At 39.7% G+C, this 72,089-nt stretch overlaps 1 protein-coding gene across 1 annotated transcript; it reads left to right on the top strand.

Annotated features, from left to right (window-relative positions):
- Positions 1-21,181: 21,181 nt before the first annotated feature.
- LOC147425089 (uncharacterized) lies at positions 21,182-25,846 on the top strand. The gene is made up of 3 exons (XM_086500189.1): positions 21,182-22,244; positions 22,347-22,751; positions 24,928-25,846. Exons 1-3 carry the CDS (start codon positions 21,387-21,389, stop codon positions 25,006-25,008), a joined length of 1,344 nt encoding a protein of 447 aa, XP_086356315.1. The 5' UTR covers positions 21,182-21,386; the 3' UTR covers positions 25,009-25,846.
- The last annotated feature ends 46,243 nt before the right edge of the window (positions 25,847-72,089 follow it).

The following is a 72,089-nucleotide window of genomic DNA, read 5'->3' as shown; positions in this document are numbered from 1 at the left end:
GGACATAAGACCCTCGTTGAGAGATAGGTGTTTCGGTTGGACGGTCCCACATCCTCGTCACTACTCATAATGAGGATAAAAATCTTATAACCTGGACAACAAATTTAATATTCTATTGGCATTCTTCGTCTTATCTCTTCTCTCTCTCTCTCTCTCTCTCTCTCTCTCTCTCTCTCTCTCTCTCTCTCTCTCTCTCTCTCTCTACCTCACATTCTCTAGTCATGTCCAATCCCCGCACACCTCGGTCTAGAGGTGCACGGAGATCAGAACCACCGGGTTATAATCTCGTCTTTATTGGTCAATACCTATATTTGTGGGTACAAGAAATCTACAGACCCACGTCTACATGATACTGCATGTAGTGGACAAAACCCCTTTGCCTCTTCTCTAGCTGTAGCACTTCACAGCATCTTAACATCTTTTCACAGTAGATCTTTTCACTGTTCGTCTAACTCTAAACCCTAAACCGTAAGTAATTCTTGCGTGGACTCGATCTAACGTAAATAAGCGTAAATCTAAATAAACGTAAATCTAACTAAAAATAAACCTAAATCTAATTTAACGTAAGTCTACATCTAACCTAATCTTTAACGTCTTTTGGGATAGTTTCCTACGACGTTAAAACTCTCTTCTTCTTGTGTGTGTGTGTGTGGGTAAACCTAAATAAACCTAAGTCTAATCTAATATAACATAAATCTAAATCTAACGTAAATTATGTTATATTAAAAACAAAGAACTAAACTAACAGGGATTATAAGAACCTTCAAACTGATTTAACACATAATTTTTCACATAACTCGGCAAGAGTTGGCATTCTCATCACTAAAGATGTGAGAGTTAACTTCCGGCGGTGACGCTGCCTCATCTCCATCCACATCTGACGACAGCAATTGGCCCTTTAGACCGTTCTTGCTCTTGTTACTAACTTTGAAGTTGCTGTTGAATGACTAGAGGTTGTCTAGATGGTCATTGTGTCGGGGATGTAGTGACTCTTGCCACCCTGAAGATCCACCTTCTTCCCTATCTTCTGAAGACATTTCACCAGTACTTTTGGATCGACGGAGCCCACCATGAGTGAAGGCAGCAATACCCTATATTCCATTGAGGGCTTTCTTCACCCGCTTCATGCAGGCATCGCAGTCTATGGAGACCTAAATCTAATCTAATATAACGTAAATCTAAATCTAGCATAAATAAACGTAAATCTAATTTAAAATAAACCTAAATCTAATCTAATTTAACTTAAATAAACCTAAATCTAATTTAACGTAAGTCTACATCTAACCTAATCTTTAACGTCTTTTAGGATAGTTTCCTACGATGTTATAACTCTCTTCTTCTTGTGTGTGTGCGGGTGTGTGGATGTGTGTGCCAATAAAAAGAGATAAATGGTATAACCTTTCTATCACCCATGCCAAGTATGATAGATTGGTTATGCCATTTCCCTCTTGAATAATAGGTCTTGAGTTCAACTCCTCGTCGGCTAGATCTTTAGGTCTTTTAATTTTAATTAGTTTCCTACGACGTTAAATTAGTTTCTCTCTCTTTCTCTCTCAATGTGTGTGCGTTTTTTTGGATCGTATGCATGTTTTCTCTCTCTTTTCCTCTCTCAATGTGTGCGTTTTTTGTTTATGCATGTTCTCTCTCTCTTTTCCTCTCTCAATGCGTGCGTTTTTTGTTTATGCATGCTCTCTCTCTCTTTTCCTCTCTCAATGTGTGTGTGCATTCTTTGTTTATGTATGTGTGTGTGCGTTTTTGTTTATGTTTGTACTCTCTCTCTCTCTCTCTCTCTCTCTCTCTCTCTCTCTCTCTCTCTCAAAAACACTATGTGTGTGTGTATGTGTGTGTGCGAGAGAGAGAGAGAGGGAGAGAGAAAGAGGGGAAGGGAACATGAGAGTGAGGAGAGGGAAGGAGCATACCTGGCTCTCCTTCCTCTCCTCGTGTGTGTGTGTGTTTGTGTGTGTGTGTGTGTGGAGAAGAAAGAGAGAGAGAGAGAGAGAGAGAGAGAGAGAGAGAGAGAGAGAGAGGGAGAGCGTTACCTGCTCCTTGCTTGAGGGCGCCGAAAAACTTAGATCTGAGATCTAAGTTTTTGGGCGCGCTCTGTTATTTTTTTAGCCCAGTCGGCGTCGCTATGAGCGTCGCAAATTTCTTTGGAAATTTGCGACGCTCATAGCGACGCCGGGATTTTTTTTTTGGAGCGTCGCTTTGTGAGCGTCGCTAATATGAATAGCCTCTTGTAGTGCCATGAATAGAGATCCCCCATTAAGTAAACTGACCTTCCTTCAAACACCTTTGTAAATTCATCCAATGTAGGTCCTGTACCCACATTCCTTATGGTAACCTTGTTTACACGTTTCATATCTTGTATGAACCGCAAATATCCATTCTTCTTAGGCATAATGAACCACATGTTCGAGTATGGCACACAAGAAGGCCCCAAGATACCCATGCTAATCTTTTCATTGAGTAGTTCTATTAACTTGGGCAAACGTGCTTTCGAAACTGAAATTGGGTGTAGATTCCAAGGTACATGAGGGATATTGAAGATCACCATAGGTGCAACAACATTAGGATCAACACACCCTATCTCATGTGGCTGGAAAGTAAAAGCATTACCATGTCTTGAAAGCATTTCTTTAAAACTCTTCTTCTCTTCTTTTGTTAAAAACTCCTCACAGCCAACTTGTATATCTTTCAGGGATTCCATTGTGAACTTGTGTCCAGTTCTTTTTAAATCCCTGAGACTTGACTGCAAAGAAGCTTTCTCTAGTTTTATTCCTGCAATCTGATGGTAAAGGTAAGGCCAATGGTCTCACTTTCTTTGCCACCATTTTGTACTTGGTCTCCACATGCACTTATTGTCCTTCATTAGCATTGAAACCTTTCTGATCTTCAAAAGCCTCAATCACATCATACATTTCCATAGAGCATACTTCCACAACATGGGTTCCATCTTGCATACTAGAGTCCATTATAGCCTCAAGCTCAAGCATAGTATCTACATGAGAAACTTGTTCAGAGAAACCTGAAATGCATTCACTATCCTCTATGAAACCATTTTCTTTCATGTATTCATGTACACTATATACTTATTGTCATGCACTTCTTTCGTATCCTCAAGCTTCATAAAACATAGTGACCCATGCTCTGTTAATCCCTGAAAACCTATAGAAAAATCTTCTTCTCGCTTTGGTTCATGCGAATATCTTTTTCTTCTTGTACCATTGAAATCCCGCTTTACAATGGTACATAGACAAAACCCCTTGTCTCTCTGTACTCTTTGAACTCTCTGTTCGCTTTTGGTAGAGGATACTCACAAAGACTATTGCGGTTCCTCTCGTGATTCACACACACAATCAAAAATTGCACAGCTCGCTTTCCATCTCTGCTCTTTACCCTAGCATAAGCAGAACCATCATCCAAGACCTTTGTTTCCATGCAAACGGCTGTGATGTATGATTGTCCAAGGATAAGAGGATAGGTAGACATCTCCTGCACAAAAAAGTTTTGCTCATCCTTCACATTACCAATCGTCACTTTCACATTTGGACAAGCCCCATACAGCTCTCTTGATGAGTTATTTGCAGCTCTAATCATCCACCCATGGTCTGTGTCTATCGGCCACTTACCCTTCATGTAATGACTCTTGGACATAAGATTGATCTCAGAGCCATGATCTATCAATGCAACATATGGCTCCTCAAGATCACCCACCTTGGCTAAAGTTTCCATTTTAGCTCTTTCCCAGTGAATTTTGGAGTAGTGGCTTTTATAGGAGGCTTCATCATCATCATCATCTGCGAATCTAGCATGTGCATCTCTTCGAGAAGACTGGTAGCATCCTACCACATTGTCATTGCAATCACTCTCTTGGACATGTATTCCATGTGCCTTAAGTGACTCCCCTTCACCTTCAGACTGTGGAGGAATAGAGTCAGTGGGAGTTTGCCTCTTTCTTTTTATGATATCTATAATTTCTTCATGAAACTCGCATTTAGCAATGCCAAGAACCTCACCTAAGGTAAAATCAACTTTGCTATTCAAAATACCTGCTTTAAGTTTGTGGCAACTTCAATGTTAGATTGTAGTTTGTATGTAGGGACTTTTGCTTTAGCTTTTCCTTGCTCTTTCTTCTTCCCTGTAGATGCCTCCTCCATAGTAATCTCAGGAGGAGGAGGCACATGTGGTAGAGCCTCATCAGGACATCCAGGATCCTTTCTTCCTCCGGCTCTTGTACCCCTCTTTTGGAAGTAGAAGGACTTGCATCTCCATTCTCACGTCTACGCTTCTCTTCAACAATTGCTTCGTTGTTATAGCATTTTGCAAGATAGGCATGCACTGATAAAGAGTCTACAGGGTCATCCCAACCTGTTGTATGGCGTATGCAATCACCAGCTTCATGTAATACCTGTTTAGTTACCTTCCCTTTTTTGGCTGAGGCTACTACATATGGCCACAAGCTATCAACCTCCTCAAAAGCATCTGGAGTAGACTTTAACGCTTTCTTTGGAATGAGATCTATCTTTGCCCCATAGGTAGCAACCTCCACTGCAAAAATAGCATGACTGGTCGCCATATCCTGCACTAACTTTCACATACCTCCTTTTCCAAAGTTAGTTCCTAATGGCATACTTGTCTCCCGCAGATGGATCTTGCCATCCTTAAAAAACACAAGATCTCTTTTTAAGGCATCACTGAAGCTATTCTAATCCCTTCTGCCATGGCCTGTGCCATCACACCATATGCATCTGTGCCCAAATCCTTCTTTGCTTTGGGATTTTTGTCCTGCAGGTTGTCCTTTCTCTTCAAGCCTTGTTAGCTTTAACTTCATTTCTTGCACGCCCTTAACAAGCTCATCAAGCATTGAATTATCACCTTTTCGACTCACAACATTAGGCTTTGGTGGAATCTCTGACGTGCTAGGAGGAGAGGTAGTGCCATTCACCACCATCTTGTCCCTACAACGTTGACTCTTAGCAAGCAATGAGACTGCGTCCTCGACCTCTTTCCACTCAGCCTTTAGACCTTGTTTTGTATTCTTGTCTTCAAGGAGTAGCTCTAAATTTTCTTGAAGCTCACAACCTGTAGCTTGAACGAACAATTCGGTCTTTTCACTATCCAAAGTAGCCCGCTCTGCTCCTAACAATTGAGCATAGCGCCTCAAAATATCTCAAGAGTTTGGTGATGGAAAGTCCTTATTTTGGCTTTGCAACCCATTCCAAGAAGGTCCTTTTTCTAACCCTTCAGAGTCCTCCATGAAGTATTCCTCCTTTAGGGCTAATTTGAATTGCTCCCAACCTTCTCCATGCTCCTCCCTGATTCCCCTTACATTGTCTCTAATCTCGAGGACCACAACAAGCTCAAAACTACAAATCATGTCCACCTCTGGAACCCGTTGTAGATCCATCTCCTTTACATAACCACGAAGAAACTTTGTGACATATTTCCCTTCAAATTGGTCCATTTTGTTCACAGTAGCTTGAAGGGCTTTGGTTGCTGACACCTCCCTTCTTTCTGCAACCTGTTGTTGTTGCATAAACATGACAAATTCTTGAAAAATTTGCATTGTGCCTTGATCAAAACGCATGCAATTAAACCTTTCAAAACAAGTTTTTGAACCCCCACCTGAGCTACTTCGCGTCGGGTTCACCAAAAATGTCAGAATGTGTGCGGTCTAGCTGGGAAGGTGCAAAACCTCTGGTTGTGAGAGTTCGTGATGGGAGTCACAAACACTTTGTGAAAAGAATTTGTGGAGAATCACCAACCGTCTTTCTAAGGGTTACTAAAAATCTAAGAGCATTCGTGACAACAAAGTCACAAATCCTCTTTCCTATCGTGCTCGGAAATTGTTTGTTTTTGTAGTCGAGATTATGATGAGAGGATCACCAAATCACATTCAATTTCACTTAAAAAGATCATCTAAAAACAATAAAGTTTCAGCCATGAAACCTCAATGCTCATACAAGCACAAATCTTAATCAAAACCCAAACCTCTTTCATGGTATCATGTAGCCTCGCCCCCAATTACATAGTCGTAACTTCAAACAGTTGAAAGGAATACTCGAGCTTCCACCTTCTTGGAGACCATTTTCTGATTTTGCACAGATTTAAGAGCTTCTATATTGAATCCCATGCACCATTTTGATAAGGGGAAACCCTAATTCACTCTCTCACATGCTCAGATACAAGATTGCGAAGAGGTGGGGCTACAACACACAGATTGGGCAACCATGGAAGCTATTGCACAGTAGAGCAAAATTGCTGGTTTTTTCCTGTAAAAAGCAGCCCTCTCTCTCTTATCCATGGAAGTATGAGTTGTTGGGTCAATTTTTGGCCATTTTGCCAGTTTGGATCAAAACTAGGTAATTTTCAGGTCATTTTTGACGCAAAAATGCCATTTTTGATGCAAAAAATCCCAAACGGAGTCAAAAAAATCCCTAAATTTGTGGGATCACTTGCATACGCATAAAAAACATAGATAAGCATCATTTTTCATCAATATACCATTTTGGGTCACTTTCCATGCAACTCTGCAACGACACCTGTTAGCTGCTATTTTTGGCAGTTTTTGCCCGCATCACTCTTTATAGGCGAGATGAGTGTGCCACCATGAAACACTTAATGGACTATATACATTTTCAAACCAAATTAAGCATCTTACCAAGTGGAAAATCACGCAAATGCGCCACATCGAGGGCCACGACTCCCCGGATAGGTATGTACATGATAGCGATCGCAATAGACGCTTCAACATATATCACAATATGTACATGATTTCTTTTATTTGCATACATCGAGACATTTCAAGAGTGAGGCAAAAGTTTTTATTTCATACTATGTACGTGCCACGGCATGACACCGCGGATCATCCAGAGATGGATAGGTAGGCTAAACATGTTAATCATGTGCTAGAGGATATGCTAAGAGTGTACTTTAGCAAGAAGAAATCAGAGTGGGAAGATTATCTCCCTATTTTGGAGTTAGCTTATGATAGTGCAAAGCATGTTACAACTGGGTTTAGTCCCTTCATGCTTATGTAAGGTTTTCAACCTAGATCACCAGTTACGATGGGGTTGACTATTGAACATAGTCCCTTCATGCTTATGTAAGGTTTTCAACCTAGATCACTAGTTACTATGGGGTTGACTATTGAACAAATTCATTAAGTCAAGGACTTTATCCAAGACCATATAATGATATGCTGATAATTGCTCTTCAAAATTTTTTGACAAGCACATGGTAGATACAAGAAGTATGCTGATGAGAAACGTCAGCAAGTCACTTTCACAAAAGTGATCCACAACATTCAAAAAGTCAAAAAACTCGTAGGCTACACCGAAGTTATCTCCTAGATATTGTGTCCCATTCAAAATACTTGAGCAAGTTGGCGATATGGCCTACAAACTTTCTTTATTTGTGCACTCTCGCATTCATCTAGTTTTTCATATGAGTCATTTATGTAAATGCTTACATAGGGATGAAAATGTAATTGATCATCAAGTTTTGGTTGATTGCATCGCATATCCAACCCAGTTGCATGAACCCGTGTGCATTCTAGACTATCATGATTTTCATACTCATCATCATGTGCATTGCCAAGGCCAACTTGAAGAAGGTGCCACTTGGGAGAACATTAGGGTCCCACTTTTGTTTTCGAGGACAAAAACACTTTTCCAAGGGGGGAGTAATGTGAGGCCAATGACTAAGTGGAAAAACGGCATGGGGGCTATCCTATATGAAGGGGGCAAGATGTCAGGGTTTCCACTTCCCTTGACCTCTCATTGTCAATGAAAAATCATTGAAAATTTGGTTCATGTGATAAAAAACAATAGGTTTAAGTATGTTGTGAAGAACAAAAGTGCGGTTAAGGATGATGAGAGCTACTTGCTTAGTTTAGAGGGTCTTCTTGCAAGGTCAAAAGTAAGCTTGTTTGGTAAATCTATTCATCGTTCAAATGATATCATGATGTGCCTAAGTAAGCAGAAAGCTAGTGATAAATTCCATAGAAATACTTTGTCATTGAGAATATTCAAGGATAGGAAAAGGCATAAAGCATTCATCTACTCCATCACCATCTTTATGATTACATTTATGAGAGCTTCGTTATTGTATCTCCTCAAGTTATTTTTGAAGGAGAAATGCCACTTGTGGTTGTCTCACTAAAATCCTTTCTGTGTCTTTGATGTCAGCCCCCTTGGCTTTAGACTGAGTGGATGCCACCCCTCTAAGCTTTGTGTGGTGCAAAAATGGTGGCTAGAATTGGTTTGTGTTCAACGCTGTTGTGGAGGCAATGTTATCGATGGAGGGGTGGATTGTTGGTGAGAGCAGTGGTCTACCTTGTGGCATCCTTGGATAGATTTTCTTCGAAGATTTGAGGGTATTTGGCTCACCCAAAAAGCCTATTTTTGAGGTACTTTTCTCTTGGTTTATTATGTGGAGTTTAAGAATTGGGCATATGTTGGTTGGCAAAGCTTTGTTGACATTTTGGGGTTGTTTCTCTTCTTTTGGCTTCTTTTGGATCTGCTCTATTTATTGTTTTACTTGGGGCTTGGGACTTGCTGGTGGCAGTGGTGGGTCCATGGTGGCAACTTCAGGGTGGAGAATGTAAGTGATAGGGATCAGGGCCCCACCGTTCATATAGCAGTATTGTTGTTTAGGTTGATCTTGGTATTTTGCAGTGATGAGTTTGTTAGGAAATAAGACGTAGCTAAATAGATAATTGAGTAGATTAATTAATGGAGAGAGACAGATTTATATACACGAGATTATAGAGTAGAGAGAGAGAGAGAGAGAGTACACACGATATACGTGGTTCACCCAATGTGGGCTACGTCCACGGGAAAGCAGCCACTCAATGGCTTTAGTACTTCAAAACAAGAAGTACTTTACAAAGGGATTATACCCTTAATGGAGCTCCCGCCTTGCTTCACTCTCACCACCTCACACTCACCTTGTTGCATCAACTTCACACTATGAAATGTGTGTAGAAATGGCCTCCTTTTATAGGCCAAAAGGGCTGCCCTCTCTTATGAGAGACAGCCATGTGTAGCCGCCCTTGTGCGAATAAGTCCAAATCGGACCCTCCAATCCGCCCATGTGTGGCCGCCCTTGAGAAGACAAGTCCGCTTTTGAATTTGGCCACCAGCCACCGGCCACCGGCCATTGACTTCTGACCACCGGCCATTGACTTCCGACCACCGGCCATTGGCCATTGACTACCGGCCAACTGACCGGTTGTTTTTTGACCACTTTCCGGCCGCCGTCCGGCCATAATATTCCGGCGAAAAAGAATATTTCGGCAAAAAAGAATATTCCGACCTTTAAAGTTGCCCCTGATTCTTGTCCGTGAAAATTTTGGTTTCCGATGAGTGATTTTCCTTCACGCACGATGGCTTCTCCTCATAATGGGGGCCTTACAAATGTGCGCTTTTACCACAGAAAATTACAAGGGTAAATCAGGCTCCATACTTAACAATCTCCCACTTGGAGACTAATCTCCAAACCAAACCTGTGACTGCTTTCCATTCTGGCTTCTTATCCTTGAATGTCGATTGAAGATGAGCAAAAGCTCAACTTCTCCTTGTTGACCACCTTTGTAAACATGTCTGCAGGATTTTCACTTGTATGCACCTTTCCTAGATTTAGTTGTCCCTCTTCCAAAAGAGTGCGTATGAAGTAATATCTCACCTCAATGTGCTTTTTCCTTGAATGAAAGGCTGAGTTCTTCGCAAGATGGATAGCGCTTTGGCTATCACTGTACAAGACACAATTGTCTTGTTTGAATCCAAGCTCTTCTAAGAATCTGTGAAGCCACATAATTTCTTTGCTTGCCTCCGTCATTACTGCATACTCTGCTTCCGTGGTAGAAAGTGAAACCACTTTCTGCAGCTTTGAAGCCCATCTTACTGCTGTGCCTCCAACCGTGAACACATAGCCAGTAGTGCTCCTTCGAGTATCTTTGTCACCTGCCATATCTGCATCAGCATACCCTTCTAGAAAAATATCAGTTCCTCCAAAATACAAAGCATTTGTTGTTGTCCCTTTTAGATACCTAAGTATCCACTTCACAGCTTGCCAATGCTCTTTACCTGGGTTGTCCATGAACCTACTCACAACTCCCACTGCATGTGCAATGTCTGGCCTTGTCCAGACCATAGCATACATTAAAGAACCTACCGCTGCAGCATATGGAACTTTAGACATATAGGCTATCTCCTCTTGTGTCTTTGGACACATATCCTTCGTTAGTTTAAATGACCAGCCAAAGGTGTAGAAACTAGTTTTGCATTTTGCATTGCAAACCTTTCTAGTACCTTCTTGATGTAATCTTCTTGATGTAATCTTCTTGAGATAGCTTTATTGTCTTCTTCGTCCTGTCCCTTGATATTTTCATACTGAGTATCCTCTTTGCGGCACCTAAATCTTTCATTGAAAAAGATTTGGACAGCTCCTCTTTTAGGTCTTTGATGTCCTGCATGTTAGCACTTGCAATCAACATGTCATCAACATACAACATTAGGATGATGAATTTTCCATCTCCCAAATTCTCCGTGTAGACGTAGTGATCCGAGTTGCATCTTGTGAATCCATGATCCAACATCCATCGATCAAACTTCAAGTACCATTGTCTTGATGCTTGCTTTAAACCATACAAGCTCTTCTTTAATCTGCAAACCATTTTCTCCTTACCTTTTACTTCATACCCCTTTGGTTGAAGCATGTAGATTTCCTCCTCTAAGTCACCGTGAGGGAATGCCGTATTTACATCCATTTGCTCGAGATTTAGATCATGAGCAGCCACAAGGCTTAAGACAAGCCTAATTGAGTTCATTTTTATAACAAGAGAAAATATTTCATTGAAGTCAATACCTTTCTTTTGAGAAAAACCTTTTACCACAAGCCTAGACTTGTACCTTTTCTTCCCACCTTCTTCTTCCTTTAGCTTGTACACCCATTTGTTTTGAAGTGCCCGCTTACCTTTAGGCAACTCAACCAACTCCCATGTCTGGTTGCGATGTAGTGAGTCCATCTCCACTTGCATGCTCTTCGTCCATTCTTCTTTGGATTCATGTTGCATAGTTTCTTCATATGATTCCTGCTCTCCAGAATCTGAGATCAAGAGATGGTTGAAGGAAGGAACAAACCTTTCTGGAGGTCTACTTGCTCTTTTAGATCTTCGGGGAATAGGTTGAGGCTCCTCATTTGGATGACGTTGTTGCACATTATCACCGTTTGCAGTCCTTGAGTCTTCACCGTCCTCAAGCTCCATGTACTCATCACCTGTTTCTTTTGTTTGTTTTCTTTCCAAGTAATCTTTGTACATATTTTGTTCGTTAAAAATTACATCCCTACTCCTTAAGATTTTACCATCTTCAGGATTCCATAGGCGATACCCAAAGTCTCCTTCTCCATAGCCAATGAAGAAACACTTTTTGGACTTTGCATCTAACTTTGATCTTAGGCTTCTATCTATGTGCGTGAAAGCCTCACACCCAAACACTTTGAGAAATGCATAATTCACCGGTTTACGTGTCCATGCCTCTTCTGGAACTCCCCCATCCAATGCTGTTGAGGGTGACCGATTGATTAAGTACACATATGTACTTACAGCTTCTGTAATGGAATTTGCCTATTCAATTTGAGAATAGCGGAATTTAATGAGAGTACTTTCAAGAAATGATTTTGTGAGCATAGCGGGTAGACATAATTGAAGATAGCAACATAATCATAGCAATTAGTTAACTTGGCATAGACAATACTTTTGCAAGAGAGAGAGTTTAGAGAACATGACAACAATTGAGGACCGGATTTATGTGGAGCCGGTCCCCCCTCCAATAGGCATTTGTATTATGATTTCTCCCATAAAGAGAGACTTGTTACAATACAGTCTTTGTGTTCCTTGTGACCTAGGTGATGCCATGAAGATGGAAGGCTTCATGCACCACAAACATAACATAAACTTGAAGAAAGCTTTAACTATCCCAAGCCTCAGTCCCAAGACCTCAAACACCTTCGAAGGTGGAGAGAGCTAGCAGGGAATGAGGGTAGGGAAGAGGAAGAAGGAACATTTCGTAAGAGAAAGAATTAGTTCCTCACTTATCATACTCTTGTTGCTAGCATACATAATAGCATAGTAATGAAGAAGAAGGAGATGGCAAGCTTAAGCATTGAAGCATGGCTCTTGGTTGGATTTGCACTCCATAGCCAAGAGTGTTGGTGTAGGCTCTCAACCTCTACTTGCTTGGAGAGGGAGCTCTTGCACTTTGCATCGCACACCATGAGAGTGATTGTGAGTGTGTGTGGGTGAGTATACCCCCTAGGCACCCCCCTAGCTTGCTTGGGTCGACCCCCCCTTGTAGCTCATGCCTGAAGCTCATTGGACCCCTCCAGGCCTAGCCAATCACAAGCAGGAGCCATTACAAGCAACATGGGTAGCCTTGGGACAAGTGTCCCCCTTTCCCCTTTGAGAGAGAGGACTTGATAAATGCTAAAACAATTAGATAATTCATGTAATTTATCATTGGACCCCTTTGAAGCTTAGCCAATAGGCTTCAAGCAACACATGAAGGTAACATGGGTAGGGGCCTGACATGTGTCCTTGCTGCCTCTTCAAGTTGGGGCTTCCCTTGTGTGTGTGAGTGGGTGTTCTCTCTCTAGCTCCTAGGAAAAGGGCTCGCCCCCCCTCTTGTAGGAATGATTTTGACTTTAGGTGATCAAGCACCTTACTCATCAAGCATGACAAAGCACTTGAACTAGGGGGTGTTCCCACAAGCATCTCAGGCAAGCTTCTCAAGGCACCTCAAGTACCTTAATCATGCAGCAAGTCAAGCACCTCAAGCATGGAGCCAGTCAAGCACCTCAAGCATCTTAATCAAGCACCTCAAGCATGAAAAACACCTCAAGCATGACAAGCACCTCAAGCAGGACAAGCACCTCGAGCTTGGGCCGGGTTCCCACCTCAGCCCTAGCTTACTTAAGGTCAAAAGGACTTTTACACACATTGATTGGAGGTCTTCAATGAAGCTAACCCTAAGGTCTTATGCTCCATTGGTTAGCCTTGCTCTTTGATAGACCATCTCCCTTTTGGGCCCCTTTACATTGGCCCCGTGTTGAGATAGATCTAAAAGCACATACCTATATCTTAACACTTGTTCCCGTTTATTCTCCCACATTAAGTGATCAATTTAATATGAGAAAATCATTTGGGTTAGTTAGATATTAGATTTTATGACAGCTTCCGCCCAAAGCTCAAGCAGTAGGCCTGCATGTAGCCGCATGCTTCGTGCTCGTTCCATGATTGTCCTGTTCATCCTTTCCGAAATCCCATTTTGTTGAGGTGTCCTTGGGGTTGTCCTTTGCCTTCGAATTCCATTGCTAGCACAAAAGATTTCAAAAGCTTAGCTGCAATATTTGCCTCCATTGTCGGATCTGAGGCATTTAACCTTGGTACCTGTTTCATTCTCCACAAAGGCTTTCCACCTTTGAAATATGGAAAATACATCGGATTTATTCTTCATGACATAAACCCATGTTTTTCTAGTCGCATCGTCTATGAATGTTACATAGTACAACGAGCCACCAAGTGACGGTGTACTTGCAGGACCCCAAACATCAGAATGAACCAACTCAAGTTTTTTATATTTTCTTTCATTTCCCGATTTTTGAAATTTTACCCTCTTTTGTTTACCATAAACACAATCTTCACAGAACTCTAAGTCCACTTCTTTCAAACTTGGTAGAAGCTTCTTTGTTTGAAGGATTTGCATTCCTTTGGCACTCATATGCCCAAGTCGGTAGTGCGACACCGCACTGTCAACTTCTGTAGTTGCTGCACAAGCTGAAGGTTGCGTGTTAACAGTACACAAGTAAAGTGTACTGAGTTTTTCACCCTTGGAAACCACCAAAGATCCCTTTGAGATCTTCCACCGTTTTTTTCCGAATGCAATGTTGTGACCTTCATCGTCCAATTGTCCTGTAGAGATCAAATTTTTGCGAAGAGAAGGAACATGCCTAACATCTTTAAGCTTCCATTCATTTCCGTTAGCAGTTTTGACAGAAACTGTACCTTTGCCGACAATCTCACAAGCTTCATCATCTCCCAAGTATACATACCCAAAATTACCTTTGGTGTAGTCTTGGAAATGTTGCTTGTGTGGTGTCGCATGGAATGAAGCCCCGGAATCTACTATCCAGGAATTAGACACATTGTCTAATGAGAGAATTAGAGCATCTTGCTCTACTTTACCTACCACATTGGCCTCCGATGTTGGCTTGTTGTCTTGAGACTCTGTCTCTTTCTTCTTCTTGGACCAACAATCCTTGTTGACGTGGCCCTTCTTGCCGCAGTTCCAACATTCAAGAACTGACTTTGTGCATGACTTGCTCCGCCTTGAGCGATCACGACAGTTTTGGTTTTTGAACCTCTCCTTAAGCCTTCCTCTTGTTTCCACTGATAGTGCAGCACTTGATGATTCTCCTGTGCTTCTCCTTCGCATTTCCTCGCTTAGGAGAACACCCACAACATCATCAAACTTAAGAGTATTTGTGCCAGAGATAGAATTACTTACAGCCATCACAAGGCTGTCCCAACTATCCGGTAGAGATGATAGTATAAGGAGAGCTGGCACTTCGTCATCGAAATTGATTTTCACTGATCGAAGTTGACTTATGTTTGTGTTAAAGTCATTTAGGTGTTCTGCAACTGAACCATTCTCTGCCATCTTTAGATTGAACAAGCGCTTCATAAGAAATACCTTATTGGATGCTGATGGTTTCTCGTAGAAGTCGTCAAGTGACTTCATCAAGTCCTCCGTGGTCTTTATCTCCGAAACATTGAAGGCCACCGTTGACGCCAAGCTTAACCGGATTGCTCCCAGTGCCTTTCGATCAAGGACAATCCATGCTTCATCTACCATTGTTGTGGGCTTCTTCGCAAGACCGCCTACTGGCAAATAGAGGTCCTTCTGGTAGAGATAGTCTTCAATCTGCATCTTCCAATGTTGGTAGTTTTTGCCGTTGAACTTCTCAATCTTGAGCTTCCCTTACTCCGCCATAACTCCTACTCAATTCAAGGAATCCTTTCCTTGAGATAATTTAGCTACGAGCAAACCTTGCTCTGATACCAGTTGTTAGGAAATAAGACGTAGCTAAATAGATAATTGAGTAGATTACTTAATGGAGAGAGACAGATTTATATACACGAGATTATAGAGTAGAGAGAGAGAGAGAGAGAGAGAGAGAGAGAGAGAGTACACACGATATACGTGGTTCACCCAATGTGGGCTACGTCCACGGGAAAGCAGCCACTCAATGGATTTAGTACTTCAAAACAAGAAGTAGTTTACAAAGGGATTATACCCTTAATGGAGCTCCCGCCTTGCTTCACTCTCACCAACTCACACTCACCTTGTTGCACCAACTTCACACTATGAAATGTGTGTAGAAATGGCCTCCTTTTATAGGCCAAAAGGGTTGCCCTCTCTTATGAGAGACAGCCATGTGTAGCCGCCCTTGTGCGAATAAGTCCAAATCGGACCCTCCAATCCGCGCATGTGTGGCCGCCCTTGAGAAGACAAGTCCGCTTTTGAATTCGGCCACCGGCCACCGGCCATTGACTTCCGACCACCGGCCATCGGCCATTGACTACCGGCCACCGGCCAACTGACTGGTTGTTTTCCGACCACTTTTCGGCCGCCGTCCGGCCATAATATTCCGGCGAAAAAGAATATTCAGGCGAAAAAGAATATTCCGGCGAAAAAGAATATTCCGGCCTTTGAAGTTGCCCCCGATTCTTGTCCGTGAAAATTTTGGTTTCCGATGAGTGATTTTCCTTCACGCACGATGGCTTCTCCTCATAATGGGGGCCTTACAAATGTGCGCTTTTACCACAGAAAATAACAAGGGTAAATCAGGCTCCATACTTAACAGAGTTGTAACGAGTATGGGCTCCCAGTAAAATCCCATTATAATGTGTTATTTCCGAACATATGTAATTCTTTTTGGTAATGGCCTCCATAGCTCCTTTTGATGATGGAGTTTTTGTATGAGTGTCTGATGTTAATATAAATTTTCCTTGGTCATGATAGCCCAAGCTTGGTCATGTTTAGCCAACGAGACCATAAATCTGGTGGACTCTCAGGGGAGCTGATGAGGAAGTGCAAAAGTGCAGCTGAGGTTTTGGAATGGGGGGAAGCAACGAGATACTTTAAGAACTCCATTTTGCACTGGTCCCCTTGGCTCTCTAAAATATTGGGGCCGCCACAAAGCCCCTATTGGATAGAAATGGCTAGGAATGTGAATAATAAGGGGCTCGTTCCGACTTGAGAAATTCTGGATGGCAACAGGAAGTGCTGGAAAATTGTTGACTTTTTAGCCACCCAATTTCAATTGAATGGCTTTCAGATCTTACTAGTCTACAGGGGATGAAAGAGCTTGATAAGGTGGTGATGCCAATTTGTGAATCCAACTTTGAATGGGATGCTTGGAGATGGCCTGGGAGTAGCCTCTTTTGTAAACCACATTCTAAAGGCATTTACCATGCATCAATGCACGAGGTTAATTGGTGTAGCCCCCTCAACAAATTATGGAAGAGGCACTAGACGGAAAAACGATGGGAGGGAGTCATGGAGAACATCTGGAAGCCAAGGTGGCCTCAGTATATGAAGATATTTATGTGGAAAGTGATGTGGGGTGCTGTGCCGATGGGCGTGAAGATACAAGAAAGAGGAATCGTGTCCGATCGTTGCTTGGGGTGCAGAATCGCTAGTGAAGACCTAGCCCACCTTTTCACGGCATGCCAAGCAATCAGTGGCATGGCTAGGAAAATATGCAAGTGGATTCAAAGGACATGGAAAATTAAATTCTTCAAGAATGATCTGTTCTTTGGTAGTACTAGGTTGAGAAGTCATGTTCTTCTTGTTTGCACTCAAATAATCAGGTACTACTTCTTTTACCATATTTGGCAAGCAAGGAAATGCCTCGTGTTTGAGGGGAATCTGGCTGTGGCAAGCTTTTATGAAATCATACAAGAGAGCAGAGTGACAATCCACATGATCGGAGGCAAACAAGCCTCAGAGGACTGGTCTAGAACAATACATGACATCTTGTAATAAGTAAAGCCTAGGAGTAGTTGTGGTCTCTCTGTCAAGTAGAAAACTTGTAATCTTTTGACCCTCAAGGCTCGGTCTGAGCTCAAGGTTGGTGTATATTTTTGATGTTCTTAATACTATCCACTCACAATTGTGAGTTTTGCAAAAAAAAAAAGTTGAAATTGTAAGATGAACAAGGTGAAGATCAAGCAAGCATGTTAAAACATATTAGCTTCTTTCTTTGGAGGGAAGGTGATGAAAAGCCAAGCGCTATTAATCTGCACACAAACAGTTAGATTCTGCTACTTTCAACAAATTTGGAATGCCAGAAATTGTCAGGTTTTCAAAAGTGACCGCTCAATAGCTAGCTTCACAAAGATCATCCACGAATGCAAGGAAAGGATTGTTGCCTTTGGAAAAAGGAAGAATTCGAACGAGTGCACTTGAACAATTTTGATTGTCTTGACCGTTAGCAATGGGTACGTGATCATGGATATTGGCTAGCCTAAGGTTGACGCTTTGTAGCATCCGGAGAGGTCAAAAGATACCTCAAGACTCGACACAAGTTTAAGGTTACTTTGTACATTTCTTTCTAGAGATTTTAATACATACATCTTCTTACAATTGTGAGTTTGGCCCCCCAAAAAAAAACATATTAGCTTTCAAAAAGTTTCTTTTTAAGTTACTGTTTAAATTTTGAAAACTCTACATTTAAAAGCAAAACGAGAAGAAATGAGTTTAGAATTTGCTGAAAGGCTACATTCAAAGCAAAAAGAGAAGAAATGAAATGATCCTTCTAGGTGTTGAAAAAATATAAATTTGCAAAAAAATTACTTAAAAAATCGAAGTTTTTCTTTTGAGAAGCTGCAAAGGAAATTATGGTTATTTATGTGTATGTCTTTTACTAAGGCAAAACAAAAAGAAAATAAGGCCCACCTACGCGTTTTGGACTAAAGCATTAGAATTAAATCAAATATACGCAAAAGAACAAAACAAAGAATGGAACTTTGAAAAATAGCACTTAGAGTCAAGACCTCACCCTCTAGAAAAACACATGGTTTCATTTAGTTTTCAGTGCTTTTAAGCCCCACTTGAAAGACACATATCCATTAATAGGAGATGAACTATTTTGCATGCTTTCTCCTATTTTGGCTTGTTTTAACAAGCCAAAAGAGAAGGCCTATTAATGAACTATTTTGCATGCTTCTCCCTATTTTGGCTTGTTTTTTTTTTTTTTGGGCAAATTCACAATTGGGAGTGGACAGTATTAAGAACATAAAAAATATACACCAACCTCGAGTTCAGACCGAGCCTTGAGGGTCAAAGGATAACAAGTTGTCTGTTTGACAGAGAAACTACAACTACTCCTAGGCTTTATTTATTACAAGATGTCAGCATGATATGTACTGTTCTAGACCACTCCTCCGAGGCTTGTTTACCTCCAATCATGTGGATCGTCACTTTGCTCTCTTATATGATTTCACAAAAGCTTGCCACAGCCAGATCCCCCTCAAACACCTGGCGGTTTCTTGCTTGCCAAATATGGTGAAAGAAGTAGTACCTGATTATTTGAGTGCAGACAAGCAGAGCAGGACTTCCCAACCTGTTACTACCAAATAACAAATCAGTCTTCAAGAACTTAATTTTCCATGTTCTTTGAATCCACTTGCATATTTTCCCAGCCATGCCACTGATTGCCTTGCATCCCATGAAAAGGTGGGCTAGGTCTTGACTAGCTATTTCTGCACCCCGAGCACTTATCGGATCCGATTTCTCTTTCTTGTATCTTTGCGTCCGTCGGTAGAGCACCCCACATCACTTTCCATAGAAATATCTTCATATACTGAGGCTACCTTGGCTTCTAGATGTTCTCCATGACTCCCTCCCACCGTTTTTCTGTCCAATGCCTCTTCCATAATTTGTTGTGGGGGCTACACCGATTAGCCTCGTGCATTAATGCCTCGTAAATGCCTTTAGAATGTGGTTTCCAAAAGAGGCTACTCCTGGGCCATCTCCAAGCCAAAGAGTAAGGTACTTTGCTGATGGCGTAAATGAAAGTTGACTAGGCCTATTCAAGTTAAAGATGAGGAATCTCAGGGCTAGAAAAATACATTTTTCCTAACCGAAGAAAATAAGGGCAAACTTGAAATTCTCCCGGATTTTAGGTCAAAATTTGAAGCTTTTGCCTATAATTACACTAAAACTTGTAATAATTTTCCGGTTTTCTTAAAGGCAACCTCAAAATCTAATCGGGATTTTAGGATTTATGTCGGTTAAAATACCCTGGACCTGGTTTTTTTCTAACACTGATGAGGATGCCTCTCTCTAATTGCCAAAAGTGTGGCTCTCTCACGTCTCGTCTATGGGGTCGTCCACACTACGCAAGGTTGACAACTCGTCCTTTGTTTACCACACATGTCCGTTATTAGTAGATGAACTATTTTGCATGCTTCTCTCCTATTTTGGCTTGTTTTAACAAGCCAAAAGAGTAAGGTACTTTTTTTTTTTCCGACACACCATAGGGCCCACAGGGGAGGTGCTTATCTCTTCCAAATATTAGCCATGTTACATGGTCGGGCAAGGGCCGCGTACCATCGGGCAAGAGCCACGCGTAGGCATCACCATGGCCACCTAATTGATGCACCACATGCTGGGAACGACAGAGAGAACTCGTAGCAACCAGCTAGGAACCTCCTCCTCGGGTGACCCACCCTAGGAGGAGGATGCACTCGAGTGTCCAAGGGCAAGAGCCCTAGCAACGTGAACACCAGGTGAGCACAAGGTGTCCCTCTAGAGTGTGACCCAATGGGAGATTTGAACCCACAACCCATAGGTTGAGAGGCCAAAGCCTTACCGTTAGACCAACTCTTTGGGGACGAGTAGGGTACTTTGCTGCCTTGGATTCTCAGGACTAAGTAACACGGGGTATTGAATGATGTGAGAACCGTGAGGTCGACGAGAAGTGAGACACGAATATCAAAAAGGCTCTTAGCCGTTCAGTGTGTCCGAGTTTACTTCTTATGTCCTAGTTGACTTTACAACATTTTTGTTTACTTTATATGTTTTTGTTTTCTCCACTTGGACAACCAAATGTACTTCCGCTCGTTAGGGCACCAACCTATCATCGTGGCCGCCTGCATTCCAAACCCATTTTGTGCACCCGATGTTGACGTTTTGCCTATAGTCTGTCACCCCGAGATTCCCCTCTTCAACGCCGTTTGTTGATCCCACCGCTCGAGGGTCATTAAAGACCTCGTGCCACTTAGTCATGTGGACCCTCGATGGTGTAAGTGGAAGTTGACTATTCAAGTTAAACTTTAAAGATGAGGATGCCTATCTGTAATTGCCAAAAGTGTGGCTCTCTCTCTAAGTCTCTTCTATGGAGGCGTTCACACTGAGCAAGGTTGACAGGCTCGTCCTTCCTTTACATTTCCACATAGGAAACGACGAAGAGAAAGCTCCCGTCCAAGTATTGGTTCACACACATGATGTTGCCTTGAATAGCCTAGTGTTTGGTTGAAAAGGATCGTGTGTCAAGTTCTCTCTCTCTCTCTCTCTCTCTCTCTCTCTCTCTCTCACACACACACACACACACACCACAGACATTGGCAATTTGGTTGAGCTTCCAATGAAGAGGTGCGCACATGGAGCTCATCTTGAACCGCAGCGGCAAGAGAGAACAATGTGGCAAGAATCTTCATCCCGCTGCGGCAAACCCATCAAAGTAGGGCTTGGGACGTAGTTAGCCGCTGCGGCCCACCAATCTCGCAAAAAGCGAAGGGGAGGGAGAGCGTATTCCATGGAGATGAGTAGATTGTGTCCGCGAAGAGGGCTTGGCAGTGCGCTAAATTTTCGGCTGCAGAGAATTCCTTGCTGGTAAATCTTCATGTGCGCACCCTTTGATCCACCATGGGCGGCATGACCAACCAAGGAACACCTGCGCATGGAGATGGCCGTGAGTCAGCATGCCTCTCATTGCTCCACCTAAGAGAGAAAGTGGGCACGGCCCATGGGACGTGCAATCTCAACCCAGCCTTTACATGAACATCGGACATTGGACCACCATGAACTATCAGTATACTTATATTTTCTTTTTTGACAGACTTTTTTCCTCTTGCCCATTTCTCTCACATTTGATGCTGCTTTTTTTCTGCTCTACTTTGCACCATCATCATGTGAGCTGATCCAGCTCTGTTTCCCTTACCTTCATCCGTTTCCGCCATCGCTGCCGTCGTAGCCATAGCAACCATTGCTGCGGTTTCCATTGCCGCCACCACCACCCCGGTCGCCGTTTCCACCATGGGCAAGCTTCGCGACTGGTGGCCATCTGACGAAATGGTTGAACAAATCCGATCATCATCATCCAATAGCGCCGCAGCGACGAGTAGCAGGAGCGGCGGTGCTTCAGCACAGGTGAATTCGGCTAGTGCGACGCTGTCTGCAGTGAAGACATTGGCGGTGGGGCCAACCGCCGCGGCAACGCTCCGCTTATCGGAAGTTGCGGCTGCTCTCAATGCTATGCCCAACCACCCACCTAATTCTGTAGCTTCCACCCCCAATGCCGAAGTGGGTGGCAGCACCTCCTCTCCTCTTTCCAACCTTTCTCCCACTAAACCTGCTGCCATCAGGCTTACCAACACTCAAGCCCACAAGGAGGAGCTTCTGAAGAAGGTCCTATCCAGATCCGAGTCCTCCACCGACTTGCAAATGTGCCTTCCGCAGAAGACCCACACCCCGTCATCGCTGCCTTCAAGCCCAGTGCACACAATTGCAAGCCCCGTGCGCACATCAAACGCACAGCAGCCCCGGAAGAGCAGCTTCACATCTATCATAGAGAGAGGAATGCAGAGAAAAGCAGAGGCAGCCAACAAGCCATTTACCAATGCAATTCCGACTGAGGATGCTGCGGATCTCCAGAAACGCAAAAGAGATACATCGCTGACTCTCAAAAGAAGCACTGTTGTGACGAGTCCGGATACTGAAGACAATGTTCAAACACCGGCTACGCCTGCTGCCACACCAGAGCTATCGACCGGAATGCAGAAGGAGACACTCACGAGGCGAGAGATACATATCTTTTCAGAGCGGCAGCGACGCAAGGGCATGACGCATCTATACACAATTCTCCACTCATTGCTCCCTGATGCCAAACCTAAGGTATGTAGGATGGCTTGGTTATGTTGTCCATCTTTAGGCTATGTCATGAGCCACAATCTTCTTTTCTTGTCGAAATGCTGAGGAGTCCTCGGAATTGTGCAGACGGATCGGTGCACGGTGTTGACAGAGGCAATGGATTACATACATGAGCTCCAAATGAGATTAAATGAGTTGGGAACGCAAAAGAATGAGATTTTGGAATCCATTGCAGAGCAACTACAGATGGACTCTTCAAATCTGACCGGGTCACGAATGCAAGGAGGTGTGGAAAATGTAGGGCGAAATTTCGATGACCTCATCACAGAGGAGATGAGGGAGGAGATTCTTGCAGCTGCGGATGTGGTTGTTCGCTTTTGTGGCCGCGATGCATTCATTACTCTGAATAGTCCGAGGCGGAATGGAGTATGGTCGGCGATCCTTCATGTCCTTCATGAACAGGATATGGATCTACTCAATGTCACGCTTTCGACGAGTAATGATATGGACTATCACTGCATCCATGCTAAGGCAAGCTATGGTGATCCTAATCTCATCTGTTTTTATCATGATTGATCTGGTTCTTCATGCCAAACTATTGCATTTACGTGCACTTGTCATTGCATGTAGCCTGTTGAGAGAGAGGAATCAATATGCCTATGTCATGCTTTGCTTGATACTCAGAGATTTGCATTCCCTTATAGTCCTTTGAGCTTGATCTACATACTCACACACTATTGCTACCCCAATATGCCCATCAAATCTCTAATTTGGCTACCCCGCTTGAATTGACTCTTACGATTGTTGAGCGACACACTCGTGTGTGGCTTCGAGCAGGAGCGCATGCACACACGAGCATGCATGCGAGTGATGCTTGTGTGCGTGCATGCGCAAGTGCGCACACTCATATGCATTCAAAACACACACACACACACACACACACACACACACACACACACACATGCATGTAGAAATGTCAAGTGTGTTGGCTAGCTGACACTTTTACCAATTTCCTACATGCATGTGTGAGAGAGAGAGAGAGAGAGAGAGAGAGAGAGAGAGAGAGAGAGAGAGAGAGAGGTGGGAAGTTGGAAACCCACTTGATCGTAGACAAGGAAACTTTTAGGCCAATGATATTGGCATCCATGCCAGCCTTGTGAATATATAAACAGTGACACTGCCACCTATGCCAGCCTTAAGAATTCTTAAGTCCTTTATATTGAAAGGAGATGAACTAAATGTCACATCTTTAGGTCACCTTGAAAGTCAGTCTTGATATGCTAGCTAAGGGTGATGGGAGAAAGTCTACAGAGTATGGGCCTGTTCCCACCCTCCGAAATCTGCACTAAGGGGTGATGGAATAGAGAGTGTGGGCCTGTTCCCACACTCTGAAATCTGCTCGTTTCGAAACTCATGAAGGCCCATTCCAAGACCGTTAATCTCCTGTATGGTTCAACATTGTTTTGCCTCCGTCGCAACCCTGACAGCTGTCAATATTTTGCCAGCTGGAAGCTCCCTATTTGATGCTTTAAATTACCTGCACAATATTGTCTTGGCATGAATCCTCTTCTTCAGTGTATGTTCTTTGATTTGGCAAGGTTGCTTGTGGATTGTTTCTTATTTGTTGAAAAGTTTTAGTGTTACTTATGAATGGACTACATAATTTTTATCTTGGGTTTGATGGTCCAAATCAATGGTGCCTAGATTTTTATAAGCATACACATTTTTCACCAAGGGCATTGTTTTCCTCCACTTTACTCTGATCTTGGATTTGAATTTCCAAACAACAGAGTTGTAAGGTGAGGCACACATTTTGTGTAAAACTGTGGGCCGTCGAAAAGCTAACTCAAGACTGTGGACCGTTGAGAAGCAACCTTAGCGCACAGCCACGGCTTATATGTACATTTAGCCCTCTGTGCAAAATGAGCAAGGGCCTTATATTAGAGGTCTTCATGTATGACACCAAGAGCCCTAGTCAAAGCCTACAGGTAATGGCAATAATAAATTATCCTTGTTCTGCATTCCTTTTTACTGTTGCAGTCCCACTAACCGATACGTACTAATGTCAAAGATCGATTCCCATGTGACGGTTGGTGAGTATGTCCTCACAAGGAATGGCAATTCTTACCGATTTCAGTATTTCAGTTTCGTGTTCCCCGTTCCCATCTTGCACTCCATGTGACAATGCCAAGACGGCCATGTCCAAGGACTCCTTGCACACACATCATGAATGCAGTTTTCCTAGTTAAAGCAGGCCTAATTAGATGGGCTGAATACATAACCAAGTGGTCATGATTAGGTGCTAATGAAGGCCAAGCCTCATGGGATCATATCTTTGTGAATCCTGTTGCAAATTCATTTGATTGTTTTTTGGCAAGGTGCTCTTCAGTGCTCGGAGGTCCCGTACATTCAAAGCAAGTGAGGCGCCAATCGGAGGAACCAGCCATTGCGCACCCTGACAATGTTGCTGGTTTTAAGCACTTGTCTTAGTACATTATATACATTGTTGTACACAAATTGAAGATTTTGTAAATGGTTTTTAACCATGGAAGCCCTTGAATTAAGAAGGAATGGCACTTATGAATCTATAAAATTGTCTGGTTCATCTGGATTTTTGTACAAAATTGCTAGAAGGAAGGTAAAAAAATTTATATTTATGTTGGAAAGAAATTTATGGAAATGACAGTCACTAATTTCATGATGGCAGGTCTTGAATGCCGAGCTTCACAGCAATGAGTTGCAAAGGATGTTACAAGAGGTGGTGCTGAATCATGCGGTATTGGACTGAGTTAAGAGGATGTCCGAGAGCAAATGATGCAGTTCTACAGCAAGTTCCATATTCATACATGGATGTTGATGTGGGTTATATGCTCAATATGATGCAAGTCACTATGTAATCACATTGCAATATGTTAATATGCATAATTCCACACACAAAATGAAGCATTCAAGCAATGTATAGACAGGCAGGGTCCTGATCAATGGCGATGTTTGCTGATCGCGGAGTCCTCAATGGCGTGGATCTGATGGTGGCAATATTCAATAGCTTTGTCACTGTGGATAGTGACCATATTGCAGTCCTTAATGCTCCTAATTGCTTGCTTTCTGGAAGAGAAGATGAGAGGCTTTCACTTAGCATTCCAGCAATTTTTTTAAACATATCGTGGCTCGTGTTAGAATTTGTAGTTCTTGTGATGTGTGTGTGTGTGTGTGTGTGAGAGAGAGAGAGAGAGAGAGAGAGAGAGAGAGAGAGAGATCCCTAGGCTATCTTCTACTTCTTCTCTCTCTTCATCTCTGACCCTCTCCCATAATTTCTCTCTCTCAAATCTCATTTTAAAAAATAAGTAAAAAGGGTATGATGAGGGCACCCCGACCCTTAGGTGGAGTCATTAAGCTGGATAAGGTTGGCCAAACCACATATTGACTTGAAAATGTCCTCTAAGGGCTAGAACATGTCATTCGAGTAGCCAAGGAGGATTGAACCCACCACCTTGAACTTGTAAGCTAAGCCTTTCCAGCTGAGCTAGGACTCCTCGTAGGCTAAAACTCTTCCAATTGAACTAGCACTCTTCGTCCACAATATTACTAATTTATTCTAAATACACAATTATTAGTTCGTTGTAACTCATTGTTGTCACATGCATTGGCCATTGTCTCAGGTTTTGCCAAAGAAAAAAACTTGCTCAACTACAAATTTTGAGATTTACCTCCAAATTTAAAATTTGAAGGTGAACCTACAAATTTAGTGAAAAACCTCCAAATATAGTCAATTGACCTCTAATATTTCTCATGTATTTTTCCAAGTTTTTGGGAAAGTGTTTTTTGAGTAATGACAACATCCTTATAAACGAGAGAGAGAGAGAGAGAGAGAGAGAGAGAGAGAGAGAAGAAGAAGAAGAAGAGAATTTGAATGTCGTATAAAACTATCCCAAGAGACCTACGAGGAGGCTTGCTATTCAAAAGGGAAATGGCATAACCAATCTTCTACACGTGGCTGATGGAAAGAGTGTACCGTTTTCCTCTTCTTATTAGCACGCACACACACACCCAGTGCCCACACACTCTCTCAAGAAGAAGAGAATTTTAACATCATGGGAAACTATCCCAAGAGACCTTAAAGAGAGAGAGATATACACGGAAAAATATTTTATCAATTATTTGTCACTATGTTTTAGCTCGTCCCTCTTCATCTATCTATCTGTGTATTCCTCTCCCATTCTATCTGTCTATATTGTTCTCCATTTCCCTCATCATATATATGTTTTAAATTCTATACCTTTCTCTTAGAGGTCATCGACTTTGGCATGTTTGTAGTTGGCTCCTTCTGTCTATACTCTTTATAATGCAGCTTAAAATTTTCAAGGAAGGAAAGGGCATCCACGTGTCACTCTCTGGTTCATTTCAAAAAACACCTTACAAAACATCTAATCTAAAATGCAAAAGCAAAGGTTAAGATTGTAAGAAATGATAGCCTTTGTAGAATGTAAGAGCAAGCAAGCCTTTTCCAATGTAAAGACTTTCTATTCTACATATACTCTTTATATACTCTTTATAATGCAGCTTAAAATTTTCAAGGAAGGAGAGGGCATCCATGTGTCACTCCCTGGTTCACTTCAAAAAACACCTTACAAAACATCTAATCTAAAATGCAAAAGCAAAGGTTAAGATTGTAAGAAATAAAAGCTTTTGTAGAATGTAAGAACTGACAAGCCTTTTCCAATGTAAAGACTTTCTACTCTGCATATAAAAAAATGTTGAAGTTTGATTGCACATAACAAAAAGGGGTTTAGTGGAGGTTTTGTTACTTAACGAATTTACTTTTTGAAGATATAACAAAAAAAAGAAAAATTTTAGTGATTTTCTTTTTATGTTTAATGGAAATGTAAATTTTGAAGATATATTTGGCTTTATCTTTTCAAGGGGATTTTTTCAAAACCAATATTGATATGTTTAATTTTTTTTTTGGAAGCATGTATTTCTTTAAAGAGCTTGAGAAAAAGAAAAAAGCTCGCCTAATGTCGACTTGGGGTTGTCTTGCTTTGAGGACATGCATGACATGCAAATGCAGGGGTTGTTGAGAGAGAGAGAGAGAGAGAGAGAGAGAGAGAGAGAGAGACATTCACATTGCCTGTGTGCATACACGTGTTGATTAATGAGGGGAAGAGAGAGAGAAAGATTTTACCGTTGAGGTCACACACTTTTCCATTTTTTAAGATATTATTTTTGGCATTAGTGTATTTTTAAAAGGATAGCTAAAGTTTTTCACCCAATGAAAATTGATTAAATGCTCGACAAAGACCAACCCTCACATTAACACCCCAAATCGGTAGAGAGATTTCCCAGTTGATGGATCTTTTACCAAGTCTTGGATATTTTGTTCTTTTTATTTTTTGAAGTTAACATGTGGGCCATGCTTAAAAATCTATAAATTCCTTAAATTTTGGCAGACAAGGGTGCAAATCTAAAATCAACGAAAGAGAATGGGTAGAGAGATTTCTCAGTTGATGTAACTTTTATCAATTCTTGGATATTTTGTTCTTTTTATTTTTAAGAGTGAACATGTGGGCCATGCTTAAAAATCTGTAAATTCCTTAAATTTTGGCAGGCAAGGGTGCCAACCTAAAATCAGCAAGAGAGAGAGAGAGAGAGAGAGAGAGAGAGAGAGAGAGAGAGGAGGGGGAGGGAGGGAGAGGGGATAATTTTTTAGTAATGTGTTGAAATGCAAAGTCCAACAAATGACGCCGGAGGAGAGAGGAAGACATAACAAAATGTTCGCGTGTAGGAACAATCTATAGTGACTTTAAAAGTTACAAGACAAGTCTTCAACAAAAGTGAATATCTATCAGCACACACACACACACACACACACACACACACACACACACACACAGAGAAGATAAAGAAGAAGAATCTTTTTTTGCCATCGGAACAATCTCAAAAGATATATCTCACAACATGGGTAAGAAAAAAGTTATTTTTGTTTCATCTTCTCTCTCTCTCTCTCTCTCTCACACACACACACACACACACACACACACACACACACACAAACACACATGTCTTGATATAAGGAGAATTTGAAATGTTGTAGGAATATCCAATGAGATCTCAAAGATCTATGTGATGGTAGAGAGAGAGAGAGAGAGAGAGAGAGAGAGAGAGAGAGAGAGCATTCATAGCCATCTATATTTTTCTTTTCAAAAAAATAAGAAAAAGGAGTTCGCTTCTTCTTTTTAAATGTCCACCTGGGATCATCAGTTCAACTAGAGGGTTTGGGGAGGGGAGACGAGGGGAGCATAGAAACTTTGAATGTCATAGTTACTATATTGGAACAATAGCAAGATGCCTCAAGACCTATGTGACAATCTTTCCTTCAAGCATATATGTGTGTGTGTGTGTGCGCATGCGCATGCATCTTATGTGTACATATAGACATAATTGGAACATATCAAGATGCCTCAAGACCTATGTGACAAATCTTTGCTTCAAGCACACACTCACACATATATGTATACATACATCCATACATATGCACACGGATAGAAGCAAGTAAGAGGGTGGAGCAGAGACATTGAATTTAATTGCGTTCTTATCATTGCAACCAATTTTAGAACCCACTCCATTTATAAAAAAAAGGTTAATTATTACATTGACTTCTCTTAGCGTTCATCTCTTCACACCATGCTAACTTATCGAATCTCTATTAAGAGGTCGTGCCATGCATCACTTTTATGAATGGAATAGACTATATGTGTAGGAAGAGAGTATTGATAGTGTTCCACTTGGAGGAGAAGATAGCCCTATGAGAATAGAGGCATTGTTTCCTTGATCGCAACAACGCGCGGATCGCATACTAGTTGAGTATTATGTAGGATCCCATATACATGAGCCTAATTGAACTCCACCCAATCTACATATTTATAAGCCCTTGCCTGTAAGTATCCCCTAAATTGTGAGCTCCTTAAGGGTTGTGTCTAGCAGGACCATTGTCTTGTTACTACTCCCCTTGGAAAAAGTTCTCATCCTTGAAAACAAAAGTGAGATATTTTGCTTACCAATACTAATGTTTTCGCAAGTGGAACCGTCTTTAGGTGTGTCTTTCCACTTGACCAATACTTGTTTTGCAGACATAATCATGGCATGTACCTCGCTTCTAATAAGCTAAATTATGGTTTGGTTTAGGAGATTGACTTGGAGTCTCAATAAATTCTACCAAGGTATGTATGTGTCAACAACATTCTCTGCACTCTTAAGTTGCTTCCATCTTAGGCTTAAGATGGGCCTCTAAGGCATGCATGTGGTTCATCAAGGATGTGCGTTGGATGCTTTCTCTAATATTTTTTCCCAATTGCTTTTGCAACATCCTTTTTATTGGAAGAGACTATTGTCTGCTTTCTCTAGAACTAAAAAAAAAAGCTCCCCTATCTCTACGATGATGATGCTACTTTGAGGTTGTCAATGCCATCATATGCAAGGGAAAGGACCTATCCAGTGCTTGAAAAAAACCTAGGTTTAGTGTAATCCCACCTACAAATTTTGAAATTTACCTCTAAATTTTATATTTGAAGGTGAAAGAACCTACAAAATTTTGAAAAAATTAGTGTAATTTGGTGTAAAAACCTCCAAATTTTGTCGATTTACCTCTGTTGTTTCACATATGTAGGTTTGTCAAGTTTTTGGAAAAAAGTTTTTTTCGAGCTTTGGACCTATCTTTGCAATGCTTAAGATGTGATTCCTTTTAGACGTACAAATTCTCAACGATGAAGTCCCAAAAATATTTCCATCTTGGGCTGACTGATGCTCCTTGATAGATTTCTCTCATTGTTCAATATCCTCATGCTTGATGCAGTGTCCATTCAATGCTACACACAATATAGTCAATTTAGTTTTCACTCTTGAAAATTGTAGTAGTCAAAAAATAGGATGCTGCAACAACTTACTGAAGGTGTCGTGTTGAGCATGTATATCCATTTCAGTTTCTTCTTGCCACCATATGATGATGTTTTTGCACATCACAATCATGTATTCATTAGAGAACATTGTGTGATTTTGGGTTGAGTTTTTCTCTTGCTTATTCATTCTTCTCGCTTCATGTTAAATTCCATTGTTTTTAAGAAATCAATCTTATGGGTAAAGTGATGTGATAGAGTACTAGTTTCAAATACTTTCATTTGTTATGCATGCTCTCGAAAATGCCAAAAGTTGTTTTTTGCATATGTGTGAAGTTATGGTTTATGGTTGACCCAAAGTTCGGAGCTGTTTTGCATCATGTTTATGGTGATGGAATGTTAACATACGATGTATGAAAACTTGTGGATTGATGTGGATGCCTCATATGCATGGTTATAATTGCTTTCCACCTTTCTAGGTCAAAAACTAACTCTATGGGCTAGGTAGGTGAAGTGGAGATATGATGCATCAACTTTGCATGGTTGGATGTTGTCAAAACTGAGTTTTTATATCATGATTAGTTGCTGGTCGGAATCTTTCTATGCATGAAAGAATCACGTCTTAAGAGTCACATGTGTATGGACTCCGATTGATTGCACAGGTTATGTCAAACTCCAAGTGTCGGAGTTGGTTCAATGTGATTATGATTGGTGGTTATGGGCTGAGATTCCCTCATGGATTATGGTTGTGATTTTATGGTGGAAGCTGGTGTGGCTCATGGTTTTTTTTTGGATATGGTTATGCTGCCAAAATGCTGGTGGAATTTTTCTAGCTAGGTTATTTTCTAAAGTGGTTATGCAGGATTGGTTGTGCCTCACCTAAGTTGGATGGAGCTTACACAACAAACGGTAACCCAAAAAGAAAGCCACTCTAATCATATTTGCCTATGCGGTTCGGGTTGTCTAACCATATACCCTCACATAATTTTATGGGCATCTAATAGCTAGCATCAACTCACCAAGAAAAAACATAAATCATACATAAAATGCTCAATTAAATCACGAAATCATATGTTATCTCCCCCCTTGGTACCACCCCTACATGTGTAGGTAGAACTGGTTATGGAACAATCAATAACTTGCATTCCGAGGTGATAACGGAGACCTAAATTCATTTATCATCAAGTTTCATCAAGCTTTTCAACTGGTTAAGTGGGTTTGCCCATCCAGTGAATCTAAATAGTGGTTCTTCAAGGAGCCTGGAGTCAAAAATTTTGGTTGTGCAGTGGGCAACAAGCTGTTTTTTTTTACCATATCTCTTAACTCATGCGTGATTTTCACATGACACCTAAGAGAGAAATCATTCTAAATGATGTGTTTTATCTCTGGTATAAAGGGTTCGGGCTGATTCATAATGATTTGTGAGTTATGACCAAAACAGTGTTTCTATCGTTTCTATGAGACGGGAAACGAAAAGCGCTTTTTATGCATGCACGTGATCATAAACGCATCATGTGCATAAATCAGCAAGTTAAAAATGATGAAATAATCATGGGACAACTTCATACATACTTGGTTAATCCATACATGCACAATCATCGAGAGAGTGACTACTCAAAAATACGATATATAAAGAGAGATGATGATGGCTATGGAGTTTAGAGATTCTTACCGTGCTTTAGAATCAATTAGAGGGGGCTATCGAAGGGCTTCTTGCTTTTCCGTAAGAGAGCGGTGATGAGAGCTACGTAGAGGTATCCGCCACAAGAGCTTTCGGAGAGCGTGTACACCGTGAAACGAGAGAGGAGATAGTAAGCAAGTAGAGAGATAATATCCTTCTTCTTATTCTTCTTCCCGAGAGAGAAGAGCTTATGGAGATGGTGATGAAGAGCTTGCACCACTCTGCATAATAGATACGTATAGCCTTGCGGTAGTAGGCGCAACAGACGGCACTGAAAACTGAGAACTAACAGGCAATTTATAGGCAAGTGCAGCAGGCTGGAGTAACCCCCAAGCAGAAATCTAGAGCTAGTTTTTTCCCCAAGAATAGCTACATAGCTTTTGGAACTTTGCTAAAAACAAAATTGAACCATAGCTTCCCCGGAACAGGTGGATCAAGTATCCGACCTTGCTTTTTGCAAAAAAGTACCTAAAAGCATAAAAAAGCTAAAAATAGCAATTTTTTTCAAAATTGAACCAAACGTCTGTCTAACCTACTGGAACATGGGAACGGCTTTGATTTTTACTTTAGAATATTACACTACTATCAATCAAACATCTTAAGTCAAAATTTAGCAAAATAGATATTGAAAACTATTTTTCTTATTTTTAGAAGAGACCCAAAAATTGGGGATCTTACATTTGTCATCAACATAGAGTCTTTGCATCAAAGTATGATTCACATGCAGATTTTGGCATTGACACAATAGGACCAGGTAGTAGGTGTTCACATGAGGACTACACATACAAAGTCCATGGATAGACACGTGTGCCCGCACGCACGTGCGTACACACACACACCCACATGCATAGAAATTACTTACAGAGTATTGTGTTTCTCTTTGGATTATTAGAGATTTTTATAGCGATACACTTTTTGGCTTGATCTATGCCATATGTGAATGAGACTGAGTCTCTAATGGTTTTTTTCATAGCCATAGATTGGGTTTGTTGATTGGATCTACACGTTTACAAGTACTATTGGGATACAAGTTTCATGAGTACAGGTTTACAAGGATAAGTTACATGTACTTTTGGTAGTTATATGGACTTGCATCATATTTACACTTTTGTGGGATGCATAGAGCACTATGATTATATTTATGCATAGTTTAATGTGTTCTCCAATTTTGACTACTTCTGTGCTCTTTTGAAAGCTGTTTTTGCAATAAGTTTAGATGCTATTTTATTCTTGCATTATTTTGGTGCTTTTTTATGCGCTGGTCTTGCTAAATCTAGCATGATTACTCCATTTTATGTATGTTGAGTTGTGAATACTACCTTTTACATCGATTGTGAAGCCAAATTTGAATTTACGATAGTCATGATGATTTTTGAGACTTGATTAGTAGATGGTCATTGTGTTAGCTTGACCATAGCCCTATTTTTTGAGCCTTTTGAGGGTCATGGTGACGTTTTATTAAGCTACGGGATTCTCAAATGTTGAGATCCTTTCGGTGATACAAGTTACTGGAGTATCTCTTTTACAAGGCTTCACCATAGGGTATGTATAGAGAGGACTATGTGATCTTGATGCCATGTTGTCAGGCACTTATGGTTAGATATTATTCAGTGTTTGATATGCCTATAATAGTTAACATTCTTTATGAATTTGTTTATGCTTTTGAAATCATTTTTAATCATTTTACTTTGATATTTTTCTCTAGTTACAAGGGAGATTCAACCAAAAAATCCCCAAGATTTTTGCCATTTTTTGGTTTTCTTGACTTGATTCTTGGAAGTTATGGCTTCTAGTTCCGACAAGGAAATCTTTAACATCTAGAAGTTTGGCGAAACAAACTTTTCCATATGGAAAGAGGAGATTCCGGATATTTTGATCCAAGATGCTCAATTGAAGCCATTGTTTAAGTTCCAAAAGGGAAATGATTACACCTTGGCTTAACAGATGCTCAGTGGAAATCCATTGATGCTAAAGCTAGATCCACTATTTGTTTATACCTTACAAAGAATGTGTTTTTCTATTGTTGGTGAAACTACTTCTAAATTCTTATGCTATAAGTTATGCATCATGTATGAACGTAAATGCATGATAAGGTGGTACACTAGCTACAAAATGCTTGTAATGGTAGCCATAACCGGGTGTATGCAAGATCATGTGTACCCAGTTTTGGTAGTTTATGCAGCTTTAGATTGCAAAAAAGAAAGCTTTTTATGCAAACGTTATTGCATGACACCCTAGCTATACTCATTTCTAAGAGCTAAGAATTGGTGACCACATAAAAGACATGAGTACTAACATATAAAAAAGGCTTGATTTCTAAACAAACTAAAGAAAATAGTACCTTTTGTGTGTGAGGAATCTCTTGGGTTGACCTATCACGCCCTGTCACAACATTGTGATCTTAACATAGATTCTTATATAAGTCTCTTATCACTTACTTAATTTTGAAATAAACTTGTGCATGAGTCTTGCATATGCTTAAGAGAATATTTGGAATTATTGGAGTTTTTTGCTCATTTCTTTAAATTATTAGTAAATATCTTTGTGAGAAATTTTAGCAATTCTTACTCATTATTTCTACAGAAGATATCTATAGATGCAAGGCCAATTTCTCAAGAGCCTACGGTCATTTGATTGATATAGTTATGCGGAATGTGATTAGACAATAAAAACCATACTTTAATGGTTGAATTGTGATAGATCCTCCTTGGAAAATTTACTTAAAATATCAATAAATATAATTCAACTCTTTTAGAAATTAAAATAATTAAAATATTTATTATTTTTTCATAGATTTGATATATATTATAGTTTGTAGAACAAGCAGCATATAGAAAAAATATTGTGTGCAGTTAGGCTTCATAAGCCTATCTTTTATCCATTTTACTTATGTGCAACCTTTGGATTATCCTTAGTGTACATCTTAGGGTCAAAAATTTATCAAAGATTAAAAAATTGACATTTTTTTATTATCCAAGGGTATATTATAGCATCTTAGTCCTAGTTGGCCATGCTAGCATATGAGGTGTAGACAAATGTGTTGAATACCTTGAGTGTCACACTTTCCACCTAACTACCAAAACTGGGTACACCTAATCTTGCACACACCCAACCATTATTTTGACAATATCCCCATTCAATTTTTTTGAAAAATAGACCTAAAAGTATACATTTGGAAGAAGGATATCAAGTGACTTTAGGTGACATACTATACAAAATACTTTGATTTCATTTGATATGTGAACTTGGTTATTAGCTACCACCTTATTACCAATGTCCATGACACATGTATTTAGTATACCTTATCCTATATACACCCATGAGAGCAAGAGTGAAAGTAATAAATTTTACTTGATAAAGAAGCTGTTTGAGCTTTGTATGAAAGAAAGTGGCACCATTTTTGGATACTTGAATGAGTTCAATATTATCTTTAGTCAATTGACATCACAAGGACTCAATTTCAATGAAGAGGTTCACTCTATTTTCTTGTTATGTTATTTTCTACCTTCCTAGGATAATTTCTTCATATCCATATATAAACTTGCATCTAAAGGCAAGTTGGTCTACAATGATGTAGTTGGTAGTTTGTCAATGAAGAGATTCAAGGGAATCTATTGAGCCTACCAAGTGTGGTGATGCTTATGGTGCACAACCTTGCAAAGAGAGAGGTCATACTTACAATCATGCCAAGTCTAAGGACCACAGGAAATTTCAAAGTAAGCCTCGTAGTTCCATGTGCAATGTTGAGTGCTAATTTTGCCCCAAAAAGGGCATGTAAAAAAGATTTTTTGTGCCGCTCAAAGAGTCAAGAAGTCTCATTAGACTAAGAGGTTTGAAAATGATGAAAAGGACAAGGAAAATATTGAACAAATGAATGTTATCGTCGATTCTCCTTAGACTCATGATGCTACTGAGATGACTCAAACATCATACATCTTGGTTTTCACATAAAATGTGTGTAGATACCCTTGTCGCACAAGATGCCAGCTACACACAGAATTGGGTGATAGATTTTGGTGCAAATTTATATGTTACACTCCATAGAGTGATGGTTTCTCTTATGCAAAGTTCTATGAGATTATAATCAAACTGGGTGATTGTCATGAGCTTAAGATTGTTGGAATTGGAGGTATAAAGCTGGTACTTTCAAGTCACATGAAATTTAGGATTAAGAATGTTAGACATGTTTATGAGTTATCTAAAAGTTTGGATAGCTAGTTCTCAAAGGTCACAAGCATGCTACTTTGTACTCAATACATGTGTCATTGGTAAAAGATGAATTTATTTCTATAGCCGCCCTACCATCTTGCACTTGTAAATGGTGATACATGTGGACCTATGACAAAGCAACATATGTGGTCCTATGACAACCAAACCTCTAGGAGGAGCTACTCACATTGTAACATTTATAAATGACTGTACTTAGAATGTGTGGGTTGAGATTCTCTCAAATAAAAGCTAAAGGGCTTGAGGAATGTCAATGGTGGAAAATAGGTTTTGAAAGACATATGTTTCTATGCAAAAGAGATTTAGTGGTAGTTATTATGCCATACACACCTACCCAAAATAGATGTACTCAAAACATAAATTGTACAATTTAGAAGCGTGTAACGAATATGCTTTCTATGAAAAATTTGACACAAGGATTTTGGACTTAAGCTGTTTTGCTCATGGCTTTGACAATGGTTCAGATCAATAACACATCACCTAGTATGCCGTTGAATTATGCAATCTTGTTGGATTAAAATTCTAGTGAGGAGCCTTCCACTAGAAACACTCTAGAGAGAACAAAGAGCACTACTCAGGGTTTGAGACACTCTAGTAAAACATCAAATCCCTTTGAGCCGTTTCATCCACACATGTCGATTATGTCATATTTATTTATTATAAAGAACCATCTTGCTTCCAAGAAGCCATGCAGATGGATGATAAGCTACATTGGGAGAAAGCTGTGCAATTAGAATATGATTTGATTAACAAGAATGACACTTGGAAATTGGTCAAATTTCCTGAGAGAAAGAAAGCTTTACCTTGCAAATGGGTTTACAAGAAGAAGTTTAGATTGGGAGATCCAAAGCCTACACATAAGGCTAGACTCATCACTAAAGGTTTCAAGAAAAAAGAAAAGTATATGTTTTGATTCACCTATGTTCAAGATGACTACTTTGTGTATGGTGATTGGACTAGTTGCTATTGAGTACTTGAAGTTGATCTAAATGGATGTGAAGACAAGTTTTCTTCACGGTGGTCACCAAGAGGATGTGCACATACAATTAGTTGAAGGGTTTGTTAAGCCAAGCAGAGAAGAGCTTATCTGTAGACCATTAGAAAATTACTATATGTCTTGATGCAAGGATCCATGCAATACTATCAAAATTTAGATATGTTTGCATAGTCTCATGAATATAAAAAGAGTCAAGAAGATCATTGATTATCATGAAGAAGCTCAGTGATGGATCACTCATTCTAATGGCTTGATGAAAGGATCCATGCAATGGTCTCAAAATTTTGATATGTTTGTATAGTCTCATGAATATAAAAAGAGTTAAGAAGATCACTACTTATAATGAAGAGGCTTAGTGATGGGTCACTCATTCTTCTTGTGTTATATGTTGATGACATACTAATCAGTAGGAAGGACTCTCACAAGATTGCCAATTTAAAGAAAATGGTGGGTTGAAATTTTTCTATGAAGGATTTGGGAAAAGCTAGTCACTTTCTTAGCATGCATATCAAGCATGATATCTCAAAGGGCATTCTTGAGTTGTCTCAAGAATCACACATACATAAGGTCTTGCATTGCTTCAATATGCAGGCGCAAAGGAATCTAGTACCCCAATGCCAAAATTTGTGAAACTTAGCAAGAATGATTCTCCTAAATCCGATGTTGAGAAGGATGAGATGGCTAAGATTTTGTATTCTTGAGGCCTTAGCTATGGAAAATGTCATGTATGCAATGGTGGCAACGAGGGGCAAGGCATTTCACATTTTCAACGGGAGTAAGTGGTGAGTTGTTACATGGCTAGGGCCTAGCAAGAAACATTGGGATGCAGTGAGGTATACCCTCATGTACTTGAAAAGTATAGAAACCAGGTGCTTACACTTCAAAAATAGTGATGCATCTGTCATTAGGTATGTATATGTGGATTATGTAGGGAATGTAGACAACAAGAGGTCTATGTTTTCATATTTACTAGAGGAGCTATTTCTTGGGGATCATTAGGAAGAGGATGGGGTGTAGGAGGGCCTCTTTATTTTCCATGAGCTTATGGAGGTGTTTAACATTTTGACAAATAGGTGTATGCTATGTGTGCAAGAATGGTGGGTGTGTAAGAGATTGTAAGAATGGTCAAAGGATACACTTTTCCCCCCAAAAAGGAGGTGGACAATTTTGGCCTTCCATAACTCTCACATTTGATCTCCGATTTGAGTGGAGATCATAGATCTACAATCTACACATCGATCGCTTTCCTTAGATATGTTACATGATATGGTTTTATCCTCTAGGTTTTAAATTCCATTGGGAAACTTTTAATTCAAATAAACTAGCCGTTTTGTCTATTTGAATTCAAAAGTTGTCCTTCGATTACTTTCTTAATACTAAAGGTTTGACTTCCTTAAACTGCCAAAAAAAGAGGCCCTCCTAGACCCCATTCTCTTCCTAATGTATGTCCCCGCAAGTTTATAGAGGCTGAGTATCTTGTAGCATCAAAAGAAAGTAAGGAGGATTTGTGGTTGGTATACTTAGTGGGAGATCTGGACAATGGTCAACAAATGCAATGTTGATTGTGATAGTCAGAGTGCAATTTCTTTGGCAAAGAAACCCGCGTTTCATTCAAAAAGAAACACATAGCGATGATATATCACTTCATATGGGATGTGTTGAAAGATAGATATAATAAGCTTGTCAAAGTCCGTCTAGATGACAACCCTATGGATGATCTTACAAAAGAGCTTAGCCTGGAGCCTACAAATGATTTGTAGACATTGCGAGAGGGATGGATTAGAGTGCATATTCAACTTTTTAGGTTTGTGACCAATTCATTACAAGAGATCAATTCACTACTGAGCCAAATTATTGACATCACTGATGGGCATCAATATATGGATTGGTAAATTTTGAGGTATGCTTTTTATGGATTTATGTTAGAGATTGTGTGTGTTTGTGTTTCATTGGAGAAAATATGAACCCCAAAAGGGTCCTTTAGGGTGAAAGATGGTTTTGGAATATACTCTCTGTAGGAGTACGAGCGGAAGTGCGACGCGAGAGAGAGTGCGAGAAGAAGAGCATGACGATATGGTGAACTCGCTCTACTGTAATGTGTAGAGCATAGTGAGTTCTTATTAGGTTTTTACAAAAGAATATGTGTACATACCTGGCGGCCCGCCCACTTACCTGGGCGACCACATTGGGATTTATACCCCAACAACCTCCCACTTAAAGTCCAATGTGGTACTTTAAGTGTGAGAGAAGCTACTATACAAGCTAATAGACAAGAGATGTAGAGAAGTGATGTACTACCCTACACCTAACTGCTTACGAAAATGCGCAAAGCTCTCTGAGGGAAGTCCTTTTGTAAGTAGATCAGCAGGATTTTCCGTGGTGTGAACTTTGACAAGATGAAGTTGCTTATCCTCGAGCATTTCCCTGATGAAATGATACTTCACATCCACATGCTTTGTCTTTGAGTGATAAACTGGATTGCGAGCCAATTGTATAGCACTTTGACTATCACAATATAACACAGGCATCTCTTCTTTGATTCCCAAATCTGTTACTAGTCGATTAAGCCAAATTGATTCTTTGCATGCCTCTGATGTTGCAACATATTCAGCCTCTATAGTAGACTGAGTAACACAATCTTGTAATCTAGAACGCCATGATACTGCTCCACCAGCCAATGTAAAGACATACCCTGACGTAGACCTTCGGTTGTCTAAGTCACCTGCATAATCTGAGTCTGTAAAACCCTTTACACTTAGCTCCTGACTCCCATAGCATATACGCATACTCTTTGTAGCTTTCATGTATCTCAATATTCCTTTCACTGCCTCCCAATGTTTCTTGCCTGGGTTTGACATGTATCGACTTACTACTTCCACTGCAAATGCAATGTCTGGGCGAGTAGCAATCATTGCATACATCAAACTACCCACTGCAGACGCATATGGAATCTTATCCATTTCAGCCTGTTCTTTCTCAGACACAGGACAATCTTGTTTGCTAGGTTTCACATATGGTGGCAATGGAACACTCAGTGCCTTTCCCTTCTCCATATTGAAACGTTGCAAAAACTTGTCAATATAGTGTGTTTGAGATAACCAAATCAACTTCTTTGATCTGTCTCTCTCAATGCGCATACCAAGTATATGACTTGCCTCACCCATGTCTTTCATGTCAAACGATTTTTCCATCTTTGACTTCAAAGCTGAAATTTCTTCCAAGTGCTTGCCAGCAATCAACATGTCATCCACATACAAAATAAGGATCAGCCAACTACCATCCTTAGCCTTCTTTGTATATAGACAGTGATCGAACTCACTACGTTTGTAGCCTTGAGAAAGCATAAACTTGTGGAATTTATGGTACCATGCTCTCGGTGATTGTTTTAAGCCATAAAGACTCTTTAACAACTGGCATACCCAATCTTCCTTGCCTTTCTCAACAAACCCTTCTGGTTGCTGCATGTAAATTTCCACATCTAAATCACCATGCAAGAACACTGTCTTGACATCCATTTGGTGCAACACCAAATCTAATATGGCAACCAATGCAAGAAAGCATCTCAATGTAGTCATCTTGACCACTAGAGAGAAGACTTCATCAAAGTAAATGCCTTGTTCTTGCTTAAAGCCCTTGGCAACAAGCCTTGCTTTGTACTTTGGCTGACTATCATGAGCGGTGATCTTATACCTGTAAACCCATTTACAAGGTAGAGCCTTTTTGCCCTGTGGTAATTTAACTAGCTTCCATGTCTTGTTTTTATGCAGAGCTGTCATCTCTGACTGCATGGCCAATTGCCAATTCCTGGAGTCCTTCATTTGCACTGCTTCCTTGTAACATGAAGGCTCATTGCAATCAGTCAACATGACATAGTTCATAGATGGAACAAACCTATCAGGAGGTCGCATGACACGTCCATATCTATGCACAATAGGTGGCTCAGGCTCAGCCACAACTTGTGGTTCCACTCTATCCTGTCCTTGCTCCTCTTGAGCCGTGACATTTTGTCTTGCACGTGCAGGTCCATCTTCTTGGAAGACAACTCTTCTAATCTCCTCAACCCTCTCTGGTTTAGAATGATATTTGGATTCATTAAAGTGAACATCATTGCTGCGGACAACCTTTCTGGATTCGGGATCCCAAAGTCTGTACCCCATCTCACCAGAATTACCATAGCCTAGAAAGATGCACTTTCTACTCTTTGGCTCAAGTTTGTTCCTAAATTCCTTTGGAACGTGAGTATATGCCTCACAGCCAAAGACTCTGAGATGCTTGTATGAGGGCATTTTGCCTGACCATACCATCTCTGGCACTGAATCCTTCTGCAAAACCTTGCTAGGAGATCTATTTACAAGATGAACAGCTGTTGATACAGCTTCAGCCCAAAACCCATTTGGCAACTGTGCATTAGACAACATACTTCTGACCTTCTCTTGTATGGTCCTATTCATCCTCTCAGCAACACCATTTTGAGGAGGATTGTAAGGAGCAGTAAGTTCAAATTTTATACCTGTAAGTTCACGTTTTAAACCTTTTGACTCACAAAAGTCCTGAAAGGCCTTTGAAACATACTCTCCACCATTGTCAGTGCGTAAGCATTTAAGCTTCTTGCCACTCTGATTCTCCATAAGTGTCACAAACATTTTGAAAACACTAAACACTTCATCCTTGTGCTTGAGAAAGTAAACCCATACTTTCCTCGAGTAATCATCTATAAATGTCATAAAGTAAAAAGCTCCCCGTAGAGATAGGTTAGGCATAGGTCCACACAAATCACTATGAACAAGTGCCAACTGTGTATCTCTTCTACTGCTTCTATGCTTATGTGGCTGCTGTGTTTGCTTACCATACAGACAATGTTCACAGAATTCAAAATCATTAAATGAAAAGCCAGGCTAATAACCAGAACGAGAGAAGATTTCCATTCCCTTCTTGGACATATGTCCTAACCGGCTATGCAACAAAGAAACGTTCGGCTGCCTATCTATGGGTGCTCGAGGGATCGCTCCAAGACCTGTATCACCGAAAGGATCTCAACATTCGAGAATCCCCCAGCTCAATAAAACCTCAGTTGACCCTCAACAAAGGCTGCAGTAAATCTGACAGTACATAGACTTCCCACAAAGTCATACATCCACAAATTTCCTACTGTATGCTGTAACCGCTGCGGCGGTTGTTTGCTGCGTGACTCACAGCCAGCAAACCCTCAACAAACATACATCATCTCTGACAATACATCCCATGTGGAAGTACCTGCAATGTCAGGATGAAATCTGGAATATCAAGCAGCAAACACAAGCTACCTGATGAACTAGTGGATGTCGCCTACAGTCTGTGTGTAGATGTGCCCGTGTTGTATGTGACACGCCTCCAAGAACTGTGAGCCGTCCTTCAATGTGTAGACAGCCACAAATCAACACTTTGGGAGTGTCGATATCCTCAGCACCTGTAGTCGTAGGCCGAAAACGGCCTGCGCAGACCTTTGTCGAAGCCGAACGGTGGCCGAGATGACCTCAGAATGAAATTCTGAGAACACCAAGCCCTTCGGAATTTCCCACAGGATTTGGGGCTGTGTCTTCGCCTGTTGAATTTCACTCCAATCTGAGCTGGTGACTCTGGCCTCCTGCAGTGCTGCCCCGAGCCTCGATCGGAGCTCTGATACCAGTTGAAGGAGTATGAGCGAAAGTGCGACGCGAGAGAGAGTGCGAGAAGAAGAGCACGACGATATGGTGAACTCGCTCTACTGTAATGTGTAGAGCATAGTGAGTTCTTATTAGGTTTTTACAAAAGAATATGTGTACATACCTGGCGGCCCGCCCACTTACCTGGGCGACCACATTGGGCTTTATACCCCAACACTCTCTACACCAATGAGAATGGGCTTGTGGCCATGGTCCATCAGTTTTTGCATTTATTCGAATGGCTATAACTTGAGCATTTCAACTTCAAATTTGTCGGGCAATAGTGCATTTGGATTGCATTGCCACAACCTTTCCATATATATGTTACATGATATAGTTTTAAGGTACGTAGATATGGGCTATCCATCCCCCCCCTTTTACGTCCTATTGTTGCTTGAAATTTGATTGGTTGCTCTTACAAGGCCCCTTTGGGGTTCAAATTTTTCCTAATGTGTGCATAACAAAGTGTGTGTGTGTTTTTGCAAGTTTTATTCCAATATTTAGGGATTTTTGCGCTCCATTGCTCAAATGTGAGTGTTTTTTCTTATCACAACACATACACACACACACACACACACACATACATAATCACACACACATGCATATTCACACATACATACACGTTTTTGAGAAGTTGGCGTGCTTTCCTAGAAGGTACTGAACCTCTGACTGTGAGAGCTTGTGAGGAGATAGCATAGGATTCACTCCATGAAGTGTGGTATTTGGTGGTGAATACTTAAAGTGTAGCCATACGAAAGATTGATTTTTAATTTGGAAAATAACTGCCTTGCTTCCTCGGTATCTAGTTCACCTCTGTCTGTAGTGATCTTTCCCACACAACCATAATGGAAAATCACTTCATCAAGAAGAAATTTTCATATAGCTTATGTGTTTTTTTCTCTTAATGCTTGCCCTTCAACCTAGTTAGTTATGTCCTCTCGTGCAAGAATAAAGTATCTCATCTTCCAGAATCCTAAGACATTGTGACTAAATCCACAGCCCATTTATAGTGCATGGCTAGTGGATATGTACGGTGCAACCCATCATGATGCCACACATTTAAATACGTCTGACAAGTTACACACGACTCTACAAATTGAGATACATATTTACACATACCCTTCCACCGATATTTTTCTTTCAAGTTGGAGAAGGTTTCCCATACACTCCTGTGTCCAGCCCATAGACTCTCATGAAAATCTTGCATGAGATTTACTTGAGTCTCTGTTTTACATATAACCCTTTGTGTTGTAACACCCTTATGTTTAGGATGCTTCCACAAGTAACCATCATCCCTCAAAAAGTACCCATATGATTTCCTACGTATCCTCTTCAATTCTTGTTCCGACCAATCATCTTGTTTTGTTAGAATACTCAAGTATCTTCCAATAAGAAGCCGATCACCTTCATAAAGTTCTTTCAAGAACAATTCAAGTGGATTAGACAAGTAGACATTGTCACCTTTGACATGAGAGATAGAATAGAACTTTGTGCCCACATCATCTCCCTCATCAATCATGTGTGACTCATCTTTATACCTTGCCCTCGATAGCATATCTTCCAATGTATTGTCTTCATCTACAATGTGCTTAAACTCGAGATTTAAGGACTTAATGTAGGCAATCCACTGCAACATAGTAATGTCTGGCGTTGAGCAACTTGTAATCATCCCAAGGAGTGATAGACAATCTGTCTCTACAACCACACATTAGGTACTCTTTCCCATTTTTCAAGACCGTAACCATGCCCCATAATTCTCTCTTTATCTATTGATAATTTTTTAGTGAGCACTAAGCTCCTTTGCTCCAAATCTCAACACATACCTAGGTCCTTCTTCATCATCTTGCCCTATTGCCCATCCAATTTTTGTATGACTGGTGTCTATTGTCAGAATTACTAGCCTTTTACCCTCATAGTTTGCCTTTCTCAAAATTGGATTGAGTGAAGCAAATCCTTTAGCTTTTTCATGGATTTCACATGTGCATCTATCCATTTAAGCTTTTAATTAATTCTAAGCAATTGATAAAGAGGATCAGCTACATGTGCATAATGTGGAATGCAAATAACATAAAAGACACATGCTCTTAGAAACCTTCTAACCTCAGTGATGCTAGCGCATGTTTCTTTCCTTCTTTGGATGACATCTATGTTTGTCGGACAAGGTTTCTTACCATATGGCACACATATGTGCCCCACAATGAGCCTAAAGGTGTCCTCATGGTTGTCAAGTTTCCGCTTTCAATTGCAAGCTGAAATTGATCATACCCAGAGTAGAGGTCCCCCATTGAGTAGATGGCCCTCCCTGCAACAACTCTGCAAACTCATCCACAATCAAACCTATACCTACATTTCTATTGTCACCTTGTTCATTGGTTGCATATCTTGAATGAAGAATAGAGCACCATTCTTCTTTACAACTGTGAACCCCCTGCTTGAGTATGGAGCACAAAAAGGCTCCAAAATCCCCATTTTGATCTTTTTATTCAATAGCTCTACTAACTTTGGCAAATGAGCCTTTAGAACCAGAATAGATCGCAAATTCCAAGGCACATGAGGTATTGTAAAAATTTCCATAGGAGATACAATAGAAGGATCAACACATCCTATCTCATGTGGCTCAAATGCAAAAGCCTTACCATGCTTGGAAAGAATTTAATAAAACACCTTGTCTCCTCTTGTGTTAGGAACTCCTCACAGCCAATCTGCAACTCTTGAAAAGAATCCTTTGTGAAGATGTGGCTAATCTTTTTAGGATTCCTCAAACTTAGTTGTAAAGAAGACTACTCAAATTTTTCCCTGTTGTTGAGTGGTAAGGGTGAAGCTACTAGTTTCACCTTCTTTGCTACACTCTTGTATTTTGTTTCAACATGGACCTCGGGGTCAAGTGTTTTCTTAGAATATTCATTTTTGTTAAAGGATTGTATGACTTGATACATTTCCACAGAGCATACTTCCACAACTTCATTCTCAAGATGCAAACTAGACTTCATTATAGCATCAAGCTCACCCATAGTATCTACAAAAGAAACTTGCTATCACAAACCAAAAACATTTTTAGTAGGCTCTAACAAACCACTCTCTTTCATGCCTATTTGTACATTATGTACATATTGCTTATCACATCTCTTCAAATATTCAACTTTTGTAAAACATGATGATCCATTCCTTGTTACCAAGGAGCCCGTTGATTTTTTTTTCCATTTTTTTGGATCAATTGGATCAAGGGAGACCCTTTTTCTTTCTATACCATTACAATCCCACTTTACAATGGTACTTGGCCAAAATACATCATTTCCTTATGATCATGAAACTCTTTACTCACCTTTGGTAGAGGATGATATCTGAGGTTGTCATGATTTCTTTCATGGTTTACACAATTTGTGCGAAATTGAACATCACGTTTACCATCTTTGCTTTGTATTCTAGCATAAGCTGAACCATCATTCATTACCTATGCTTCCATTCAAAATCCCACAATGTAGGGTTGCCCAAGGATAAGAAGAAGTTTTGTTCAGCTTTTACATCACCTATTGTCACCTTTACACTTTGACATGTTGCATACAATTCACTTGGTCAATTGTTTTCCACTCTAAACATGCAACCATGTTCTGTGTCCATTGTCCATTTACATTTGTTGTAAAGACGTTTTGACACTACTTATTTTAGAACCATGGTCAATTAAGGCAAATAATGGTTCTTCAAGATCACCTATCTTGACCAATGTCTCTGTAGTAGCTCGCACCTAGTGGGTTCTAGAATAATGGCTCCTAGGAATGCCTTGAGTTTCTTTCCCATCATCAAAAAGTTTCACTTGCCTTACCTTTTAATAAGATTGATAGAATCCTACTATAGCCTCATCACCCTCTTTAGCTTCAACTTGTATTTCTTGTGTCTTCATATTATTGCCTTCAGCTTGTGGGCGAATAGACTCTCCAGGTGTTTGCCTCTCTCTCTTGATGATGTCGATAATCTCTTCATGGAATTCATGATTTGCTATGCCAAGAACCTCCCCCAAAGTAAACTTAGCCTTGCTCTTCAAAATCCTCTCTTATAACACTTTATTCAAGTCTGTAGCAAGCTCAATGTCAGATTGTAGTTTGTAAGCTGGTCCATTTGGCTTACCTTTTGTTGGTGGCTTCTTCCTTCCTGTTGTAAACTCCTCCATGGTCACTTCTTGTAAAGGTGGCTCTTGTGTTGGTGGCACTCACGAGAGTGTTGCATCTTTCCTTCCTCCAATTTTTGTAGCTCTTTTTGAAGGCGCTTCATCATCATTTTCACGCCTACACTTTTCTTCTACAATAGCTTGGCTTTGGCAGTTTATAATGTAGGCATGCATGAAGATTGAGTCCACTGGATCACTCCACCCTGTTTCTAGACGTATATAGTCTCATGTAGAATCTCTTTTGTAAGCTTTTCTTTTTTAGCTAATTCCATGACATTTGGCTAAAGTCTACCATGGTGATCATTCACCTCTTCATCAATAAGATGCTCAATTTTCAGTCCATAAGTAGCTGCCTCAATTGAAGAAGTGGCATGGTTAGTTTCCATATATTCAACTAAGGTTTGCATTCCCCCCTTGCCAAAGTTATTTCTCAAGGGTAGACTTGTATCTCTTAAGTGGATTTTACCATCATTAAAAAAACATCATCTTTTCTTAAAGTATCATTAAAACTATCACGATCTCTTCTTAGATGATCTGTGCTATCACAATATATACATTTGTGAAAAAACCCTTCTTTGGTTTGTTGTCTTTGCCTTGAAGGCGGTGTTGATGATTGTCCTTTTCTTCAAGGATTTCAAGTTTTAGCTTTAATTCATGCATGCCTTTCACAGTCTCATCTAGCACAAATTCATCAACCTTTGGAGCCACAATAGAAGGTTTTACCATCTTTCAAGGAGCCAAAGAGGTCGGCATAGAAGTATTGATTATTACCATATTGTCTCTTCTTCTTTACCGCTTTGCAAGTAGTGAGATTGCATCTTCAACATCATTCCAGTTAGTCTTTAGCCCTTCCTCATCATCTTTTTCTTCAAGTAGAAGCTCCATGTTTTCTTGAAGCTATTCTCTTGCTGCTTGAAGGAAAATCTTTGTCTTCTCTGAGTCCAGCGTGCTGCACTTTTCCATCCTTGTTAGTTGCAAATAGCGTCGCTCAAATTCCTTGAGCACCTTTGTTGGAGAGAGTTCCTCCTTTGTCTTAGTTATCCATTCCAAAAATGTTCTTTTTGTCACTTGCTTTGCATCTTCCATGAAATACTCCTCCTTTAAGGCCAATTTTAATGTTTCCCAACTTTCCCCATGCCCTCCCTAATTGCTCTTACATGCTCCCAAATTTCAGGAGTCACAATCAACTCAATGATTTGAATCATCTCACCTTCTGGTACTCATCAATGCAGTTCCATTTCCTTTACATATTTGTGAAGGTACTTTATTACATATTTTCCATCAAATTGATCAATTTTGTTGACAATGGCTTGAATAGCTTTGGCTGTTGAGGCCTCCCGTCTTTCTAAAGCATGTTGATGGTGCGTGAATGAGGAAAATTCTTGAAACATTTTCATTGTTGTTGCTGGGTCAAAATCCATACCATGTTGCTCCGCATGATCACCCATGGTTACCCACAAACTCTCACCTTGGAAAATTCACGTCGCGTTCACAAAAAATATATCGAGAATTTGGCGTGCTTGCCAGGAAGGTACCGAACATCTGGCTACAAGAGCTTGTGAGGAGGTACCAAAGGATTCACTCCATGAAGTGTGGTGTTTGGGCACATTAGGCAAAATGTGGACTCACAAAGGGGCCCTTTAAGGAGTTTGACTTTACCTCTCTCTACCAAAACGGGCACATGGATAAATTTTTGCAAACAAAATCCAAAGTTGGCGAAGGTTTGATAGTTAGAATGTCCTCTTCAAGCTCTATCTCTACTGATATATAGCACGCCATGAGATTCCTCATATTTTAGAAGATTCTTTTTTTGATTCGCCTATGATGTGACAACTCTGTCGGAATCTAAGTGAATAAAAAAAAGAATCTTCTAAAATATGAAGAATCTCATGGCGTGCTATATATCAGTAGATAGAGCTTGAAGAGGACATTCTAACTGCTATCAAACCTCCGCCAACTTTGGAGTTTGTTTGCAAAAATTTATCCATGCGCCCGTTTTGGTAGAGAGAGGTAAAGTCAAACTCCTTAAAGGGCCCCTTTGTGAGTCCAAATTTTGCCTAATTAAAGTGTAGCCATAGAAGACTCTCTCTCACCGTCTCATGTACGCATATAACTCTCAAAATAAGACAAAGATGAAAACATCCAAGCTTTGATCATATATAATCAAGGGTAGGATGAAAGGATTTATTGATGCATTTATAGAGGTTAATCTTTGTATTCCAAACAAACCCAAAATTGTTTTTTGAAACAGTAATTTTGTACTCACAAAGATGTATATATTTTTCCTAGAAATTGGAATGAGTTGTGTATATAAGTCTTCATGGTTCATAATCAATCAAGACTCACCTTCTAGAGAAAAATAAATATGTGTACATCAAATGAGTTAGAACAATCTAGGAGTGGTGGAATAATGGGAAAGTGGAGAGAGAAGAACTTCTTGTAGTCTTTTAGGTCCAAAAAGGAATACAATTCTTTGTTGGATGAATTTTTTGACTTAAACACACATTAACCCTAAGAGATTGTATATTATGGAAAGGGTGAAAGTTGGCATTATGTGGTCATTCATTTAAGATAACATAAGTATATAGAGAAGGATATGGTTATGGCCGGTAGCTAGAGATAGAGGTAGAGGCTTATGTAGAGATAGACAGGTGATTATGGACCAAGATAGTTAGAGAGATAGATCAACAAAGAATGTAAGGGAGAGAGAGATAGATTTGGTTAGAGAAGGAGATAAATCTAGAGATATAGGTTGGATTAGATATGGAAAAGAAAACAACAAAACTTCAAAGTAAGACACATATTACTTGACAAATCCTTTGGGAGTTATTCGTCATTTTGATGGAGAGAGAAGAAGAGGGAATACTTCAAGCGTTGATTGATGCACCAAGTTCAATTCCTTATTTGATTAGAGATGATCTTCCAAAGATTCCTTACAATATTGGCTAGTCTTCCTCAAGAAGCAATTGTAGGCTTTGGCTTATGTTTATGGCTAACTACAATTAGGCATTAATACTCTTACTCCCTAATGAATGGTTTTCAAGGAATAAGAGTTCCACTTTTATAGGTGAAGGGAATCCCCAAGTGTTATACAAGAAAGAGAGAAGCCAGTGTGAGTAGGAACTTGCAAAGTTTGAAATGGGTTGTCCCTGCATGATGTGGGCAGACTGGGGTCCACCATTTTGAGCATATCTTCTCAATTGTAAATAAAAAAATGTAAATAGGGGCAAAAAATTCAACTCATAAGCTACGATCCTCATTTTATATACTTTTTTCAATTTGGATGAGAAACATGTGTAAAAAAATCATCAAAACAGGGTATCTTTTTGGTAGTGAAAGTCTTCTTGTGGTCCCCTTAACCTAAACCTTCATTTGATTCCAATGGACACCTTATGCTATATGAAAGCACGACTTTTCTTCTTGGTAAATTTTAGTAAGCATCCTCTCAATAATGCATTAAAATAGGTGCATCTTTGAAACTTATGCAAGGTAGTGTCCGACTAGGATTTGATACCTTCCTAGTAGCTATAAAAAAAGAATATGAGAAAAATATATAGAATATATAGAAAAAATATGTATTAGAAATTAGCCTAGATATAGGATCTAGCTAGAGTGTGATATGATAATTAGATAGCAGAAAGAAAGAATCAATGCTTTTTGCCCCAAGTTAAAGAGGCTGAGCCATTTATGTTTTTTCTCATAGTACTTTCTAACGAAAAAGTAAGAATATGTTACCCTTGAGATAAATAATAGGATGGGATAGAAAGTGTATTATTATACTTAGATATGCATATGTACATTATGAAAAAAAACATCTCTTAGCATTTGTTCTTACTATGTACGTGCCACAATACGACAACATGAATACATAAATAAATATACACTACATGTAAACACACATATTTACACATCAAATGTTGTAATAAATATTAAAGTTTTAAATTAGGATCTTCATTTTCTAATTTTGACATAAATGTTTACTTAAACAAGTAACTTAAACTTGTTTAACATGAATGTTTAGTTAAACAAAGGAAAATTATTAATTTTGTTATGTTTAGATTAATTTAGACTTAATTAGTTTATATTTATGTCATTTAATTTTGACATAAAAGTTCACTTAAACAAGTAACTTAAACTTGTTTAACATGAATGTTTAGTTAAACAAAGGAAAATTATTATTATTTTTATGTTTAGATTAATTTAGACTTAATTAGTTTATATTTATGTCATTTACGCTCGAGTAGAGAAATCAATAGGTATGTTAACTGTAGATTTATGTACACCATACATTAACTTAATTTTAATTTTACTGTTAGAGTGCTTTAGCTTAGAGAGTTTTAGGTTATAGTGTTAGGGTTATAGGGTTTTAGGATTTAGGGTTGAAATGAATTAAGTTAGTATGTCATGTTGCTCTAGAGTTTTATTGCTAAAGTGATTTGTGTTAGAATGTTAGGATTAGTGTGTAATCATTAGAGTGCTTTGGGTTAGAATGTTTTAGATTAGAGTGCTCTAAATTGGAGTGTTTAGTTTAAGGTGTTTTAATTTAGAGTGTTAGGGTTGGAGTGCTTTAGGTTATAGTGCTTTTGGTCAAAGTATTATATATCAGAGTGCTCTAAGTTAGAGTGTTCTATTTTAGGGTTTAGGATTAGAGTGATTTAAGTTATCGTGTCATGTTGCTATAGTTTTAGGGTTAGAGTACTCTAGGTTAGTGGAAGCCATCTTGCATTGCGTACAACATAAAATGTTGGCTCCACCTGCACCCATAAATCTTCAAAGAAACAATAGAAGATATGGTGCAATGCTTTGGAGCCAAAATATTCAAATTTGAGTACTTTCAAGGTTAGCGTATGAAGGTTAGAATTCTCTAGGGTTAGAGTTGGCGATTAATAGTAATTTAGAATGTGTGATTGTTAGAGTGCTTTAAGCTAAATTGTTCTACATGAGAGTGCTCTAGGTTAGAGTGTTCTATTTTAAGGTTTAGGATTAGAGTGATCTTAATTAGCGTGTCATGTTACTCTAGAGTTTTATGGTTAGAGTACTCTAGGTTAGCAAAAGCACTCTCGTATTGTGCACCACACAAAATTTTGGCTCCACTTGTGGACCCATAGATCTTTAGAACAACAAAAAAATATATCGTGCAATGCTTTGGAGACAAAATATTCAAATTTGAGTACTCTAGGTTAGCATGGTAGAATTAAAATGCACTAGGGTTAGAGTGCTAGGGTTAATAGTAGTTTGGAGTGTGCAATTGTTAGAGTGCTTTAGGTTAAAGTGTTCTATATGAGAGTGCTCTAGGTTAGAGTGTTCTATTTTAAAATCTAGGATTAGAGTGATCTAAGTTAGTGTGTCATGTTTCTCTACAGTCTTAGGGTTAGAGTACTCTAGTTTAGCGTGTTAGGGTTAGGAACTTGCCATGAAGCATCCTTCAACATGGCGAGAAGAAATTATCGATACAAACATGGATTCAGCTTTTCTATACCAGCTTCAAGATGAGGGAGAGGCCATCGACTGGGAGACATTATCTACCTCATGAATTTGGTTCATGTATACTTAGTTATGGTTATGGTTTTGGTTCATGTATGTGTTTTCATTGAGTACGGTTCATATATTCTTAGTGTTGGTTTTGGTAATGACTATGGTTATGACACAGGTCAAGCTCATGGTTCTGGTTATGATTATGATCATTGTTATGGTTATGACTATGGAAAATTATTATGGTTTTAAAATCTTGTTATGGTTTGGGACTCCTGCTATGGTTATGGTTATGGTTTTGGAACCTTGTTATGATTATGATCACGGTTATGGTTTGTAAAGAAAGAGGATGCAAGAGAGCTACACAAGACAAGCACACACCACACAGAGATGGAAAGCTTCTTCTTCTTCTCTAAGAAAAGAGAGTACAAAATGACTAAGTGCTAAAACTGAAAAGTAGCACATATGTACATGCGGTCACTAAGTGTGAACTCGCTAGAAGCGTACTAGGCTGGCACGATAAGTGTAGTCTAGCTGTAGAATCACTGGCAGAGATCCTCCGTGTCGGTCACCTAACGCGCCAGTGAGTAAATACCGTAAGCGGCCAAGACCCGTAGTGGATGCCAGCTCAAGATGTAGAGCTCGACATCTCAACACTCCCCCTCGAGCTCTGCATGTCGCAGAGTCCAAGCATAGTCCGGAAACGTTGAAGCTTCTCAGCTCCGAGGGCCTTGGTAAAGATATCCGCTATGTGCTCCTCTGAGCTGACGTAGACCAAGTCGATGTCGCCCGCCAACACTCGCTCTCGAACGTAGTGGTAATGGACCTCTATGTGCTTGGTCCTGGCATACAACACTGGGTTCCTAGCCAACTGCATATTGCTGAGGTTTTCACAATGGATGACAATCTGATGGTCCACCTGCACTCCCAAGTCCTCAAGTAATGTGCGTAGCCAAGCTACCTCGCATGCCGCAACTGCTGCACCTCTGTACTCGGCCTCTGTGCTCGATAAAGCAATAGTAGGCTGCTTTTTGCTGCTCCAAGTAACAGCAGCACTCCCAAAAGAGAACATGAATCCACTCGTAGATCTCCTATCAACAATGCTACCTGCCCAATCTGCATCTGTATACCCATACAATGCTAATGGCACATCTGCTGCATAGAACAATGCATAGTCAAGAGTACCTTGCACATACCGAAGTGTGCGTCGTACTCCATCCAAATGTGGCTTCCTCGGAAGCTGCATGAACTGACTCTCCAAGCCTACTGTGTAGCTCAAGTCTGGCCTCGTGATAGTCAAGTAGATTAGACTACCCACAATCTTCCTGTACATATTGACATCCTCAACAACATCACCCTTCTCTGCACTCAGCTTTGCATTCACATCCAAGGGAATAGAAATTGGCTTATAATCAGCCATACCATACTTTGACAACATGTCCAAAGCATACTGTCTCTGTGACAGCCATACACCCTCTGGAGTCTTGATCACCTCAATGCCAAGAAAGTAGCGCATCTCGCCCAAATCTTTCATTTCAAACTCCTATTTGAGAAGACCCTTCACATGGTCAATCTCCATAGCATTGTCACCCACAATAATAAGGTCATCTACATATATGGTAATGATCACAATCCCCACATCACTCTCACGTACATAGAATGAATGATCAACATGAGCTCTCCTAAACCCAATACTGACAAGATACTTGGCAATCCTGTCATACCATGCTCTAGAGACCTGCTTCAAACCATACAAAGCTTTGAGAAGTCTGCATACATAATCTGGGTAACCTGGATCGACATAACCAGGTGGATGATCCATATACACTTCCTCTTGCCACTCACCATTCAAGAAGGCATTCTTTACATCCATTTGATGCATAATCCATCCTCTAGATGCAGCCATTGCTATGACAGCTCTCACAGTCGTCATCTTTGCCACTGGAGCAAAGGTCTCCTCATAGTCTATTCCATACGTCTATGCATAACCCTTTGCGACCAGCCTTGCCTTGTGACGCTCGATGTTACCATCAGCCTTATGCTTAGTTTTATACACCCATTTACACCCAATAGCTTTCTTGCCACTTGGCAATGGCACCAACTCCCATGTGTCGTTTGCTTCCAATGCAGCCATCTCTTCATTCATTGCATCATCCCAATGCACATTTCCAACTGCATCCTCAAAACATGTGGGCTCCACATCCTGTATCACCTTAGCCATGTAGGCTTGGTGATGCGCTATATACTTATCATAAGTCAATTTCTGAACTAGATTTCTGACTCTGTTAGATCTGCGCGGTCCTGGGTCACTCCTTTGCCCTCTAGCATCTTCTTGTACTTTCCTTACACCATGTGTCCTGACAGCCGGAATTCCAAATTCCTCATCAAGACTTTGTTCAGAACCATCTGAATCCATGTCTACATGTGAAAAACCTGATGATGCATCAGCTATAAAGGGAGGTTCATCAACCTTTTCCTTTCCTTTTTGTGATACATTCCCTGTACCTACTGGAGGAGTAACCTGCGTTCGTAGTCTACCATTCCATGGCTTCTCAACAGAGCCACGAGAAGAGGACTCTTGTGGTCCACTCAAAACCTGTGACTGTGGCCTCACATTTTGTACAACCACATCATCTTTTACATCAGCCCCAATAGTGCCATGTGCATTACTGGACCAGCTGCTCATCTCATCAAAGACTACATCTCTGCTCACTCGTAATTCTTGTGTTGTAGGATTGTAGCACCTGTACCCCTTTTGTTCAAGGGAATATCCCACAAGAATACATTTCTCTGCTTTAGGATCCAATTTACTACGCAACTCATCTGGTACATGCACGTAAGCTATGCAGCCAAACACTTTCAAGTGTGCCAAATCAGGCTTTGTACCTGTAAACTTTTCCTCAGGCATTACATCATGCACCGCAGCTGTAGGTGCCCTATTCATAATGTACACAACTGTATTTACAGCTTCAGCCCGGTAATGATGAGGCATGTTCTTCTCATTCATCAATGCACGTGCAACCTCTGCAATGTGCTTGTTTTTCCTTTCTGCGACCCCATTCTGCTGTGGAGTATATCTGCATGTAAACTGCCTGCGTATACCATGCATTCGCAGAAAATCTGAAAAATCATTGGAGAAGTACTCTCCCCCTCCATCTGACCTCAATGTCTTGATTTGCATATCTGTCTCCTTCTCAATCATGACTTTGAAGTCTTGACAGTGACCAAATACTTCACTTTTGTTACGCATGAAGTAGACCCATACTTTCCTTGTATGGTCATCAATGAAAGAGACATAATACCTACAACCATGTATACTTGCAGTATCGGTTGGACCCCAAATATCTGTGTGCACCACCTCAAGTGAATTTTTACATACATTGCGCTCATGTGGAAATGAGCCCTTTGACTGTTTTCCAAACTGGCATGTTGCACACACTTTATGCATACCATCGACCTTGAATTTGGGCAAACCTTTTACAATTTGTTTTGATTGCATGTTGCGCAATCTTTGCTCATTGACATGGCCAATGCGTTTGTGCCAAATTTCAACATCAGCCACAACACCTATGCCTTGTGCAAACAATGCAGCTTTTACCTCAGGCATGTCTACATTCAGCATAAACATTCTGCCCACACATTTTCCCTCTGTGATTAGCTTACAGCCATTCTGGAAATCTTCTACATAACAGCCATTTGGATTGAAGCGAACCTGCAAGCCCTGCTCAACCATTTGTCCAACAGAAACAAGATTCTTTGTAATGTTTGGGACATGAAGTACATCTGCTAAGTACTTTGATTTCCCACTCTTTGTATTTAGAGGTATGTCCCCTACATGAGCAATGGGGTGAGCTGTGTCATCTCCTGTCTGCACATAGCTTGACACATTTGGTTTGCGCATATCTCTAAACCACTCTCCACGAGACTTCATGTGATTAGAGGCACCTGAATCCACATACCAAACATCATCTTGGGTGGAATTCTTTGCAGTCATTGTATTCATTACATGATGCATAACAAACATGCGCTCGTTTTTGCTATCATCTGCATCTTTGCTAGTAGATGCATAGTTGCCCTGTTCTCTCTTTTCACTTGCTTTTCCCTTTGGACAGTCACGTGACATGTGACCTCTTTCACCACAAGTCCAACATTCTCTGCCAACTGCAGTATGTTGCTGCCTGCTTGATTCTGCACCACGACCTCTTTGACTCCCCCTGCCTTAATACTGCTGGTTTCCCCTACCACCTGTATTGTTTTGATTTGATTGACCTTCTTGAAATTGGCCCCTGCAACCCCTTGGGCCTCAAGAAGATAAAGAAGAAGAAGATGTGTCAAGGTTCTTCTCCTCAAGAATAAGCATAGAAATCAAATCTTGGAACACAGAGATGTCGTCTCTTGTATTCATGGAAGACCTGAAATGTACATACTCATCTCCTAGACCATCCAAGCATGCACGGACAATGTCATCGTCTTCCACTGAGACTTTAATAGATCCAAGAGCCTCAATGATACTCTTGATCTTCAAGGCGTAATCATTGATTGAGAGGTTGTTCCTCTTAACCTGATTTAGCTCCGATTTTAGTTGAAGCTTCCTGGCCTTGGTGTTCACCTCGAACACTCTGCCTAAGTTTTTCCATGCAATGGCGGGGGTTTCAACATCGTGTAGATAGCCCATCATGCCATCGGTGATACTCATAGAAAGCCAATACATCACTTTGCTCTGGCCTTGTTGCCAGTCCCTCAAAGCTTTCCTTTGTTCTGCTGTAGCATTTGCCTCGGGAATCTCTGGTTCTTTTTCATTGTCTCCTTCTACATAGTCCCAATAACCTTTTCCTTTTAGGAAATTTGTTATTCTGAACTTCCATGCAGGGTAGTTATTTTTCTTAAGCTTCTCAGTAACAATCTGACTGAAATCGTCAGACATCTTGAAGCACTAAGACAAAATAACTGCAATCTGCAAAAACCTGCAAATCTGCTGAACCTGCTATCGTGGTACCTGTAACGCTTTCTATACTCAATGAGTGTCCACAATCAAGCGTACATACAACCACTGTACTTGTACAGTAAATCTCTGTGTACTGCACTTTTGGAGACCTCTTTAGAAACTTGTATGAAAAACCTGTTCGACATCTGGTCGTGGATTGCGAACGAAGGGATTGTGATGCTATTGCTCTCTTAGCCTCTCTTGCCTGCACCAGGCTCTGATTCCATGTAAAGAAAGAGGATGCAAGAGAGCTACACAAGACAAGCACACACCACACAGAGATGGAAAGCTTCTTCTTCTTCTCTAAGAAAAGAGAGTACAAAATGACTAAGTGCTAAAACTGAAAAGTAGCACATGTGTACATGCGGTTACTAAGTGTGAACTCGCTAGAAGCATACTAGGCTGGCACGATAAGTGTAGTCCAGCTGTAGAATCACTGGCAGAGATCCTCCGTGTCGGTCACCTAACGCGCCAGTGAGTAAATACCGTAAGCGGCCAAGACCCGTAGTGGATGCCAGCTCAAGATGTAGAGCTCGACATCTTAACATGGTTATGGTTATAGTTTTGGTTTCGTTATGGTTATGGATATGGTTGTGGTTAAGGTTATGGTTACGCTTTTGACAATGGTTATGGTTGTGGTTATGGTTATGGTTTGGTTGTAGTTATGGTTATGGTTATGGTTATATCTTTGATAATGGTTATAGCTTTGATTCTTCTTTATAGTCATACGCTTAACATTGTTTTATTGCTTTCCATCCTTGTGGAATTTACACAAGATGTAGGATTCTAAGATAAATAAATTGACAAAAGTTTCTTTGTTGAATAAAAGTTGAGCTCTTGATTATCTCCTAAGTCTCCTATCATGGGGTTGAGAAATGTGTCTCATTCATGCTGAAAAGTGAGAAGGAAGGTTTTGTTTTAGAGCAGGGATGCCACCCCTCTAGAGGTGGGTCTAGTTGTTCTCTTATCTTTTGCACATATAAGGATGTGCCAAAATGTATCATTCCCTTCAAGTGAGGCTATCTTCTACATGTTTCAAGTGAGGCTATCTTCTACATAGTTTGAAGGAAGGTTTTGTTTTAGAGCAGGGATGCCACCTCTCTAGAGGTGGGTCTAGTTGTTCTCTTATCTTTTGCACATATAAGGATGTGCCAAAATGTATCATTCCCTTCAAGTGAGGCTATCACCGTTGCAATAAAATTTCTTTAATGTTTATTTAGTTCATTTGAGAATCGATCCAACTAGTCAAACTATCCCCTGATTATCAACTTTGAAAGTGATTTTTTTCAATGTCTGTTTAATTCATCTACTGCTCCATATTGAGAATCTATCCAATTGATGATGCGTAAGGTTTCCATATTTATTTAGTAACCCTTTTCTTTCTAGTATTTGATCTTTTTATACATATTCATTAAAACTTCATAGAAAGTGCTAAGATCATGCCTAAACCACTCATTTACAATTAATAAAACTATTAAGTTAATTTTGTAACGATTTTGAAAATTTGGTGTCATCAAAAGAAAGCTCTTATAATTATTTTTGCTTTAATTGAGGTTTGAATTTTTTTAAAATACTAAAATCATCCTAAATCACTAATTATAATTTAGAAACAAAAAACAAAAAACCAAACCAAAAGTTTAACATCTAAGAACATAATTGAAGCTTTAAAATTAGAAACTAAAAAATAAATTTATTGAATAATTTTTAGAAACCTTACACGATGCTCTCTTATGTTGAAGCAAGTTTCCATGTGTTTTTAGATAAGAGCTAGCAAGTAGTGTGAAGTTTACAACAAAACATCTACCCCTATCCTTAGCTACGTTTCATAATCCATATAGTCTAAAATAAAAGGGATTTCCATATGAGAATATCAAGTGGAATCCAAGATAAGACATAAAGTCCATAAATTTTCAACCTATCTTTTTACACATATTTATCCACCTACCAATGAGTGTCCACCACATTCCATTTGTAAAATTTTGGACTCATTATTGAGCCTTTTAGTTTTACAGAGAAAAAGACATTGGACCAATGAGAGGTGAGTCATCATCACAAAGGTGCAATTTTTTTTTCATTTCTATCTCATTTTCTTCCTTTTGAAGAAACGACACTAAAACAACTCCAGAAGTTTGAATATTTAAATCACATGAATCTTTGCTTTGTTGATAGTGAAAGAAAACTATTTGTAGCTTTCTTGAAAAGTGTAGCTTAGTTTGACTCTTTCTCGCTTCTAGTATCTTCCAAAGGATTTTAAAGTTTTGGACTACATAAGTAGCCCTTAGGAAAGGGTTGGATTTTGGGTGCATCCCTCGACCATTGGATAAAGCTTTCAGATTTGTGACACATGGAAAGCTAATGATAATAAACTTTATTTTTATTATTTCTTTTAAGATCTTGTGAGAGGGTGTTGACATTTGTGTACCTCTGTCTATAAAGAGGGGCATTGAGTATTGTGTCAAACATTATTTTTTATGCTTTTGAAATATATTGTAATTTAAATAGGTCATTGTTGCATTTTTTTTAGAAAACATAATATTTTATTGTGATACCACATGTGTTAAAATACTAGTGTCCCTTTCTATTTTTCTCTCTCACAAAGAAGCCTTCTTTTATGAAATTCTTTTGGTTTGCAGAAGACCATAGTGAGGTGGGTGGATTTTTGGGTGCAAATTGTGGACCGTGGATGTAAGTCGATCGGATGGAGGACACGTATACAATTGCTTGTTATTTAATATTTTTTTAAAGATTTTTGTGAAAGGTGTTGACATTTGTGTATCTCTTTCTTTAAAGAGGACCATTGAAAATTGGGTCACACAAAGTCTTTTTCGTCCTCTTCCACTTTTTTTGGTTATTTTAGTTTGTAAAAAAATCATTCATTTAAGAGCATGAGCTCCATTTTATAAAAAATATTATTTTATCTTTGTTTATTTGGACTGCTTTAGAAAACCTTAACACTAGGTTGGTAATGGGACACTTTTATGTCCTGGGACACTTTTATGTCCTGTTAAGTGACCATTTTCCTTGAATTATGTCAAGAGTTTCAAAATGGATTTTGAGGTGCTATCTATCTAAAAAGTTGTCTCATGAGCTGAAAAAAACTCGACATTTTTTTGGAATATCAATTCCATCTTTAACCTTGTCCTTGCACAACATTTCACAACCTAAACTGTGTGAAAAAACGGGTCCTGTTTTTGGATTTTTTCAACCTTTTGCGGTTATACCACTCTAGAATTCATGTTTGTGAGGTCTATAATGCTAGAGAACTATCTTTAGTAGTCCTCAACATGTCCTGAGGGCGAAATAAATGTTAAAGTTGTAAGTTATGACCAAATTACAAAAATTGTTAAATCCTGTTTTTTAGCCTATTTTAGCTCTTCTATGATTTTTTTGGTGGCTTTCATGATATCCAAATGCAGTTTTGATTTTCTACGTTGCATATTGTAACATAAAGCTAATATTCCTTGAGTTTTGGGGCACCTAATACCCTATTTTTCATAGTAGACAACGATGGTTGATTTTTGCAATTATAGAAGAAAACGAAACATTCTAGTATATCAACTATAGCTTTTTCAATATTGTTAGTTTCTTGTGACAACTACATGCATTTTGTAGGTAGTAACCATATCTAGTCATAAGGATCAAATTTGGCTAGATATTGAATAGGTTCTATGGGATTCTACAACTCATAATGTTGAACCCAATTTTTTCATGTTTGGTGTATTTAGCTCTTCATCTTTGTCCCCAAGATTCCCCTTGGTAAGAGATGTATTATTCTTTTGACATGCTCCATGGATCCTTATGAATCTAGAGGACAATAGGGAACTAAGAAAACATGCATATATTATTTGTATTGAGCGTGGCTATAAAAACTTTGATGATAGGTTTGCAGAATGGTAAAAATTCAACTTTTTTGTACCTATTTCTTTTGGAAAAACAAAAAATAGTGAGTGAGAAGCAATCATATGTTCTGATCACCAACCCATTAAAGTTAACTAGGGAATTTATCTCAAGTCCTACAAAAATCCCTAATCTTATTTTTATGCAACAAAACGTAAGAAATGACTGTTTTGATGAAAATGTATTGGTCCAGCAACTTTGGAGGCTTGGTGTGACCAAAAGATGAGAAATTTTACAAGTTTCTTATTTTTTCCATGTGTAGTAGGCCTTGAACTATACACTCATGAAAGGATTTTACAAAATGAGTGGATCTACTATCGTTTCGGAGGTTTTTTTCAAAACCCTGAAAGGACACTTTTATGTCCTGTTAGGTTACCAACCTAGTGTTAAAGAACAAAGCATTAGTAGTACATTCATAGAATATTGATCCTATGATATGAAATAATGTAATATTTTGATTTGTAAAAAAACCTTTTCATTTAAGACCTCCTAAAAGGACATGATGTGAAATAATATAATATTTTGATTTATAAAAGAATCTTTTTATTTAAGACCTCCTAAAAGGACATTTCATGAAAATATTTTTTAATTTTTTATTCTTATTGAACCTACTTTTTCTTAAGAATTTGTTTAATTAATATCTATGCTTACTATATCTACTTTTTAGTTTGTAATGGGGTCTCTTTATTTTTTTGTTTTTATTATTATTTATTTATTTATTTTTACTTTTTTACTTTATTTTATCTTAAAATGTCAATGTGAGTTTTTCACCTTGTTTAAGTAGATTCATCGTAACAGACAAGGCATCTCTACTACTTCTTTATAGAGTTTGGGAATAAAAGTCTCATCTTAAGGATTCAATTTTTTTCATTTTGAAGGCCATAAAAAAACTCCCCTTTTCTTTCAACATTTACACAAACTTTTGCCGCACTATTTGTTGACCATTTCATCTTTATGTAGATGTGTGTGCATTTGTGTGGCGAGGCTGGGGACAACGGGAAAGTGTATTTCTCATATCCATAATCCGTTGTCGAAGGCAGTGGTGGGGGCCATACCGATCGATAGGCCAAATTGGAACCGCTAGTTTCTAACGCCTGTGTCACATTGGAACATGCAGACAATGTTTATTCTCTTCCCAACCAATCAGTGGATGTGCCGATGGAGTCACTTATCACACTGGGATGCTGTCCATGTTCCCCCAACTTAGTTGGCCGTCTAGCTTAGTGACACACTTTTTCCAAAACTGTATCCCATGCCCGCCCAACTTCAACCCCAACACTAATCCTGCCGTTTGATTGGACGCATACCAACTTTTTTAATTTCTCGCATGTGCTTAGTGTGACAGCATTTGTGCTGGCTATTGTAATCCGAACTCTTCTCATGCAAGGGCATGTTGTTCATGGCCATCCAACTCATGATAGACACGCGGCTCAGTATGATGGGGACCTAATTATGTGTGTATATAGACAATATAATTCTATATCAAAACAATACAATTGCACAACTAATTGAGATCTACTCTCTATAAATCTTTCCCCTCCCCCTTACCTTTAGCAGACCATCTTGACTCCTCACCTTGTTAACAGCCTTATTTAGGCCATAGTGAGTTTTCACCTTGTTTTTTTTAGTTTTATTGTTGGCTTGTCTTGCATGCGTTTAGACAAACACCATTTTGAGGGTTGAAAATGACATTTCAAAATTTCCAATCCTTTGCCTTTCTAATATTAGCACATTGGCTTATATTTGGAAACCAATGTATTTAGATTAGCAGATTGGCTCATAGGTTGAGATAGGTGTGTATTTCTTTTCCTAATATTTTTGTTCTTGTTCCAAAATTTCCATGTGCTATTGACTTTGAATGTTAGAAACAATCTCAAACAAACTTTTTTTGCTACTTGCCTTCTCTTTGCTTGGCATTTGTAGCTTGTTTGAGATTGTGAATAAACAAACCCAACATACTTGCTGCCTAGCACTAGAGCTCAATTTATGACTTAGACTAAAGTAACACAAAGTGGTGGTCATGCCACAATGCACAGGGGGACAAGGAACCATCACTCGATCCCCTTCTCGTGTTGTGGCATGACTACCACTTTGTGGCATTCTTATTGAGTCATAACTTGCCTATTATTTTATATACTTAGAATGTGAAAATGTTTGGGTCTTCAACTTTTACAAGTCTACAAACTCATAGTAGAAGTGATCAAATCAAGAAAATGACCCCTTCCTTACGTCTGTAACATTGAAAAACATTAACACAGGGCTTTAAATCAGCCCAATCCAAGCTCTAGAAATCTAGAGAGGCACCCCTTGGTTTTCACATTGTGGTAGGACAAATTTTGGGGAACTTTTCCCTGGGAAAAGTGCTTGGATTGGAGTGGTTTAGAAATAGCTCGCTTATACTAGAGGCTATGACCCTAGGAAAATTGCTTATGGATCATAGAGACTAATACATTTTTAGAGTGAGAAATAGAATTTTGGGACAATAGTAAATGTACTTGAGATCTGGAGCTCAGATCGGGGTGATTTAGAGCCATATGTTAATGTTTTTCAACATTTAGGATGCAACGAAGGGGTCATTTTCCTACTTTGAGCACTTCTACTATGAGTTTGAAGACTTGTAGAGTTAAAGATCCAAAAAATTGTTAGTGTTTGGGTTAAGCAGGTTCTCTTTTTAAACACATAAAGATGGCGCCAAATGCTCTTCAATGTTTTTTACAGGACATTAGGAACCCATCCTTCTAAAATTACATGACACTTGATAGGCACCCTTGCAAGATTATAGGCACTAGTACATTCTTCTCTTAAAAAGGATGGCAAGTGTGTAGTGATTGTCTTGTATGTAGCTGACTCAATCATTATTGATGGTCATGAATGATCTAATATAGCTAAGATTAGGTATTGAATTTACATCAAGGTGTTTTATATTACAACTTGAAATTTCTATAAATCTATACATCTTCACATATTTTAAAACACTTTTGTATAAATTTGTAAGAAGTTTAGTCAAATTTTATTTTTAGTGTATGCATTGTAAGGTTGGAGCAATGGTTGTTGTTGCTAGTTAAGGTGGTTTGTCGCAATGGTAAACAAAGTCCATATAAGAAAAGATTTGCAAACTCCATCATGAAGCTAGCTTGGTTGGTTGAGAATTCATCCTCTATGACCCTCGTCATGGGTTCAAATGCATCCAAGAAGCCTTGGTAGCGTTTACAGATGCCCATTGTATCACCAAACACGTGAAAAATCATTTTGCATTGTATCATCACACACAAGAGAGTGCATGTTTTCTACCAAAAAAAGAAAGAAAAGATTTGTAAATTACAATATGAAGAAAAAGAGAGAGGATATTAGAAAGGGAAAATTGAAACTCTGAAAAATGGTTGGAACTATGATAGCTTTCTTCTTGTAAGAAATCTAGTAAATCCACAATAAACAAACTTTCAAGTAAGAGTGATATTATGTATGTAAACTTGAACTCTTGGTTACATGTGATTCCATTAAAAGTCCATTCTATGTAAAAGTGGAGATCTTGACTGCATGTGATTCCAATAAAAGTCCATTCTATGTAATGTATCATAAATAGCATGATTTGAGGAAAGAAAATCCAAAGATTGTTTTTATAAAAGCTAAGAATTATTTTGGCAGCAACATAAATGCCTTCTCTACCCCTTTCATCAATGTGACAACACAATGAAATTGTGATAAAGAAGGACTTTCTAAAGACCACCCATCTAAAGATATTGCTCACAATAGGATGTTTTCCTCCAAAAGTCCTTTTGCTAGTGACTTATTTTCAGAGTGTACAAGAGCAAGAAATATAGTATCTAATGTGTAAATGAGAAATCCTGCATGATCTTGTTGAGCATGAGCTATAACACAAATATTAAGATTGGATGTTATCCTCCAGGGATTCACTATGTATATATTGTGTATATCACATGCGTTCAAGGACTATTTCTAAAACTCCTTATCTATGAATTTTTGACAAATAAAATATGCCCTTTTCCTATTCAATCTGTACATTGTTTTCTCAATTCTATTTTATGATATCCTTTTGTATGTGAAAATGTGAGAAAAGAAAATTAACCTTTCTACTGCACTCACATGATAGTCACATGATTATTAAGTGACCCCCCCCTGAGGTGTTATCTTACCAACACAAATGTAGCAAGAAGATCCTTCAACCCTCTAGGCTATATTATATTAGCAAGATTTTTTTCCATGCACAATCTGATTCCATATGTCAACAACTTGCTATTTGTATGGTCACTCGACCATCCACATCATCACTTGGAAAAGTAACCACCCATACTTAGCAAATAGCATAGAATAGGGGGAGAGAGACAAAGAATATGAAAGAGAGATAGCTAGATAGAAACATATGTAGAGATAGAAAGACACAATTTACAACAAACACACAAAGACAAAGAACAAGAAAGAACTTTTACTTAATTACCACATCATTGGATTATTTGGTAGCCATGAATAATAGAGAATGAGGATGAAAGAAAGTAGAATGATTCTTCTCATTCGAATGAGTTCATAGATTTCATCTAGATACATGCTCAAAAGTGAAATTACATAGAAGGTGAAAGTTGCATGACTCTTGTTTTCATTTTCTTCTTCATGGGATATATGTGTTATGGCCATCGATAATTTTAAACCTACTAAGGGTACCCTAAACTTTGATGAAATGGTCAAAAAATATACTTTCTTAGGATATTAAATAGAAGTATATGGATCAAGGCAAGAAAAATGTTGCCCTCAATAAAGATGGAATGCTCCTCATACACATGCCCAAAATAGAGTTATTGAGAGAATAAATTGCATGATTCAAGAGGAATTCACATCATTTATCTTATGATAAGTTATCAGATATATTTTAGGATGTGATTGAAACAAAAAATTCACATCATGTATCTTTTGCTAGGTTGTCAGTATATGGATTTTAGGTTGAAGCTCTTAAGAATATATATTTTTTATCAATTGATCACCAAAAGGCACCAGATGGTGGCATTCTAAAAGAATCATGAAATCATCATAATCATTTGAGAGTCTTAGATTGATAGACATTTATTATTGTACCCTAGGAGCTTAAAAAGAAGCGAGAGGAAACATCTACAAAGTGCATTCCCATTAGCTATGGAGAAAGTGGTGGAAATGGCAATTATGGAATTCAATATCTCAAAGGATTTTTGTAATTGTTATGTGATTTAAATGATAATGAAATGCATAATAAAGTGTTCAAAGGGATGTTTGGGATAGCGTTGACCATACAAAAATTAGTGATAGTACATCAAGTGATGTTGAAACTATAGTGGGATAGTTGACTCCTCATGCAGATCTTGTTGCATTACAAAGGCCAATGAGGGTTTGTAGGCCGCTCAAGGGTTAGTGCCAAGCCTAGAATACATTATGATCATAGATTATGGTGAGCCCTCCTCCTACGATGAGGCTATGTTATGGGATCACAAGCATAAAAGGAGAGGGATATGGAATCAAAGATATACTTTTTGAAGAAGAACTAGATTTGGACTAAGTACATTTGTCAAAATGGAAAAACACATTGCCACGTTGAGAGGAGGAATGGGAACACACCCAAAAACACACACAAGTGCCTTTATATAGTGTCGCGGACTCACAACACCCCTCTCCTCTCAAATTCACCTTCAAAACTTCACAATTTCAACTACAAATGCATGGCACATCCCGACAGTACGTTGAGCAACATGCACACAATCATTTTTGAGGATCGACACTCACTACACACAATCTTCTTTGATGCACACACCACACACACACACACACACACCCAATACTTATCTCTTTCTCTCTCTTTGCACCACACAAGTCACGATTTGGGGGAGCACGCACACACATCAACACCGCACAACAAGGGACAAAAAACACGACACACTAGAGAAGGGGGGATGGGGGAATTGACAGCAACACAAAAAAAGGGTGAGATTTGTTCTTCTCCAAGCTTGAGTATAACAAGTTGTCCTCCTTCTTCGTCTCTTGCTCTCTACAAGGGCTGTGTGTCTAAAAAAACACAAAAAAAGGCCTCTGATAGGCCAACTTGCCAATTCAGGGCCTCTTATCTTTTTTTACCAACTTTACGCTCTATTTTTGGCTCGGATGTGCATGAGCCATCCCTTTTCTTAGCCGCACTTGGGCTCAAGGCTTGTGGGATCCTTCTCTTTTGGGGGGGGGGGGGGGGGGGGGGGGGGGGGATGCCACGGCGGTTTGACAACCACGTGCGTGACTGCTCCCCTCAATAAAATAAATTGCCTTGCGAAGGCACTGTGAGAACACCTCCCATAGGGGCCTACCACATCAGTGCCAAAACGCACCCACCCAACCGTGTTGGCCACCACTGTTGTGTACTACCGTGCCCATGCCACAAAAATCTCTGCCAAGAATTTCTGGCAGGGCCGCTGCAACAATGCACACACCAAGGCACCATAGCCAAGGGATCTCCAAGGCCCCTCTTTGCCCCTTGCTCACCTAATGGGACACCATGGTGCCCTAAAAGTACCCCTACTTGATGCCTTTGAACTCTACCTATGGGATAAGTAGTGTGCCACATGGCACCTTCCCATAGGCTTCCCTCCCATATGTTAAAAAGAACCATTCAAAAATTCCATGTGAATCAATTTTCCCACTCACACTTTCTTGGCCTTCCCTTTGATGCTAGGTGAACTAGTTGACAAGCTGTAAAATCCCATATGTAGAATTGGTTCTCAGACTCAATCTATATCAATCTTGATATACGCCACTTTTTTGTACCATTAAAAAACATGCCCTAAATTGGCAAAAAGTCATATGCTACTACACTATTGGAAAATGCAACCATCTTCAAACTTTAGTATTTTGCTGATGCAGACTTCCATTGATGTGCTGTTGATGGAGCAAAAGACGCCGTGCACACACTCACACACCCAAACAACTCAACACCACACAAGGAATTTACTTAAATTACAACCCACACACACCACCACTCAAAATCTTAATAAAAGTACTATCCACAAGCTCAATTCAAACTCCAAACACCTCGACCTACAAGCCCTTGCCTGCGCGTAGACACTACAAGGTGAGTCGAGTTGATCAACACTTGAAATCACACTTGGTTGGTGACCAAAATATAGAAGAAAAAGCATCAAAAACTCAAAAAATCCAGCCACAAAAGGCCTCTCTCAAACCATTGCAAAGCCTTCACCAAACTCCACTCTGTTGGTCTCTTTGGAGTAGCGCCAACCATAATGGCACTGATATAGGGGCACACAGTATTGCAAAAAGCCGCACCTTCTTCCCTAAATTACTCACACACACACATCCATGGAAACCTGAGAGATTCCATAGACTCTCCCAAGTGAAAAATTGAAGAGATAAATCTCTCATTCACTCCTCCACACACTCGAAAGCATGACGCGAATGCGACGGGACTGCACTAGACCACCTGTAGGAACCTTGCTTTCTCCCACACAGAGAGGTGAAAGTGCCAAGACTCGGCTTCAAAAATTCTCTCTCCACTAGAACACTCACGGCACCATGAGTGATGTGGAAATTTGAAGCATTTTCACACCATTTTGGGCCATTTTTTGACCCAGTTTAGGCCAATTTTGACCCCCGACGGGCAAGTTTGGCAAGAAAAACCCCAAACGGACTCAAAAACTCACCAAATTTTGTACCTTGATCCTTGATACCCAAAGCACTTTTCCATATCCCCACATTCCATTTTGGACCACTTCTAGGGTGATGCATGCATCACTGCAAATCAGGCATCATAAATAGACAGTTATTGCATGTTTCAAACTTCTCGAGTGGGATGAGAGTGTCCACACTTGTCGTTTGCATTATTCACATTCTATAAAGTTAAAAAACATTCCATAGAGCCAAAATAAGACACCAAGAACCATATTTAAGGCCCCAATACCCTATCCACACATGTACATGTGCCCGACTGTTGGCACGCGAACCTCACTATTCACAATGTGTACATGTTGCATTTTTTTTAAAACTTGAAACCACTTTGAAAAGCTCCCAAATGCATGTATTTACATCTTTTTGTACATCATACCATGCATATACATGCTACTTTGTACATGCCAAAAATAGTCTACCATCATTGCCCACCCTCTAGGTAGAGCATTTATGCTCAACCAAGAGACTATTTGCATGTGGAACCACATCCCTCACAAAATATTTCTTCAATCTATAACCATTTATTCTATAGCACAAACGTTACCCTGAAAATTTTTCCAACTCATATGTGCCATCAGGAAATACATGCTTCACTCTGTATGGACCCAACCATTTGTCCCTCAACTTCGTTTGAAAAGTAAAATCCAAGCGAGAATCATACTTCATCACCAGATCTCCCTCTTTTATCTTTTTCTTTGGTAGCCTCTTATTCATTTTCTCCATCCTTGTCTGTGCTTGTTGAAGATAATAATCACTGGCTTTCTCTATATTCATTTGCAACAACTCTAGAGAAAGAATTCTCTCCTGCAGCTTGTCATTATGCGAACCTTACATTCTGCACAACAACTTCAAGGAATCCAATTGCACCTCTATGGGTATAAGAGCTTCCTTTCCATAAACAAGCTCATACGGTGTAAACTGTGTTGACACTCTATACACAGTTCTATAAGCCCACAAGCACTTTTCCAAGTCCACGTCCCACTCTTCAGGATGCTCTCTAGCATACTTTGACAGCATCTTCACAATTTGACCATAGCAGTTTTCAACCAACCCATTGCATTGTGGGTAGTAAGGAGAAGAATGCCTATCCTGAATTTTCAATTTCTTCATGAGAGGAGCATTAAGTTCCCTAAATCCTGGTCCACGATAAAAAATGATAACCATAGGAGCTCCAAACTTGCAACACACATGTTCATAGAAAAAAGAGGCCACTCTTTCCATTGTTACATCTTTTATCACTCTTGCCTCCACCCATTTTGTCAAATAGTCCACAGCCACAAGGATATACCTTTTGCCATTGTTGTTCCTTGGCATTGGACCTACAACATCCACTCCCCATTTTGCAAATGCATCAAGAGACATTATAGATTTTTGAGGCTCAGCCAAAAGCTTTTGATTTACAAACACTTGGCATTCATGGCATGACTTGCACAAAAAATAAGCATCTCTCATCATAGAGGGCCAACAATAACCTGCTCTTAAAATACGAAAGACAACCTGATCCTTGCCTTGATGGCCTATTTCTTCATGGCAGTGCTCCAAAATCAAACCTATATCTTCTTTGTATGGCACTTTTCTCAAAATGCTATCCTTGCCATAAAGCATGAGATCCTCACCTACCAATGTGTAGTTTCTTGCTTTTGCAACTATTCTCTTACATCGAACCTTTGACATGCCCTCTTGAAATTGCTCTTCACCAAGAAATAATTCTACATCTTGGAATGATTCCCTTCCTGCATACAAGGCTTCCTTGAGCTACCAAGGAATCTAACTTGTCCCTAGCTAACTCATCAGCTTCTTTATTCTACTCACGAGGAACATGTTTAAACTGTGTCTTCTAAAACTCATGCAAAAGCTTCTTGATGCCATAGAACCACTTCTTCAAATTGTCTTTCTTAACATTCCACAAACCAAGAAACTGATTCATGACTAGCAACACATCCCCTTTTGCAATGACCCTCTTCAATCCAAACTCAACACACTGCTTCAAACTAAGGAAAAGTGTGAGATACTCGGCCTCATTGTTACTTTTAGCGTCATCAAGATCATAAGCTCTAGAAAAGATTACATTGCCTTTTGGGTTCTTAATGACTACCCCACAACTTGCCTTTTGAAGAACTTTCCTGTATGCACCATAAAAAATCATTGCATACGCATCTGTAATATCTACTTCCTCTTCATGATCATCCTTGTCAACCCTTGGGTAAGATGGAAGATCCCCTCCTTTGTGTACCACTATGTCTGCTAGGTGAGCTTTAATAGAATGATCCACTTTAAACTCAAACTCATACTCTTGAAGCTCCGAAGTCCACTTTAAGATGCACTTGCTAGGCTTCAAATGTTGTACTACATCCGGCAAAAGGTTTGATGTGGTGATCACATAGAACTTTTGGGCAGCCAATATGTTTTGAACCTACAACAAGCAAGAACCAAGGCAAAGACCCACTGTTCCATTTTTGTGTAGGAGAACTCACTTACATCCTTCATCTTGCTCTCAAAATAGATTGGCTTGAAGTTCCTTCCCTGCTTCTGGGGTAAGAGCACCGACCCAAAAGCTAATGACCCCACACTAATAGATACATAGAAAATTGATTGCAACTCGGGAGGACTCACTGTTGGTAGAGCACACAATACCTCCTTGATACCATCAAAAGCCTATTGCATGTCCTCATTCCACTCAAACCCTTGAACCCTTTGACTCAATTTTTGGAGAGGATACACATATTGAAATAGCATCCAAAAAAACATGATAGGTACCTGAGCTTATGCACAAATGACGCGAAATCCTTTGTGTTGCTAGGAGGATCCATAAGAAACAAAGACTTAACTTTCTCTGGGGTGGCTTCTATTCCATTTTGGGAAATCACATGTCCTAGCAAATGGACTCTGGTATGAGAACACTTACACTTCTTTGGGTTGAGTTGCCCACCCAAAGAAAAAAAAAAAAACTCATTTCACCCCCCTCCCCCCCCCACTCTCGGTACCCCCCACCGTAACCTATTTTTCCCCCTCCCGCCCCACGGGCATCGGATAAAACCCTCGCACTCTCTTCCCCCCATTTTCTTACATACCCCCTTTTCCTAATATCTCTCCCCCCCCGATTTACCCTCCCCAGCCAGGCAGAAACTCAGAGAAGAAAACCCCAACCCCTCTCTCGTGCTCCCTCGGTGCGAGC

This window comes from Adiantum capillus-veneris, chromosome 25 (genome assembly GCF_014529385.1).
Source record: "Adiantum capillus-veneris isolate H3 chromosome 25, ASM1452938v2, whole genome shotgun sequence".
NCBI classification, from domain to species: domain Eukaryota; kingdom Viridiplantae; phylum Streptophyta; class Polypodiopsida; order Polypodiales; family Pteridaceae; genus Adiantum; species Adiantum capillus-veneris.
This window is presented reverse-complemented; position numbering and strand designations above follow the sequence as displayed.

Coding starts and splice junctions, on each gene's coding strand:
- LOC147425089 (XM_086500189.1), top strand. CDS start 21,387: ATGGGCAAGCTTCGCGACTGGTGGCCATCTGACGAAATGGTTGAACAA. Junction 22,245..22,346: donor TCCCTGATGCCAAACCTAAG/GTATGTAGGATG, acceptor GGAATTGTGCAG/ACGGATCGGTGCACGGTGTT. Junction 22,752..24,927: donor ATCACTGCATCCATGCTAAG/GCAAGCTATGGT, acceptor TCATGATGGCAG/GTCTTGAATGCCGAGCTTCA.